The sequence below is a fragment of the Coptis chinensis genome, chromosome 5, assembly GCF_015680905.1.
Source record: "Coptis chinensis isolate HL-2020 chromosome 5, ASM1568090v1, whole genome shotgun sequence".
Lineage (NCBI taxonomy): Eukaryota > Viridiplantae > Streptophyta > Magnoliopsida > Ranunculales > Ranunculaceae > Coptis > Coptis chinensis.
The window spans coordinates 84,667,168-84,729,735 of record NC_141460.1 but is presented as its reverse complement, the minus strand read 5'-3'; the positions used below and the strand labels follow the sequence as shown (position 1 = coordinate 84,729,735).

The 62,568-nt window shown below is 36.4% G+C and overlaps 4 protein-coding genes and 3 pseudogenes across 5 annotated transcripts in view; 4 read left to right on the top strand and 3 right to left on the bottom strand.

The window, feature by feature from the left end:
• The window catches only part of LOC147499526 (Pentatricopeptide repeat (PPR) superfamily protein), a 3,017-nt gene extending 736 nt beyond the window's left edge, over positions 1-2,281 (top strand). The window contains exon 1 of the mRNA XM_086561279.1: positions 1-2,281. This exon is cut by the window's left edge and continues 736 nt beyond it. Within this exon, the coding sequence (XP_086417405.1) occupies positions 1-2,056 (2,056 nt within the window). The 3' untranslated portion in view covers positions 2,057-2,281.
• A 125-nt stretch (positions 2,282-2,406) lies between these two features.
• Positions 2,407-12,119, top strand: LOC147499525 (rho GTPase-activating protein 7-like; annotated as a pseudogene). Its single transcript, XR_015197016.1, has 16 exons — positions 2,407-2,499; positions 2,794-2,864; positions 2,940-3,026; positions 3,227-3,368; positions 3,517-3,633; positions 3,780-3,857; positions 4,022-4,077; positions 4,180-4,249; positions 4,880-4,967; positions 6,510-6,753; positions 8,158-8,379; positions 9,293-9,419; positions 9,527-9,636; positions 9,992-10,041; positions 10,301-10,361; positions 11,577-12,119. The product of XR_015197016.1 is annotated as a rho GTPase-activating protein 7-like (transcript).
• A 2,804-nt stretch (positions 12,120-14,923) lies between these two features.
• On the bottom strand, positions 14,924-20,594 carry ECR1 (E1 C-terminal related 1). The gene is made up of 9 exons (XM_086561278.1): positions 20,186-20,594; positions 19,949-20,112; positions 19,319-19,521; positions 17,666-17,898; positions 17,513-17,575; positions 17,375-17,431; positions 16,852-16,973; positions 16,019-16,136; positions 14,924-15,526 (listed from the first exon to the last, which is right to left on the bottom strand). The coding sequence occupies exons 1-9, from the start codon at positions 20,273-20,275 to the stop codon at positions 15,239-15,241; spliced, it is 1,338 nt and encodes a 445-aa protein (XP_086417404.1). The 5' UTR covers positions 20,276-20,594; the 3' UTR covers positions 14,924-15,238.
• Positions 20,595-29,497: 8,903 nt separating this feature from the next.
• LOC147499523 (protein trichome birefringence-like 11) lies at positions 29,498-34,726 on the bottom strand. Its single transcript, XM_086561277.1, has 4 exons — positions 33,800-34,726; positions 32,573-32,962; positions 30,889-31,047; positions 29,498-30,310 (listed from the first exon to the last, which is right to left on the bottom strand). Exons 1-4 carry the CDS (start codon positions 34,234-34,236, stop codon positions 29,938-29,940), a joined length of 1,359 nt encoding a protein of 452 aa, XP_086417403.1. The 5' UTR covers positions 34,237-34,726; the 3' UTR covers positions 29,498-29,937.
• Positions 34,727-43,059: 8,333 nt separating this feature from the next.
• On the top strand, positions 43,060-44,470 carry LOC147499521 (elongation factor 1-alpha pseudogene; annotated as a pseudogene).
• On the top strand, positions 43,170-43,773 carry LOC147499522 (elongation factor 1-alpha pseudogene; annotated as a pseudogene).
• A 13,497-nt stretch (positions 44,471-57,967) lies between the features above and the next one.
• LOC147499520 (F-box protein At2g27310-like) lies at positions 57,968-61,078 on the bottom strand. The gene is made up of 2 exons (XM_086561275.1): positions 60,813-61,078; positions 57,968-59,309 (listed from the first exon to the last, which is right to left on the bottom strand). The coding sequence occupies exon 2, from the start codon at positions 59,293-59,295 to the stop codon at positions 58,165-58,167; it is 1,131 nt and encodes a 376-aa protein (XP_086417401.1). The 5' UTR covers positions 59,296-59,309; positions 60,813-61,078; the 3' UTR covers positions 57,968-58,164.
• Positions 61,079-62,568: the final 1,490 nt, after the last annotated feature.

Below are 62,568 nucleotides of genomic sequence, written 5' to 3'. Positions count from 1 at the left end.
AGCTCGGGAATGGGGCCTGGCTCTAACACTTTATTGTCGGATGATTAAGGTGGGAATTACTCCTAATGAGTTCACTTTTGCAAAGCTCCTAATGGCTTGTTGTTTTCTTGGGTTGAAATATGCTAAATTGGTTCATGCTCATGTGGTGCTATGGGGAATCAAACTAAATCTGGTTTTGAAGACAGCCCTTGTTGACATGTATACAAAATGGCATATGATGGAAGAGGCTTTAAAAATATCAAACCAGACACGCGAGGCTGATGTTATGCTATGGACTGCCGTCATTAATGGATACTCTCAAGTCTCAGATTTTGAGGGGGCAATTGGGGCATTTCGTAAAATGGAATTTTCTGGAATCTCACCAAATGCTTTCACTTTTGGCAGACTATTGCACAATTGCTCGTCTTTATCTGACCTACAACTGGGGAGGCAAATCCATTCACGGGTTATAGAAGCAGGACTGGAGTGGGATTTGTCTGTTGGAAGCGGACTCGTGGACATGTACATGAAATGTTCTGAGATGGTAAAAGATGCTTCGCTAGCGTTCAAACAGATAATTTCACCTAATGTGATCTGTTGGACCTCTTTGATTTCTGGGTTTGCTCAACACGGGCTAGAATGTGAGGCCTTTCAGGCATTCCTGGAAATGCAAATTGCAGGAACGCAGCCCAATTCTATCACCATTGCTGGGATCCTTAAGGGCTGTGTTACAGCAGGAGCTCCCAGAAAAGTTAGAAAACTCCATGCTCTCTCAATTAAAGTTAAGGAAGACTTTGATACTATTTTAGGAAATGCTCTTGTGGATGTTTATTCTAGATTAGAGATGGTGGAGGATGCATGGAAAGTCATCAAGATGATGACAAATAGAGATGTAATCACGTACACAATCTTGGCCGCAGGACTCAATCTGATGGGTCATCATGAGAAGACATTAGGGATCATTGCTCGCATGCAGGATGATGATGTTAAGATGGATGAATTTATCCTGGCTAGCTTCTTATCTGCATCAGCAGGCTTAGCTGCAATGGAACCTGGGAAGCAGCTTCACTGTTATTCCGTGAAATCTGGCTTGTTCAGCTGGATTTCCGTTTCAAATGGCCTAGTTGACTTGTATGGGAAGTGTGGGAGTATGCATGATGCCCGCAGAGTTTTTATGGAAATTGACAAGCCAAATGTCGTGTCATGGAATGGTTTGATCGCAGGTTTGTCGTCAAATAGCTATTTCTCGTCTGCGCTTTCAGGGTTTGAGGATATGAGGTTGGCAGGGATCCATCCCGATGAAATTACATTCTTGTTAGTCCTTTACACATGCAGTCATGGTGGTCTGGTTGACAGAGGTCTAGAGTATTTCCACTCCATGAGTGAAACTTACCGTATTGTACCACAGCCAGATCACTATGTTTGCTTGGTTGATCTCCTTGGTCGAGCCGGCCGACTTGAGGAGGCCATGGACATTTTGGAGAAGATGCCTTTTAAGGCAGATGCACTCATCTACAAAACCTTACTGGGTTCATGTAAGGTACATAAGAAACTAGCTATAGGGGAAGATATGGCAAGACGGGCTCTTGAGCTTGACCCGTCGGACCCAGCAGTCTATGTGCTTCTTGCAAATATTTATGATGATGCAGGGAGGTCCGATTTTGGTGATATGATGCGCCAGATGATGAGGGCGAGAGGACTGAAGAAGTGTCCTGGCCAGAGCTGGATGGAGATAAGGAACAAGGTCCATCACTTTACAGCCAGGGATCGATCCCATCCACAGATAAATGATTTGCATGAAAAGATAAAATCATTGAAAGTGGGGGTAAAGAGCCTTGGGTATGAAGACGATGCAGGTTCGTCTTATCACAGTGAGAAGTTAGCTATTGCTTTTGGTCTTCTGAATACACCTTCAATGGCCCCAATACGTATAATTAAGAACCTTCGCATTTGTGTAGATTGCCACACTTTCACAAAGCTCGTAAGTCAGTTGGTTGACAGAGAGATAGTTGTGAGGGATGGGAACCGCTTTCATTCCTTCAAAAAGGGTGACTGCTCATGTCAAGGTTATTGGTAAACAATAGGGAGAAAAGCAAGAGCCCTTCGTTTCCTTACCTTTTTTGTCCCTGTCAACGAGTCTCATAAATTATTACCAATTGTATACTTGGAGCTCCCATTAGAGCACCTCTTACATTATTTTGCCTTGTACCGCTGCAGAGAAACTTACCTTGTAACATATTACTTTCATTGTAGTTCAGAACTTCAAATGTTGCTTTAAGAAATTGTTAATGTCCGACTGTCATTGCTGCTCATCCAACCACTCCGCCCTGTGAGTAACCTTCAGTATATGTAACGAGTACGATTGGTCAACAGTTATTAGGTTGTATAACTTGTATTTGTATATTCGAAGGCATTAGTAGACAACAAATGGTTGCCTATAAGAAGCACAAAACATTTTGTAGTAAGACTTCTGAAGATGTTAGCAACTTAGCATCATTTAGCAAGATGACAAGCACTCAAGTAGTACCTACTTCCTAAGTTGTTAGCATCATTTAGCAATCTCCAAGTCTAAATTGGTATCCAAAACTTGTAACTGGAAATGTATGATTATGTAAAATTCAAAACGTAAATTGCTTCCAAAAGATGTTCCTCCGCTGGTATGTGAGTATGTTGATCTGCTGCGAAAATACCACAAATTGCCACATTAATTACATGTCCTTTACCCAAAACAATTGAGCTATCTATTACATGTAGTGTACTCTGTGGTTAACTAATTACTGGAGCAGATTCTGATTACCTGTGTTAGTTTGGTAGAGTGAACTTCCTCAGAGAGGTGGTGAAGTGAATATGACCTTGGGCGGCATTGACCTGAACAACTCTGGGAGGTATTCATGATATTTTTGCAAGTTATATTGGATTCTATCATATGTGTATCTGATGGTATGGCTGTTTGTTTACAGTGTTGTGGTGAGGGAAGATAAAAAGTTGTTGACTGTATTGTTTCCTGATGGACAAGATGGGCTCATGGGCGAGCCTTCACCCTAAAGGTGTGTGTTTTAGGGTTTACTGTGCATGGACTTCCCGCCCATATTTTTTGTGTGTGCATACACCACATTTTTTTTTTTCCCATTGCAATGGTGAGTGGGTAAAGATGCTGGTGGGTAATCCATGTCTGTGGTAAGCTACTCAGAACCAGAAGATAGCTTTTGTTCATTGTTAAGCCTTTTCTTTTCATCTTAAATTTCAGGCCTAGTCATCAGAAAATTTGTTTGAGTAGAAGACAGCACTTGAAAATGATCTGGCACAAGCTCCATGTGCTGCCCTTGTAATGGGACATGGAATTTTCTGGAATGACCCAAGTGGCACAGTTGAAGGATCTTTTCCACAATGTGTGTACTTCCCTTATAATATTCACATCGTGCTTGCAATATCCATAAATTGAGTTTTCCTTTTACTTCATTATTAAACTACTTTTACTAATTTGTTGGTAATTCTATAATATTAAAATATGCTTTAACTTGCTCGTATTTCATTCAGGGAGAGATAAGCCTATCAAGTCATTGGTTGTGGGAAGACCAATTTTGCTTGCTTTAGAAGATATTGATGGCAGCCCATCCTTCCTCGAGAAAGCTCTTTGCTTTCTTGAAAAGTTTGGTGAGTTTCAGTTCTGATTGGATCGACATTTGACACTATTGGACTTTCCTTTTATAGAACCGTTAATGTATCAAATAGTTGTGCATTAATTACTTTTGAATCTATAGAAAGTTTAAAGATCTTCTGCTTTATTATATCTTCAACAGGAACAAAAGTAGAAGGCATCTTGCGCCAGTCTGCGGATGTTGTGGAGGTTGACCGCCGAGTTCAAGAATATGAACAAGGTTTTGTGCTCCTGATCTTGTTTTTGCATGTACCCTCATTATTTTATTTATTGTTTAATTTCTGCTACTCTGCTTTTGCTTTTGGTGATCTTTGATCTTGCTTCATGCTTTTGCTTTATTGCCTTGTGTAAATACCTTACAAACTCGAATTCTCTCCTTTTCAGGGAAGAATGAATTTAAATCTGATGAGGATGCTCATGTTGTCGGTGACTGCGTCAAGGTACTTGTTTCATGACACACACAAACACACATACATATTCTAATGACTATTCTAATGCTTGTCTTATACTCATATGCAACCCAACTTTTATGGTTTTTGCAGCATGTTCTTTGCGAACTGCCTTCGTCTCCAGTTCCTGCATCCTGCTGCACTGCATTACTAGAGGCATATAGTAAGTTCATATGAGAGTACAACTGTTGTTTTAGTCTGTTATCATTTTGTATTTATGTGGTAACTTCTGTTTCCATAAGTAGTTGCTCTTAATTAAGGGTTTCCTGAGTAAGGGCGGATAATATGACAACTGTATCAATACAAGCCGTGATTCTATCAGTAAAAGGAAAAGAACATATAAAACGCCAGAGAGATGTTAACGTCTTCTTCTTGTTAAGATTACCATCTACCCGCTTCTTGTTAAGATGTTACATATAAAAGCCGTGATTCTTGTTAATATGTGCAAATCTTGGGGAACTTAGAAGATTTGCTCCTTACCCATTCCTCCGTTACTAAAAAAACAATAAAGAGGAGGGGATAAACTTTTTACCTTCCTAGTTTACCATCTACCTGGCCAAATAGAAAAGCAAATAACGTGCACATATAAATAATTGGATGCAAACCTGAAAAAGCAAAATTCCTTCTAGTGTAAGATTTGAAGATATATAACTAATATTACCATACAGTATCTTTTAGTCTCAAGTGTTTATAAGGTTTTCTTACCTTGTTTCTATTGCTTTGTTTTTTGTTTCTGCCTTTCCAATTTCCAATGCTTTATATTTTTTGTACTTCTCGTGCTTTGGTTGGCAAGGAATTGAAAAGAATGCAGATTGGGTTAATGCTTTGCGCTCTGCAATATTTGATAGCTTCCCAGAACCAAATCGATGATTACTACAGAGGTACCATAATCTTTCTATTGATGAGTTGTTTATTGGCTTTACGATCCATTTGAGTCTTGAGTATTTTGTTTTTTCCAGTTGCTATATTTCTGCTACCGTGTTTAAGTTTCTAGATTTCTTTCTACACGCATCACTATGTTTACAACTTTAAGATGTTCAATGAAAGAACCTGAAGGCACTTCATAGGCCTAAATAACAAATGTTAAGCTTCATGGATCTTAAGAAATCAGCTTATTGAATCTTAATAGTGAGATTTCATTATAAGATAGGAGTGTACAAAACAATCCAAGAGGAAGGGAATCGATAGCCCATCCCTCCTCTTGTTCCCTTAGCAAGGTGCTAAGGGGAGCGAAGAAAACCCATTATAATATAATCAAATTCCAGCCAACCACAATCCTTGTACCTCTCAGAAGTCGAATTCCCCGCCACCCGCCACCCAATTGAAGAGCGTCTTTTTCATCTCCACGGCAAGGAGCCTTAGATCCTTTTCCTCATGATCTTGAGAAATCTTATACTGAAGTATAAATTAAAATGTGGAAATTCCAGAAACACAAAAGAACATCCGATTGCTAGTCATAGACCCTTTATCATCATGTTGTTATTTGTTTCTATCCCATCTTCTGTGGAAATTTCCATATGGAGAAAAAGCACACGTGGCTATCATCATGTTGTTATTTGTTTCTATCCCATCTTCTGTGGAAATTTCCATATGGAGAAAAAGCACACGTGGCATAAAGGGAAAGGATTGAAAAGAATGGGAGACGGGAACTGGTTAGCCTAGTAAAAATAAGAAAGAAAAATGTACACGTGATGGGTTTATAGTAACAGTGTAAATGTGATGGATCACTAGACAGATATAATAGTATAATACAAGACTGGTTGCTGGGAATCTGCTTAATTTCTGGCATTGACTGCAACTCTATGGACACATTTGCACCTGTGGCCATTATATACTCTTAATCGTCATTTTCTCACTGACGAAATTATTGAAGAATTCCTGTCATGTGTATCTTGAGAAAGAAGTCTATGAGTCCAATCCATGCTTTTCAGCTGTCCAATTGAGATTGAAACATACAAATTTAGAGAAGGATAAAGTATTTTGATTAGTTATAGTAGTAGCTCCCTTTGGGATTTCATATAGTATTGGTGTAGCAAAGATTAGTCATTTAAGCTAATTGGAGGAAGAGCCGAACAAGTTCCCCTCACTCCTAGGTTAGTTCTTGTTTTACCAGTTGGAAGTTAATGGTTTAATTTTCGGAAAATGTCAATTTTTGTGGCGTAAGATTGCCACGTTTGATTCTTTTGTCAATCTTTTGGGATAAGAGCCATTTGAGTACAATAGTGGATGCTTTGTATGAGGGATGTCTGGTAGTGTCTTAGCGTCTCGCCTAGGGATACTACTTGTGTAAGAATGTAATTCTGTAATTGCGAATGAAGTATAACTTTTGTTGATCAAAACGAAAAATATGTCAATCGTGGTCAGAGCCTCTCTGATTGGTTTTCCTTTCATATTGTTGCTTACTTCTGTAATCTGTTTTACAGAGTTCTCAAAATGATGCATACAATTTCTGCTCATTCTTCTGACAATCAGATGACACACTCTGCTGTGGCTGCTTGCATGGCACCCTTGCTTTTACGCCCACTTTTAGCAGGTGAATGTGAATTGGAGGACGATTTTGATCCGAATGGAGATACTTCTGCTCAGCTTCTTGCCGCAGCAAATGCTGCTAATAATGCTCACGCTATCATCACAACTCTTTTGGAGGAGTATGAGAACGTGTTTCGTGTAAGCTTATTTCCTTTCACTTTATGGTGGTGCAAAAACTATGTTATGGTACAGCCATGGGCTACTGCAATTGAAATCTTACAAGTCAGAACGCTTGATATTCCACATTAAAGATGCCGTCATATAGTTTAACATGGTCACATGCGTACATTAACTACCTGGAACAGAAATTCTACTTTAGTATATCGGTGATCATATTTAGGAATCTGATTGCACATATGTTATGGTACAGCCATGTGCTGCTGCAATTGAAATCTTACAAGTCAGAATGCTTGATGTTTCCATATTAAAGATGTCGTCGTATAGTTTAACATGGTCACATACTCACATGCGTACATTAACTACCTGGAACATAAATTCTACTTTAGTATATCGGTGATCATATTTAGGAATCTGATTGCACTCTTTTGTTTGTGATGTGCCATTCTCATTCAAATAGTTAAATTACTCAATAAAAAAAAAAAAAAATTTGTGCCGCTAGAAAGTAAATTCAGAGGTCGCAATCTAGATGTTATCATCTTATCTTTTGATTGGTCCAGATCTTTGAATATGAATTATCCTCTTGACCACTTTGGTTATTCATACCCTTTCTTTCCCATGTATTTTTCTTCCTTGGTAAATAAATTGCTATTTAAATATAGTAGTTGGAAATAAAATTCTTGAGCTTCTTGTTTCAGCTTGTAGCACCGTAGTTGATAAACATAGATCTATAGTGGTCCGTATCTGTATGTTAGGCATTTGGGTAACACAGCAAGTATGTCTGATGTGGGTGTCTTTTTATGATTTTTTGTATATGAATATTTAGAGTTTAGATCGTATGTAACTTTGTGTATATCGGCACAGTTAAAAACCATTTATTTTTTTTCGGAAAAGTAGTTATGAGCTATTATGCTGGTATACCTTCATAGTGTTAGGAGTAAACTCAGTAAAGTTGTCCAGAATGGTATTTTATAATCACTTTCCGCTAAATAACAAGAGTTTCCAGATTCTGTGGTCAACATTTTGGATTGTATGGACAGAGTATTAAGTCGGATTTCGAAAAGCATGCATGGAAGCTAACTTTAACTTCTCAGTTCTCATTTGCACTCAAATGCACTCAATCAGTAAGCTATTAGAATACTTTCACAATCTCAACTTGATTGTTTATAACATGCTGTTCTTTTGAGGATAAAGCTACCTTGATGTTGAATATTCCACCCACTTGCATAGGTAATTAAAAAGTCTGGTTAATCAGTTGCATGGGTGAACACTTATGTATGCTAGCTAGATTTCATTCCTTGTTAGTTATCATTCCCCAGTAACATGTCTTTCTGACAGAAATCTTTCTTAATTCTCATGTACCTATTCCATTTGCTCCATGTTCTGCTTGTGCTTAGCTATTGCTTTTTTGCTCTTCCGTTTCAGGATGTCATTGTTCATGGATCCTCCTTTTCAGTTGATTCTCAGATGGAAAACAGTGGGAGCGAGGAATCATCAGATGATGATAACTTAAAAACTAAAAATATCACTTATCATGATGCAGCAAACGAGGTTAATCCAGAAGTAGACAATGATTCTGAGCGTGTTCTTAGTGGAAAATTGAGTGGAACCAGTTGCTATGTTGGCAGTGATCTTTATGATAACAAGGTTTTGTTTCTTGTGCCATTTTTTTCTCTTTAATTTTATTCCAATATTTATTGTGCTCTGTGTAGGGCATTGAGGTTACATTATTATTGTTGTTGACTTAATTGCTCTGTAATTGGTTCCTTCTCTTTCTCCACCACCACTCCCTTTAGAAGAAGAGAGAATAAACACAGCAAGAAAATATAATAGGTTTTGAAAAGGAAAACAAACCTTTTTCGATGACCTCTCTAGGTTCCCCTCCACATTGTTTTTGTCCATTTCATATACTGAAGAAAACTTCTCCACATGCCCATCTTATTATTTTTGAATTAGAGTGCTCGAAGAATTGAGGTGAGGCATTTGAAAAGGGCAGCCAAAGACTATTACCTCATGACCCAATTTTTCGTCCAAAAACCAGCGAAAATAAAAATAAAAACAAAAAAGTTGAATTAGAACTCCTAAATTTCTGATAACAATATATTCCTTCAGAATTTGATATGGTCATGTAGTTTCAATAGGCTTCAATAAATGGACAAGAATCTCTGCGAAGTGATTCCTTCATTGGATGCTATACTCTTAACTAGACACTGTTTGAAGTGAGCTGGAGATATTTAGACTAATGGATCAACCTGGAGGAGATTCCATTTATCTAATATCCCCGAAAAACACTCTTTGGCACTTGCTTTAGCATGCTTACATCAGTGACTCTAACACTTTACTCTGGCAGTCGAGCACAATCTATTACAACTTAAATTTCCAACAAACCCCCCCCCTTTTTCCCTTAATAACTTATTATGGAAAAGTTGGTCTGTAATTTCCGACTTTCAACTTTGCTGTTGTTATTATTTCTTTCTTTCTTTTTTTAACTTAATAACTTCTTTGTAAATTTTGGACTGTGCTTCCATTTTACATTATACGCACCCGTTTATCTATGCAGGCATATGTGGATGAAGATTTTGATGTTGAATCCCCTGAAAAGAACCAGAGTTCAACAATAAATCAAAAGCCAAAACTAGATCCCCAAAAGTCCCTTAGAGATTCCAATTTCTTATATAATGCTCAAGGTACATTGAAGAATAGATTTCTGTAAGTGGGATGGATTCACACAGTGCTTTGGTTGCAAATGAACCTCACCAGTCAATGGGAGATATTTTAACTTCAATGGACACAGGACTTCCTTTACAAGTGGCTTCTCATGAAGTACATGTAGAAAAGCCTACAAGTAAACTGAATGGCTCAAACAACAGTGCTAAGCGGTCAAACTTTCTGGGAAGAAGCAAAGTGAGTTGTTCTGGTGTTTTGCTGGCTTGTTTTAAATTATTTCTTAAGAAAGAGCAAAATGCCTTTGTGAGTATCTGATGTATCGGTTAGAGGAAAAATGTGGTTGATTCTAAGGCTTGTTCCCCGAAAGATTTTCTGCTTTAGCTTGTTACACAAACATGTGAGACATAATTTAATTTTATTATCAAACTAAGGGTATTGATTCTATGATCTCTGTTCCACTAAATATTACTTCCATGCTCTCCCTTGGAAACGTTCCTTTTTTGGGAGCTTGATATGGTAAATATCTAGTGACCTGTCTAAACCCTCGGAAAGAAATTTGTTAGCTGACATTTGTCATTGATGCTTTATGAAGGGACGAAGGAATCCATCAGTGGAATCAGTTGACTCGTCTGGGGATGAAGAGTATGTTGTCACCTGCTGAAAATATCTCAATAATTTTAAGTTCCATTTACTGCTAGACTTATGTTCCTTTTGTCTTCTAATAAGTAGTTTACAACTTGTGTTTGTTTGTTGTGTAACCGAGAGTTATGCCTGTATGACCCAGTTATCCAATTTTCTTTTCATTCAATGAGGACAGGTTACATATCTAATCTATACTTGATCAACAACATGAGTTTTCATTCTGATTTCATTTATGGACCTGTGTATATGTTCCCTGTAGGTTTGCTATTCAGCGGCTTGAGCTTGCAAAAAACGATTTGCTCAACAGGATTGCAAAAGAGGTAAATGGTGAACTTTTTCACTTGTACATATTGTGGTTTTGTTATGGATATAATATATTTGTTATGGATTATAACAAGCCAAAGGGAATGCAATTTTGCAAGCAAGTTTGGATAGAAGAAAGCAAGCTTTGCATGAGCGGAGGATAGCGCTTCACGCTTGAACAAGATGTATTAAGTTCTTTAACCCATAAATGCATGAAGTGACTTTGATTTTTTGTACAATTGTCATTAAAGACTTCACAGTCCATCGTCTTTATAGTTACTTGTCGAGGGATTGAGATTTTGCACATAACAAGACGTTGCAAAGTTAATGTCTTGAGTTTTTGCAGATAACAAGATGTTGTTGCAAAGTTAATGTCCTCATCAACAGACTTTTCACTGTCTATGGTTCTGCATCATATGAGATCCTTTTTTTTCCTTTGAAAAAGTAGATGTCTGCAAATAAATTATTTTTCACTAAGTTGCAACTATTGTGAAGGTTTCATAACTGTAATAGAAATCTACCTGTTACATGTTGATCAAAACACCAAACCAAATACCAAACCGGCCAATATTTGGTTTCAGGTTTGGTGCTGTATCAAATCACTTACGCGGTTTTGTCAACACCGCATGGACTTGGGCTTTTATGGCGCGGTTTTAGGACCGCGTGCTCTCAATGACAACAACGGGCAAAAAACAATATATCTTTTTAACTCTATAAATTGAAACACTCACACTATAGTTTTATACTCATTTTTTTTCTCTACTCTCTACTCTTAAAACAACAATGACTAATCAATAACCAAAATCAAAATCTAGAAGGGTTTTATGGATACAAGAAGAAGATGTTGTTTTCACCAATAGTTGGCTACAAGTTAGTCAAGATGGTATAGTAGGAAATTAGTAAAAGTCGAACGATTTTTGGGCTAGAATGACTGAACACAATTTGACGGGCATGAAATTTAGGAAGAATGACTGAACACATTTTATGCAAATCTAGGAACACATTTTATGCAAATCTAGGAAGAATGACTGAACACAATTTGACGGGTATGAAATACCGTTGGATTTTCATTCAAACTAATATCAACAAGTTTCATACTATTCTTTCTAAGATTCAAGCATCTCTTCCAAGTGGCTATAATGACAATATGATGGTAAGTATTTACTTTTTATTTGTTATTTTGATTCACAAATACATTTTTCAATTCTAATTTAATTTTGCTTAATTGGTAGGTTGAGGAAGCAATAAGTGCATATGTGATGCATTATGGGATTTGGAAATGGATGCAATGCTATAATATGGTGAAAGACTCACCCAAATGGAAGAGGCTACAGTTGAGAAATGATTTGCATCCCACCAAAAAGTCGAAGTCAAACAGTGGGGAAGGAGGTTCATCAGTTCCAATATCAACTGCGATAACTCAACCAATAGATTATGATCCACACCAAGTTCATGGGCTTGAGAATAGGTCTCTTGGAAAGAAAGAAGATAAGAAAAGAAGGCAAAAAGAGAAAGAAGAATGTGATTCTAAATTGGAGAAATCTGCTAAGAAACTTGATGATTTTCTGGTGGAACTTTCTAAAACCATCAAAGAAGGCTATGAATTGGAAGCTCAAAGACAATTGAAGAAAGATGAGATGGAATTCGAAAAACTTCAATTGAGGAAAAGTTCGATGGATTGGAAGTTCTAAATCCAAAAAGAAAAACTTCAATTGAAGAAAGATGCGCTCCGAGTTCGAGAAGATGAAAATGATGCGAAAATACTATGAATAAAATTAGAATGATTACTCGAAGATGAGCGCGAAATTTGGCAACTCAAAAGGGCAGAAATTTTACAAAAAATGAAAAATCGACTTGGCAATATCACTGGTAATAGTCAAAGTAGTGCATAGTCTAAGTTTGTATGTCTTTTAATTTGAGTTTGTATGTCTTTTAATTTGAGTATTTTAATTTGTCTTTTAATTTATGTCTTTTAATTAATGACGTACTTTAATTTGAGTTTGTATTTTGATTTTAATTAGAATGTAATTTAATTGAATATTTTCTTTTAATTTGAGTTAAGTTACCTTAATTTAAAGTTGATACTTTTTATCATTCTAAAAAAAATCGGCATAGTCTACTTTGTATTTTCAAAATTTTCATATACACAAATCCTTTCATAAAATCACAAATACATAGAAATTGAAACGATAAATAAACACAAAGTCCAAATGAAATGCAAATAGAAATATAAATCAAATCTGACTACGCCACCCACGCCTACTCCACAAATGCTCGACCAAGTCATTCTTCAATCTATCATGAACAACTTTTGAATGAACCCTCTCGACGCCAGATGCCCAACGAGATAGAACAAATTGGTGTTGATCTTCAGATGCACCTTCTCTACTTGATATTTCCAAATTAGGAATATACTGCGGGATATCCGTTTCGCGTTCATCTTCCACAATCATATTGTGTAAAATTATGCAAGCCCTCATAACAGTAGCCATGTTCTCCAAATACCATAACCTACACAGATTCGCTAAAATAGCCCAACGCGATTGTAATATACCAAACGCCCGCTCTATGTCTTTTCTAGCAGCTTCTTGCTTCTTTGCAAAATGTTTGTCTTGTGTAATAGTCGGTTTAGCAATCGTTTGAATCAAGGTGGTATAATTAGGATAAATACCGTCAACCAAGTAATAGCCCATATCATAATGATGGTCATTCACAGTGTAGTTACAAGGAATAACTTCATCATTGACTATATCATCAAATATTGGTCAGCAGTCAATCACATTAAGATCATTGTGAGAACTCGCCATTTCAAAAAATACATGCTAAATCCACGCGCACGATAGGCAACTGCCTCCAAAATCACTGTTGGTTTATGATTATGGCCAGTGTGAGACCATTGCCACGCGGATGGGCAATTCTTCCATTGCCAGTGCATGCAATCAATGCTTCCTAGCATTCCAGGCCATTCGCGTTCCTCAGACTCTTTAAGCAAACGTTGAAAATTGAAAAGCATTTGGTTTTGCGCAAGTATTCACCTCAAAAATTTTAATAATTCCATAATATAAATAGCGATGCATTCATGAACAGTTGGCTCAAAGAACATGTAACATATCATCTACTAGATCAGCTTGCATTCCATAAGCAAGCATTCAGATAGCAAAGAATTACTTTTATTTTTGGGTTAATCCCAAACTTACTCGCGACTATTAACTTTTGTTGAAAATATGGTATATTATGATTAAGATGATTGAAAATACGAGTAAATAATGACTGACCCATACGAAATCGGCGTCAAAAGTCATGGTCACGAAATATAGGATTTACACCGAAGTAGTTAGCATTCACACGAGCCAGTGTTGCCTCGTACTGACGATTATTATATTTTCTTCCTTTCTTCGAACCACCATGTGGTCTATAAGAAGACTCCGCTTCTTGCTAACGCAATAAACTCAGACAATGTCGAACCAAAGGTAGAGCAATAACCACTAATTTACGAGTTTTAACTGTAATGTTATCATTTGAAGAGCTCGAGCTCGATGAAGAATCAGAAGAAGATGAATAATCCATTGAAAAATCGTCAAGAGTTTTGATAGTTTTTTTTTTTTTTTTTTTTGCTCAAGGAGATGAGTTTAGATGAGAGGGAACATGAAAAATGAAGAGAACCTCGCAAGACCAAGAGGGTTAAATGGTTATAGCACGCGGTTTTGCCAAAACCGTGGGCTTGGGCTTGTCAGATGGGCTTCTATAGCGCGGTTTATCCAAAACCGCGTAGTTTGATGTCGAAAATTTGATGTTGCTCCTAAAGTTGCTTGGTGTATTTTTTGTTCAAAATTTTAGTGTTTTTTTGGTTTGGTGTTTTTTTTGTTCAAAATTTTGGTGTTTTTTTGGGAAAAATGCTCTTAGAACTTTTCACTAAGTTGAAACTATTTTGTAGTAAGGCCCAGCCGTTCCAGGTAGGTAGGTCAAGTAATGCCTTCCTCCATGAGTATCTTTAAATTCAGATATCATTTTCAAGCAATATTTCAATTCGATTGCAGATACTTAGTAATACTCCAAAATCTCTGTTACATTATCCATGAAATGGAATAACAGAAAATTTAAAATGTAACCAGAACTTTTCAGTTGATTCAAATCATTCTGCTGTTCAAAAGCATCCTACTCGTCATTCATGGGGGTGATTACTACACAGCAATTCATATAATTTAGGGTGAACTAGTATTACCCCCCCCCCACCCAAATCATTCTGCTGTTCAAAAGCATCCTACTCGTCATTCATGGGGGTGATTACTACACAGCAATTCATATAATTTAGGGTGAACTAGTATTACCCCCCCCCCCCTAGATAGCCAATTAGATTCCAACCCCCTAGATACACAAAAAAAATTCGGTCAACCTACTTTGACTTTTTTTTGTGTGTGTATTTAGGGAGGAGACCCTAATTGGCTCATCTAGTTAACCCTATAATTTAACTTTGCAAGCAATGTAAGTGCATCCAAATTTTCCTGTTTAACCTCCGACCTATGCATATCACACTCATGCTACCCTCCATCATCATCCAAACTCGTTCGCAACAGCTCAGTACCAAACATACAGCTGTATATATAGAAGCATAATAATGCCAAAACAAAAACGCATACTTTTAATGTACCAGTTTCTTTGCTGTGTAGAAGGCACTAAAAGCCAGGTGCTGAGGATGAATTACAGACTTAATTCACTGATAACCGCTTCAAGAATTCTCTGATTTTGGAAAGTTCTACAAAATGAGGGGAGATAACTCACGAAGTGCTAAATTGCCTGATTTCCTGAAACACTTTACACAAAATACAGCTCCTCGTCCTACAGCCCAGGATATTGTTTTCCACGCATAAAATTAATATGGATGGTTGAAGTAAAATCAAGCCCCACTTGCCATATCCACATCAGTAATTCCATCAACTCCTTTGAACACGATGCGCAATTTCCGCAGGCATGATGTTTTTTTGTCATCCTTGTTGGTCATACCAGTCACATGAATGACATCCTTGGACATTTTATCCATGAGGTCAAAAAGAGGTAGCTTCAAGTTCGATCTGGTCATCTCTTCAAGTACTGGTGGTGCTTGCATGTAGAGAGTTTTTCCTTGGTATGTGACACTTGGTTTGGATAGGAGCAGTTTAGGATGCTCTCCCACTAGTTCCATGAACTAGAAAAAATAGAAAAACAAGTGTAAGTGAAGAGTACTAAGAGATTGAAACAAAAACCATGTTTTTAGTCCGTATAACCAATTAAAGCCAATTACAAAATATGAGCAGTTGCAGGCCACTGGTTATGCCGAAATGTCAACATAAACCAAGTATAAGATATTAGTAGTCTACTAGAAAAGGGTAGATCTCCAGGCCAAAACAATGTTCAACGCTAGCATAAAGCATGGTAAAAATTGTTGTACTGGCTAAACAAAACTCAAGATTTTAGAATACTTCATGTAGAGTGTCAAAGCACTGCATATTGCGAAATTTTGTGAGAATTCAGATATCGGTTGGCTAAAATTCTGAAAATTATCGAGGTATTTGGTTGTGTGGTGAAAAGCAACCTTCTAGTCTAAGCAACGGTGTTTGGGTGAATCGTGTATAGTAGAAATTCAAAACGTTGCCAAAACAAAGGAAAAGAAAATAGAATTCATAAGTATTGTGTGAACCTTTTGTAGTGTAATTGAAGTCTCCAGCTCAAGGAGAATCCCAGGACCGCAGACAAGACAATCCTTATCCCTCACAAACTCGGTCATCTTGGTGTGAAGGCCTTCAAGTCCATTATATCTACAAAAGTTTTGAACAAAGTTTACATTAATATAAAATAAATAACATCATCATGAGTAGGAAAATGAAGCAAGTACATCTCAATCATGAAGAATAGGAAACCTAGAAACCGATACAATTTAGGTGTCGTTTGGCAACCATTATGATAATCCATTTTAAGACTAATAGTCTATCGTAAACCTCATAATTGATTTTGGGGAATAAAATACTTGTTTGATAAGAATACATTTAGAAACCATCATCAAATTTTGAGAATTGGATAATCAAAAAAACAAATAAATCAAATAAATAATGAGATACAAAAGTTGTGGAGCTTTTCCTCGAAGTGGATTACCTTATTCTACTTTTATTTTTGTTTTGGCAATTTTCTCTTTCCGTTATGTACTTATGTCTTTGTGACTAAATCAAAAACTCATTTGTATTTGAATGTTCGGTATTATTTCTTTCATAAATGTCTGTATCATAATCATTGATGTCAAAATTACTTCTATGAACACAACCAATTCTACTTAAATTGGTGACCAAACGGTAACGGATGCTTGAAAAGAAAACTTCTTAATGTCAGGGCGAATTAGCCAAACCCCAACTTACCTATGCTAAGGAAGATGATAAGCAGAGCTCATACTCTTTGCTATCAACAACATGATGTGTTTATTTAATATAATTCTACTAGAATCAACGACAAATAAAACAAATGAAGAAGTAGAACACATACGTAAGATAATTGGACATTATTCTGCTACATGCTGTCACAATCTTCAGAGCTTCAAGTGCACAAGCAGCTGATATAATTGCATTTGTAGAAGCAATAGCTGGAATAATGTTCTTCACAACACCCTATAATGTAATAGGTGATCTAGTTAAAAAAAATATTTAGTGAGAAAAGCTAAGGATGGTGACTGTCAAAAGTGCATAGACAACAGACACAAGCATAGAATCACCGAGCTAACCCCCACTGGAGGACTACGCTAAGTACAGTGGACACAGAACAAATTAACATGGGAAAGCAAAGGAGGTTTTTATATCTTTGCCAAGTACCAATAAAATATAAAAATACAAAATAATTAAAAAATAAAATGTTGAAGTACAGAAACCCATATTGTTTAGCAATCTAAAAAAAAATAAGTGAAAAGAAAAAAGCAGTCAAGAGATGACAACAGTCGCTGGAGTCTATGCAAAATAGGAGGAACCTACTTGGTACAAACTAAGTTCGTAACTGTATAATTGATTTTGTATACCTGAGTGAGAGAGTATGTAACTCCAGGAATCCCAAACAACTCAGCTCTCTTCAAAGCCTGTGACAATATTGCAAGGGTAAGTAAAATGAATAGCAGAACAATAAGAATCATATTAACCGACGAATGCCAGTTCCTAACCTCCGAGTAAATCCACTGCATGTGTTCTGGGTCATCTGCATCAAACGCCTTTCCACTATGTACCTAAAACAGATATTGATTAATGAGAAAATTTTAGCTACTTCCAAAGGAGCTCTGAACAATAATAAAACAGGAAAAAAGCTTTTGTCTTACCTCATCCCATTTAATTAGATGAGCATATTCAATACAATGAGCAGCAGTTCTAGGAGTTTCTGCCAGAGTACATAATGGAAATTTCACTTGAGGGGGGAATAACCAGATGGTACACTCAAAGCACGGTGTCACTCCTGGCAAGATAACCCTTGCATGGCCCTTGAAACCTTCAGTTCCACCATCAACCATAGGTTTGATCGTTTCTTCACTGGGCTTGTCATCAGAATCATACTCTAGATTTTTCACAATAAAAGTGACGTGCTACATCAAGATCAACTAAGAAACAAAGCTAATTCATGTAACTTTAATAGTGACAGAAACTCAATGCATCCAAAATAATAAATAGAGATACTGAAATAAGCATTTTGTTGAAGGCATCAATAAGACAATAACTGAAGAAGTGAAGAGTAAATACCATTAAATATTTAATAACTAAGGCAGCCGTGAAGATCAAGGTTGTTCAAGAAGTTTGCCCCTTACATATATTCTATTGAGGAAAATCAAATATCATTTGGAGAAGAGTTGACCAAAACAGACTTAGGGCCGTAGGGGAACTAAACTTTGATGAAGAATGACAAAGGTCAAATATAACTGAAAATATCACCAAGGACAAGTAAACTCAGCAGATAGACCTAACTCACATCTATTGTCTTATAATTTTATGGAGTATCACGTCAATTCAATGGCTTAATCTTATCAGGTTTTACTTAAATGACATTTACTTTCACTAACAATGTAGGCGAGTAAGTATATGTACCTACAATGTACATTTAGGAAGGAGAAAACGTACCACCAATTCCTCTCACAGTTTTCACATCACTACCCTTTTACTGCCTTGTTAAGATTGGTATATAGGCATTCAGGTGATAAACTAAGGTTAAGTACATTGATACAGGGTCATGTTCTTAATAATATTGTAATGCAGTAATTGATGTAAAGTTGTTCACCGAAAAAGATTTTTTCGCAGGTCATCTGGACTTGAACCAAAAACCTTATCCTTGGAATGAATGTAAGAAAGTGAAGACAGGATGCAGGAGAAGAAAAAAACGTTCAGAAACATCTATCGTCCATACTTTTAGATATTCATTGAAGTACTAAACTTTGTTTCAATCTATTAGGAGCTGCAGGGCTCCTTAAATCCTACGAAGCCTGGCTTTAACTTTTAACTGATTCAGATGCTACAGTGAAGATCTCCACTACAAATGAGATTATAGTCTAACTAAGTAAAGGAAGAAGAAGAAAAATGCATTGAAAACAAAGGTTAGTGCAACTAGACGCTAGTTACGAAAGTAATATGATAGACATAAACTTCATTTTAACTCTCTGAAAAACAGGAACTTTTTTTAAATATTTAAAAGAACAATCAACATCATTTACTAGGCAGACATTATAACAGATGATTGACACACGAAGAATGACATTCAAAAATACATGTCCATATGCACAAACTGCAATATCCTAACTACAGGTTTCAGAGCATAATCAATAGAAATTTAGAATTTAGTTATAGGAAGCAACTTTGAGAAAATGCATATAAACGTTAAAGATAACAACAATGATGCAACTTTGAGAAAATGCATATAAACGTTAAAGATAACAACAATGCATATAAACGTTAAAGATAACAACGAGAAAAGGAGCAGAAAGACGCACCAAGAAAACTACAAGCTACTGAGTTTATGTAGCTCCGCGCCTCAATGGAATCCAAACCAAGAGCAATGATATTGAATTCACGGTAGAAGTCGAGATCCTTATCTTCAATTCGGCAAAAATGTGGTACAATGTTCACTCCACTAACTCTTTCCATCACACGCTTGGCTGCAACCTCGGCTTTCGGCTTTCCAACATCTTGGAGCCTACACCACCAACGCCCGTAATCAAAGAAATCCTTCTACTAAATCGTAAGCAGTAAGTACAGAGTACACATGAAACAGAAAACACAACTATGCTAGCACCATGGTCAAAAGCACCACATAAGTGTCTAACTATCTAACATTGTACTTTAAGCCTAAGACTCTTTCAAACAGATCTCTTCCCTCTACTTATCATATTCTATTCTTCTTTGTTTCATGATAACGTTCCAAGTTCCACGCCCATAGTGGTTATTACTCAACTTTTCTTACTTGACTATCATTTTCCATACTCCTTACCCCTAGACAATCACTTACTAAGGAGGCCACAATGTATAAAGACTATTTTTTTTTTTTTTTTTTTTTTTTTCCCTATGAAAAGTCACTTCTTGAAATTAGTAAATAAACGTATTCGAAAGATAAAATAGTAAACCTGAAGAGAAACTGACGATTGAGATTAGTAACTTCAATAGTATCCATATCAATAACATGAAGATTAGTAAAGCCAGATAAAGCCAAATCCTTTAAAAGCTCACAACCCAATCCACCAGCCCCAACTACTAAAACCTTTGTGTATTCCCCAAGATCATCTTTTAACTGCAAAACAAAAAAACACATTATTTGTTCACCAACTGTTTGTAACAATGCTTGAATGAGAGAAAAAACAAACCTCGGGGCTTGGTTCGAAGCCAGGGTTGACGAGGTTTCCGGGCCTTGAAAGAAGCTTGTCGAGATCTCTCCATTTTCCGGTATTTGTCATTCGGGGCAACAACTGTGTCTGTGTGTGTGATAATAACTAGACAATCAAAAACTAAAAACTGGGAGGCTTCTGTTAAGCTTAATATATACGCTTTGGACTGTCAAGTATTTTGGTTCATACTCCGAGGATCTGTGCAGTTTAATAGGCGATTAATAGCAGATTAATAGGCGCATAGTCACTTTATGCTACTTGACCGATACGATTAGCATAAAAAATCCCGATCTGAACAGAAGCCCGATTTATACCGATTAATAGGGCGATTTAGCACAAATAAGTGTTAAAAAAGCACTGATTAATAGGTCTAAGAGTTTGTTGTTTTACGTTTTTCTCAAAACATGATTTGTATATATAAAATAAGCGTGTCTTCAGAGATGAAATGTATATGGTGTATGGTAATATGTGGGCCTTTGGATCAGTACTTTTGCCATGCAATACACACGCACCCCTTGGTATGAGTGACCCAGATTTGATAGCATACCATACGACCTGCGCACCATAGATTTAGCCATATAAAATTAGGATGTGTTTGTTAAAATTTTACTAATGGAAAGGAAAGAAAATAAAGAAAGTGGTCCACATGAAAGGAATAGAATGGAATGAAATGGAAAGAGTTTCAAAATGTGTGTGTATTTGGTAAACTGTGGAAAGAAAAGGAATAATTTTGTTTGTTATGCAAAAACTGTGGAAGGGAAAAGAAAGCTGGAAACATGAATAATTCATCAATATTACTTATCATTTTTCTCCAAACTACTTATTATTTTTCTCCAAAACTCATTGCTCTCGGAAAAATAAAATAAAAAATAAATGGCATGACCTTTTTCATTTTGCAGATATATACATGAAACTTGTAAATTAAAATGAATTTAGCATATAGAACCAAAAAAAAAAGACAAAAACTACCCTGTTTTAGGAGTATGAACACTTGTATGACACCTGCAAACTCATATATAATAGGTATTTGTTACCGGACCCCAATTTGTGTTGGGCAGACTCAAAATAAAAACGATTATTACAAGTGTGTCATTAGTCTCAAAAAATCTTTAAAAAAAACAATTATTATAAGTATGCCATTGCTCCAAAAAAAGTTGGATTCGAACGACCCGGCTAGGTCGTTTGGACTAAGTCCCAAACGATTTGGCTACACCGTTTGGGACTTAGTCCAAACGATGTGCCTACACCGGTCAAGAGCCCAAAAAATAGAATTTTATATTTTTCAAAGTCCAAATCCCAAACAACATGACCACACCGTTTGGATTGAGTCCAAAACGATGTGGCCATGTCGTTTGGGATTTGAACTTAGAAAAATCCCCAACGACATGGCCACATCATTTTGGACTCAGTCCAAACGGTGTGGCAGTCCAAACGGTGTGGCCATGTCGTTTGGGATTTGGACTTCGAAAAATATAAAATTCTATTTTTTGGGCTCTTGACCGGTGTGGTCAAGTCATTTGGGACTTAGTCCAAACGACCTAGCCGGGTCGTTCGAATCCAACTTTTTTTGGAGCAATGACATACTTGTAATAATTGTTTTTTTTTAGATTTTTTGAAACCAATGGTACACTTGTAATAATTGTTTTTTTGGGAGTCTGCCCTAAAACAAATTGCGGTCCGGCAGTAATAGGACCCTAAAATATTGTCTAACAATAATAATAGAGAACTCCCTCAAACACATAAACTATTGTTGCATTCACTAAAACAATAATAAAATACTACAATAATCTTGAAAACATCCAAAATAGTTAATGGATCCGAAATACTACAAAAGACTTTAACACTCCATCATAAAAAATAAAAATAAAAACACATGAAAGCATATCCAAAGTGTATCTAAAACAACCACAAAAGACTTGAGAAACCATCCACTCAATTATCACCAAGCTTCTTCAATAACCAACTAGCACGCTTGTTGGTATTCATCTTGAGAAAAAACATTTTTAGGTTTTTAGCACCATCTTGTGAAAACAACTCCATAGCTACAATCTTTTGTTCCTCATTCAACACATCAATTTCATCAATAGCTAAACAAATTTGGTCCCAAGTGAGGGCTAGAGCATTGTTCTTACTAGCCTCAACTGCAATCCTCTCACGCTCAATTTCACTCCTCACACACAAAGAATCTGCCACATTCTGCATAACAAGCCTCATGCCTTCTATAACATCATTGCCTCCACCTTCCATGCTCTTGCGCTTCTTCTGAGGCAATTTGTTTAGACAGGCAGATTGACTTGATGGTTGGGAAGTAGCAGTGTGGGAGCCTCCACCCTTGTTATTAGTTGGTGGGAAGTTATCTATATGGATATGCATGCCTTCCCTAAGCAAAGTATCTGAATACTAAACCCGTGATGACATGTCCATCTCACTTGCCACTGTAGCGTCCTCATCCACCGTAAGACCAGCTTTTTGTATGTTACCACAAGCAATATTGTCTCCAAGCACTTCAACCCACTCCAACAACCTAGGTATTTGCTTACCTTTATAGGTCCTCCTTTTCGGGTTTGCCTGCGACATAAAAAAATATTTGTTGGATTTCAATAAAAAAATATTGAACCAATCTGCACTAAAACTGTCATAAATTTATTTGTATAACTCGGATTAGTACAAGATAAATTGGGTATGAAACTATACTAAATTGGCTACAACTAACTTTCAGGCCATGAAAGGAGGTTCCCAACAGAAAATGCACAGAATGCCACCAAACACAGAACTTCGTCAAAACAATCCTGGTTGACATATCTGCACTAAAACTGTCATAACTTTATTTGTATAACTCGGATTAGTACAAGGTAAATTGGGTATGAAACTACACTAGATTTTCTACAACTAACTCTCATGCCATGAAAGGAGGTTTCCAACAGAAAATGCACAGAACACCACCAAACACAGAACTTCGTTAGAAAAATCCTGGTTGACCTATTTTCACTAAAACTGTCATAACTTTATTTGTATAACTCGGATTAGTACAAGGTAAATTGGGTATGAAACTAAACTAGATTGTCCACATCTAACTTTCAGACCATGAAATGAGGTTCCCAACAGAAAATGCACAGAACGCCACCAACAAACACAGAACTTTGTCAGAAAAATCCAGGCTGACCATTATGTACTAAAACAGTCGTAACTTATTGTGCAAATATCGAAACAAGATGAATCCAATTGTATTGGAAAGCAGACTCACAGATCTAAAAATCTTATTCAAACCCCGAGACCAAATTCTCAAGCACAATTTTTCAAGAATCTTCTTAACCAACACCAGAAATTAAACCAACAAAAACTGCTTACACAATATATTATTTGTCACAAAATTAAAGGAACATAAAATCTTAGTTTTGGCACTAATAACTATGTTATCAAATAATCAAATAATTAAAGTACTCACTATACTACAATAACTAACAAAACTTGTTCGCACAAACATTCTTACCTTAATTGCATCTGCCCATACTGAAGCATCACTTTCTATCATCATTGTATCCGGATTCCAACCAAAACCACTATGAGAAAAAGATCTCAAATCTTTGAATGATTTAACCGCAGCCCTCTTTGTCTTGATTCGGTTTTCAACGTGTTCAATATCGATAGCAAACCCAACTGATCTCTCATTGCCTCAGTGACAGCGAAGAATGTGATTTCCTTATTCCATCCACCGACTCCCTTTAAACCCTTCGCAAGATGTTCCAAGAAAACTTCTAACATGACATCATCCATAGATTGAGTCCAAACTAGTTTCCCTTTCTGATCGCGTACTGGTGCTTGTGGTGTTTGAGGTGTTGCTTGTGTTGTCATCCCTATTAAAATTATTATATGATCATAACACATCTATTTCCACAATATAAATTATTAAAAAATATAGTACATAGGAATTGAAAAGATCCATAAAATTTAGATTTCATTGTTTTAATCAACAACATATAATCAAACCATAGCATTTGCAATTCACACTTTGCATAAATGTCAGATGCAAGTACATATTCTTACCACCCAAAACAAATACAACATATAAATAACTAAAAAACATAAAAGTAGTTGATCACTCTCTTTGTGTTTGAAACATATGACGCTCATTCCACATGCTCTCAGTTAGGTTGGTCCTGAACAACTTTCACTCATTAGTTGGCCTCAGTGCACTATAATCCTGAGCTTGGCTACCCATATCTCTAGGTTCCTCCACATCCGGTTCATCCGGCCATCCACCAACATCGACAGGATCAACCTCTCGTATGAAATTATGTAGTATACAACAAGCTATGATTAAATCAACTTGTATATCCACATTGTAAAAAGGAGTTGCCCTCAAATAAGCCAACCGTTTTTTTAGAAGTCCAAAAGTACGCTCGACTACATTACGCAGTGAAGAATGTCTAAAGCTAAATAACTCTTTCTCGTTCCGTGCTGCCATTTCTCCAATTTCAGATAAATGATACATTGTTGCCCGGCACGGAACTAAGAAGCTTTGGGGCAAGTGGATAACCGCATCGGCTAAGTAATATTTACGTGTGGAACAAACAAGCTCTCCCTTGGATGGTTTAGAGCAGCTCTCAATATCCGATTATCATGAGCAAAACCCTCCCATCCGCCAATACATATGATATTTTCATATCAAATGTACAAACCATTAGAACGTTATCGCTAAATTTTCCTTCCGGTTATGCGATACCATGGTTGGTTCGCTATAGGTACCATTGCCGGTATGAAAGTACCATCAATTGCACCAACACAATCCTATAAAACGAGGAAATAATATATATATATAATATATATATATATATATATATATATATATATATATATATATATATAACGACTAACTTTATACCTTTAAGGCAAATGCTAGCTAGGTTTAAGAGTAAGTATTTTACTCGGTTTACCTTAAAATATCTCATGGCCCAAGGCTTCATATTACTTCCTATTGCTGGGGAGTTCGTTTGATGTGCCTGTCTTATGTATTCCCTACCAAGCCTCAATACAGATTGCAAAACTCTATGAAAATGTTGGTGGATAGTTTCTTGTGACCTTATCATAGTCCAAGCAATAGGCCCCATACGTGTATCGTGGCCTAAAATGTAAAGAAACATTGCCACTTGTTCTTTCACAGAAACCCACTTACTAGCAGTCAAACTTCTTTCTTGAAGTCATTCACATAAGGTATTAAAACATACTCTATTCAACCGGAGCATTTTATGACAATTATTATCATCTTCTGAATACAACCTCTCTAGAGCTAGATGTCTCTCGTAGTCCCGATTTCTACGTGACGCCTATCAATAGGCATGTTCTCAAGCATACGTGACATTACAAAATATGCAGCAATTACACAAAAAACTGCAACTATTTCGTAGTCATCCATATTCCTAAGACAGTCATTATTGATCAAAGAGTTACAATTAATTAACAGATAAACATATAATATTATTAAGGAGTTAATATTAATACAATTAATTAACAGATAAATATTAAGAACAACATATATAATATTAACTAACATGAAAATGTGTGCGATATCCGATCTTGTATGTTTAGAGTAAATCTATACACTATAAATCAACCTCTCTGGTTCACCATCAAATCAGCAGTAAAATGGACCTTACTCCAAGAAGAGGAGACAACATAGTCCCAAGTTAGTGAATTGCTTGAGGAGACCACACAATTTCCCACAAGTCTAACAATAGAAAATGCAAAGCCTGAATAGAATTGAGCTTGACACCTGTTTTCTCCTCAAAGATGCATTTATTCATTGTCTTCTAAATCTCCACAATTAATGCCCCTATAGCAATTTTCCACATGTCTTTAACAATAGGAATGGCATGTTTAACTTTAGATGCAGCTACTTGTAGTTTACTGAAAGTTCTTGAGTATGAGTAATCTCACACTACCATATATATATAAGTGGCTGATTTCTAAACCCCGAAGCATATAAGGAATCGATGCTAAAAGTTTAACTTGCTTTTGTTTCACTACTAGATCAATCGGGCACTCTATCATTGTAATAGCGGCTCGATGCCAATTCCACTAGTCATGGATGCATTCCTTTGTTTCTCAACATTACATGCCACCAAACTCTCTGTGCTCCTTCCATGCATATTGGTACAGACCCTATGTTCATCAAGCAAGTTGCTAAATGAAGCCACTCACTCCAGTTATTGTTGTTGAATCCTAGCATTCTTAAACAATTCTTGAATAGCTGTCCCAATATGCTAGTCCTCTTCGATGTCATGTCAAAGGGACCAAAGCAAAGAGTGAAGAGCCAGAAGCTGACAAACTCATCTCGCACTATCAAACATCAACAGACTCTTACGACAATGCAACTTTCATGAAAACATACAAGATCGGATATCGCAGACAGACATTTTCATGTTAGTCACAACACATGATTCTTATCTGAGTAGAATCCTTATATGAATCTTCCTAAGTCACAACACATTTCGTATGCGATCCTATCAAGTTATTAACCAGTTCGTTTTAGCTGTAAAATGAAAAACGAGGCATTTGACTTATTAAGGAATTATAGGAGACAGTATGTTGGTCCTATCAAGTTAATTAATTACTAATAATAAGAAAAAAAAATTATATATTTAAAAAATATGTTTATCCCACAAAGAGAAAGACAAAAGAGGAAGAAAGTACCTGAGATAGAGTATGAAGTTTGAGTGGTGTAAGATGAGAAGAGAAGAAGAAGGGTGTGGTGGCTTGAGCTGTTGCATTTTTATTTTTTTTTTGAAGTGGTTCGCCCTCTTTTTTTTTTCCGCAATTTTTTTAGGGGTACGGCACGGACACAAAACCATTTACGTTTCCCCAGTTTTGTTTCCATATGGAATGACCTATTCCTTTCCATGGGACAAACAAATAGCCAAAAAACTATGGAAAAGGTGGACCACACCTATTTTCCTTTCCTTTTCATAGTATTTCCTTCAGAACAAACGCACTCTTATATAACAAAAGACACTTACAATATATAAAACCCAATTTAAACCAACTTTTTCGTGATATAATTTTAGCGGAGTAATTGACACCTTTACGTTTTTTATATTTTATATGTTTTTTATTTGACTTATGTTGACCAATAGACTATGTAATTAGGCTATGATTGTATTTTGGTGATTGTTGAATATGTTTCTCATTTTCATTTGACTTCAATATGCATTTAGCTAATAGTTATTTGTAGCATGTCTTATAGGTTACTTATAAGAATGGAAAATCTTATTCAAAATTATTACCCAATTAATTTCCGATCGATATATTTCGATTACTGAGCCTAATCACTATGCACTCCTTAACCAATTAGCTACCGCTCTTAAGCTGCAAGTTCAACGTATTCTAATATATCGGTAAATAACATTTAACGATTTTGGGAACTCTGTAGTTTGTATCAATAGGTTTCGATAACCCGATAACTGACCCAACCAAACCGATAAAAATGGTTTGGGTTTTGATAATTTGGTTTGTCCTCTGATCCCAAACCAAATGTATATTGATTTGGTTCGGGTCAGTTCGGTTTCAATTTCGGTTTGTAATATATCTTATCATTTTGGTTTGATTTTTGGTTCTCAATTTTCTTATTGGTTCAGTTTCGGATTCCCAATTTTGTTATCGATTCGAATTTAGATTTCATAACCCGACCCAAACCAATTCCATTGACAGCTAGTCAGTAACTCGGTCCCAATCTATTATTTTTGTAAAATTTCGTTAAAAAAACAAATCTGATTTTACGAACACTCTATTATATATATATATATATTATATTATTTATATATATAAATGGATTTTACATTAGGGGAACAATTCACGTCTAATTTAACAAAGTAGCTATTAGCTAACACGCTCCACAAACTTATTCTCGTGATGACGTGATCAAATAGTGGGAAAATATCTCAAGGTCACTTCAAATTCAAAAGCGTTTACGCAACACGTATCAAAAAAAGGGACAAAATATTGTAGTGTTGGCAAAATGGCAAGTCGTTAGCCGAGAATTCAAGGGACGGCATTTAAATATGCATCGAGATTTTGACTATATTAAATCTTGTTTTTAACGGTCTCTTTCTTTTCATCCTTCCTCTCAAAAATGGAGCTAACTTCAATCTCCCCAAACCCATTTCCCTTTCAAAAACACCCTTTTCCCACAACACTTAAAAAAGACTCACATTTCCTTCTCACAGCCTCATTTCTTGAATCAAAGAAACGAACATCATTACTTGTTCATGCACAAAGAAAGAAGAACGCAAGAAGAGCTACATTTCGTATATCAACAAAAGCAGCACTTGAATGTGCATTCTTTATTGCATCGAGTTTGAACATTATACCAGAACCAGTTAATATAATCCTCAAAGAAGGATTCGGGGGTGGTAATGGAGGTGGGTCGGGGTTTTGGAATGGGTTTAGAGGAGGGGGTGGGTTTGAAGGATGGAAAGGAAGAAGGAGGAGCAAACTCTGGATTCTGGGCTTGTTGGTAATGATTGTAGTATCGGTTTTCTTGGTTGTGTTGATGTTGGGGAAGGATTTTGAGGGGTATGGAGAAATGGGGTTGGGTGTTTTGGGGTTGGGCCTGTTAATGGTGTTGGAAAGAGATTGGAAAAGAGGGGTTAGAGGATGGACATTTGGGTTTTGTTCTTGTGCTTTGATGGTGTTTTTTGGTTTTAAGAGAGATGAGTTGCAGAAGTTGGTTAAGGGATTTAAGGTTAATACTACATTTTTGGATTTGTTCAGGAAGAAAAGAAGGACAAGATTTCTGTAAGAGAGATAGTTGAGAAAATTTTGCAAGTTTTTTTTTTTTTGGTGTTTTTTGAGATACTGTTATAATCTTTGATAGATAGTTGAGTTTCCATTATGGTTGTATTGCTTCATTACTTGGTTTCATTATTATAAATTCATCAGCATCATATATTATATTTTTTTGGTAATCAAATTATTTCAATATAATTCTTCGTTTGCTTTAGTTGTACTCATACTTATTAGCTAATATACTTGTTTCAATTCAGTGCTTCTTTTGTTTAAAGTACTCCAATACCGATGTTCAGGACTGATGAAGCATCATTGCATTTCTAGCAAAAACCCCAAGTGTGATGTGATTCATTTATTCTGATACATTGAAGAAATGGTAGTTTAAGTGCATAACCAGCTTTGAAGTTTTATCAAGGGACAGTTGACAAGAACTTATAGAGAGAAGCTATAAACACTAGATAAGATGATTAGTTGTGCACTTGTGCTACAACATGTAAAAGTAAATACAAGTTTCCAACACAATATCATATTAGATTGATTCCTGCTGGAAGTAAGGATCAACTGAAGAAAAAAATTCGCAACTATAAAGGTTTCCTCTATACAGATCACAATCAAACAATAGAAAGAATGCTAGTTACATTAATATCTATCAACAATCAGTAACACATAAGTTTATGGGAACTGCACATTGATGTGCGTATATCTATCTACTTTGCCGCGTTTTCCATCACCTATATCTATATGCCCTCAATTGGGGCTTCCTTATCTGAAAAATGGATTGCAGGTAGAAAACCCTGACTTGCCAAACATGACGATTTTGTCCTGAAAATGGTAAAACTAAGCTCTTGGTCAGCAGCAAACATCTTATCAGACAATTCCACGAATGTCCAACCCTCTAATCAATTGGTTCTGTCGCGATCCTTCTGCACTTAGCAAACTTAGTTCACCAGTCATGAATGGGATCTAGTAGGCGACGTTGAATTTCGGTTGTGGACTGTCTCCCTCCTAAGGAATAGGGCATAGAGAAGCTCGTTCCATACATCAGGAACCCCAGGCAGGCACCAGTGGCTGCAGTCTTGCCTGTGAAGAGGAGCTGGACCAGTACCAAGATAGTACAAGGATGAATGACCATCTTTCCTCCATGATGTCATGTGAGTCACATTCAGTACGTCGATTTGCATCACCTGAGACTTGTTCGAGTAATCTGATAGTACCTCGTTCACTACGTTTAACTGTTGCCATGTTTGAGATGGTACCAGTGATGAACCCAGCTCAGGCAGTGTTTCTAAGTGACAGTTTCCTCCAGTCCTCCAATCCCCACCTCTGTAAACATCTAGCTATTAGCCTTAATAGATTGAGTAAATAAGTTTTCCAAAACATGACTATCAAATGATCCCTAAGACAGCGGAGAAAAAACTTAGGTGCAGTGATAAATTGATAATGTATAATCACAGCATTACTATTATGAAACACAAAGCCACATTGTTGACTAATTACTCTACCATGTTATCTTTAAATATTTCACTTGGAACTCATCCTCAAATCTAAAAAACACGAGAATTTGTTCAGTTTCATTTTCTAAGATGAGAGATTAAGAGGCCATCTAAACTTAAGAAGAAAAACTACAGATATGTTTATCCGTAACTATTCCGCTTTGACAAACTTAACATTTTGCAAGTTGTACCAACGGTTTAAGCTTTTAAATCTATTATCTTGATTGTTCTATATGACGTGTATTGTTTATTACAACACTGGGGGCATCATTAAATAAATATGTACCAGCCAGGTTAGAAACCACACAGAAGTCACGCAATGAAGAAACAAGTACAAAAGGGAGATGAAAAGAAATAAGATCATAGAAAGTGAAGTAAAATACTAACTCAACCAAGAAATTAACAAACCTGAAATGGACTGGAGCAAATGTGCGAAAGAAGACCTGGGTCTTGTTTGTATTTATGTCCATACTTATCCATTTAAACACAGTATCAATTGACCTTTGGTATGCACTATCCACACTCATGTTTACCTTCACTTCCTCTCCTTCTTGAAAATAGCAACCCCTGATCAATATATATGAAAGATGAGGTAAGAGTATGAGACAAGCGATTCCATGGTTAAAAGTAATCAAAAGATGCCAAATCTGAAAATGATTTACAAAATTTCAATCTCGAAGACGGTAACAAATATGTACATAGCTGAATCTGCAGCTAAGTAGCTTGGAAGAAGAAGAAAAAACACGCATGCACACCCGCCCACACACAGACACTCAACGTCAAACACTCGTATCCCTGCCAGAGAGGGTGTTTCTCAAGCAAACATCAGAAAAAAAGGTTGGTCAGAGAGAGACTCGGCTGATCAAGGAGAAGAAAAAAAAAAAAAAACAAGAGACTAAGTTACAGCAGAAATGATCGATACGTACGATGATTCCAATGCCATTTTCCTATTTCTAAAACTACTACCCTCAGTTGCTCTAAGCATACCTTTAATGTCATAAAACTTCTATGCATTTTCATACAGAAAGTTCTCACCAAGATTGCTAAGATAGGCGCTACCAATTCAGTGGCAATCCAATTTTAAATAGAACAATTGAACATGTAGTTTAAACCAACTTACATTCTAAAAGCCCTGGTGTGCAAAATAGAAAGCCAGAAAAGTGACAGCATAGTGGCTGAAGCACCTAAATTTTGGTCAGTGAAAATGATGCACTTTACAGAGCAATGGTACCACTGGGTCCATGAAAAATGCCAATCTCATTTCTTTACATTCAAGAACCAAGCAAGAATGCTATACCCTTCACATGACTAAAGTCATGCAAATAATAACCCACCAGCCTAATTCAATGATAGTACAGCATGGGGCCCCATATCCACTCAGATCTGAGGAATAGTCCTCCCACCTAATAACTAACAAACTTTTCATTCTTTAAACGGGTATTTTGGTCCTTTCTTACAAACAAATGTCTAACATGCTTAGTAACATTAGGGCCTTCAATCAGGATCTAAAAGTGGGAGAGCTTTTTGAAAAGACTAAGAAATACAAGAGTCTCACTAAAGAGAGATGAGCTTTACTGATTTAAACTGTTATAGAAATGTCAATGACAGAATTAGTCATCAAATTGTCAAAATTGCTAATTATCATTCACAAGTATATTAGCTGCTAAATGTTAGTGAAAAGGACTAAACTATAATATGAGCAAAGAATATAGAATTCTTCAAATTCTTTGCATATTTTAAAGCTCATTCCTCTACGAGTTCGAATCCTTTAAATCTCAAAGTGATATCTGACAGAAAATATAGGCATTACATTAAGCAAGCAAAAGCTAACACATTTCATATTTTGGAAACTTTGATCGTGTCCTCAACAAATAGTGAAAAGAAAAATAGCAGGAAAATATCCAACACCTATCTTATGGGATAAAAAGTACTAATATTATACACAATACGGAGTTTAGTCTTTAGATTACCAATTTAGACTGATTTATAATTCCAATAACAATTCAGACTTCAACGAGAAAATCATAAGACTATAACCATTTACCATTATAGTCATAACAAACTAAGAAAAAGAGAAGGTGAATAAAGTTACCCTCTTATGGTCTTCTCGTAGTTCCACCAGTGTCCAGTATTGAAAACCAATATATCCGCATCTCTCCATTGCACAGAACTCCAATCCATCTTATCCAATTTCAGTGTCGTCTTGGCATTTGGTGGGGCATTAGCTGGTGGACGACTTTGAAGAACTAGAAACGGAGCTCTATAATATTCCACAGTGCAATTGAAGTCCTTGAACTTGAAAATCAAGAACCCTTTGTGCTTTGTTATTGGGCTTCCATTAACTTCATAGATGGAATCCTTGTTGGGGATTACAGAAGAAAGCATACACAGAAGCGACTCCCATTGGTTTCTACCAATTGAATCACCAACAAATACCAATCGCCTATTACGTAGTTTCTCCAACATTGTCTTTGCATCAAATCTTTTCCATGAAAATGAAAATAATCCAAGTTAGTTGGTTTTTTTTTATTCGTAAAATGTATATGTATTATACTGATAATATGAAAAGTTTAAGGATGTATTATCGTAAACACATCAAGAGAAAAAAGAAAAAAAAAAAAACAACATAAAAGGTAAATAATCCAAGTTAGCTTAGTCCTTACTCTTGCACATTTATTAAATGATACTGATAAGCACATGAATACAATTAGAAAGCGAAACAATTACAATCCTCCAAGGCATCACAATCAAATAACTTGTATCATCATTACATAAAGTAGATTAAGCCAATAAACTGCTTATGCAACAAAATCCTTATCAAATGAAGAAAATCGTTTTAAAATGAAAAGTCAAACTTGTTATGTTGCAAATAATCTATAGATGTCAGAATTTTGTTACAAAAAGACTAAAAAAACAGAATCATGTTTTGACTTGTCAACTTCGCTGAAAGCTTGCCAATAAATTCAGAAAGTCACGGGATGAATGGTGACAACCAATGCAAACAGAATTGCCACAGGAACCTCAAATAGACAAGCAAAAAGAAATTCGAATAAAAGGACATGGCTTGGGATATGACATAATAGGACTACTTATTCTACAAAAATTCCAAACATAACAAAACTGCAGAAATATATATTAGTAATAGTTAACTCAATTGTTTGCAAAATTCATGAAAGCCCAGTTCATATAACAGCTAAATTTGCAGGACAATTAAATAGAAACTTTAAAAATTCCAACAAACTCATTAAATTTGCATAAACTACAGCGCAAAAATGGATTGAAAAAATAAAATAAAAAAGAAGAAGAGATAAGATTTCACCTTGGCAAGTTGCAATCCTTGGGTTGCCATCTCCATTTAGTATAGAAATTATCAGGCCTACCATTTTCAGAACACCTAAACCCAGAATCCAAAAACTGACAATCTTTTGATTCATACAAAGGATAATTCTCATCCCAAACCCAATTCCCACTAAACAAATCACACTTTTCACCACCTTTACCAAGAAACCCAACTCTACTACTTTTCTGTACTTCATCACCATCCTCAAAACCCAACCACAAAAACCTCTGTTGTCCTTTCCCATTATATTGAAACCCTTTACTAACAACAACTCTATAATCCAAGTAAAAAAAACAACATAAAAAGCCAAACACTGTAATGACAAAAAAAGCCAAAGAAGCAGGTTCAAAACGTTTAAACTTCTTTAAAACTTCAAAGTAAGACATATTTGATAATGGGTATTCTTCACAAGACATCTGTGTATGTTTAAAAAGTTGTAAAGGAAAGAACTTTGATGGAAAAAAGAAGAAATGGTAAGGAAGTAAAGGTGTTCTACATGGTGAGTTACTTTATATAGTGTTTGGAGGGGTTAAAGAATGGGTGTTAAAGAAGCAAAGTAGAGTGTTTTAACTTTTAAAGTGTAGACTGTAGAGGTGGGATTGGTGGCTTGTGTTTTGAGTAAAATAATGATGTTGGGAAGACGAAAAAACAAGGATTTTACTCGAAACTCAAGAAAAACTCAATAGAGAGAGGTGGAAGTTAATTAAGTTATGGAGTAAGTGGGGAGAGAGAGTGGAGAATGCCGACAAAGGAAATATAAATACCGGTAAAAATGGGAAGTACTTAGAATGAGAATATGATGAGATCATGTCTTAATTCTTTGTGGGTAAGGTTGAGGTGGATCAACATATTTTTGGTAACTAATAATTATGATTAACTTGATTATTAATGAAAAATATCTCAGTTACAAGCTGTAATCTCTTAATTAAAAAGAAGATTTTCGTATAATTAGAGATCTTTTTTTGTATTCCAAATCTATAGATGGGGCCGTGGGGAATGGGGATGGTCAAATTGAAGGGAGCTAAAGTTCCACTAGCTCGCTCAGGCTTGCTATCTGAATTTAGGATCGACTCATTTTCTAAACGAGTGTGAAACATGTTTAAACTCGATTCGTACAGTGAACATGTTTCAGTGAGTAGCTCGATTCGTACGGTTTATGGGATTTCTAAGTTTTTTTTATAGTTATCAGGTTTCTAAGTAGATAAAAATTAACATAAGTCATGGGCGTCGCAGTGTCGCACATTGCTGATTTAACTTCCTATTTTCTACAATCCCCTCTATTTTTATTGATGCACAACCTAAACACATCATCATAACTAAAAAGAAAAAAATTGTGATTAGAAGGGTTGTTTGAAAAAGGCAGTAGTGTTTGAAAAAGGCAGTAGTGTTTGACAAATGTGCACTGGGTTTTAGACAACATAAGCCACAACACTCTCACTCGAACGCTCGCACCACATAAAGTTTGTCAGTAGAAGGTTGGTGTATGTTTTCTGTATCGTTGTGAATCTGTAATGATTGTGTGCTACTTGATGAATAGATGGTCCTCTTTGGATAGACGGATAGGGATGATTGTTAGGCTTCTTTTGAATTGGGGTTAGTCACAAACTCACTACTGGATTGGACCTACCCACCTAAAACCGATCTAGTTTAGTTGGGTTGTTGGAGGTTGGACCAAAACCAAAATTCTGCAGTGTGTCCTGCCGAAACGATTTCCGAGCGCCACATTTACAAAAGGAGAAAACCAGATGGCTGATTGTGAGGAATGGGAGGTGCTATAATGTGTAGGCCCAAATGGGGATGGCCGAACAGATGTATACAAGAATCATTTGTTGGAAAAATAGTTCACACTACACTAGACTTCACACCCTAGTCTAAAAAACAAACAAACAAACCCAAAGCCCAGATGAAATTTGGGTGCCCGAAAAATTCACATTTATCAATCCCATTTCTTTTTCGTGTCACAAAATCTACTTTTTATCACTTTAGTTTATATTAATTTAGAATGGAGAAAAAAAAATCATGTGATTCTCTGCCCAATTGACTTGAATAAATATTTGGATGATTATATAAAAAATTATAATTATTATATATCATTCTTGAAGAGTTTTATTTTATTTATTATTTATTACTTATTTATTTTTCCAAAAGCCTCATGTGGGGAGGGGGTTCGGCAGCATTCTTAAGGAGTTTATTAATGTAAAAGCAATTACAAATTGCAACATTATAACTAACAAAAATACTTGTGATAATAGCCAGTAAAACTAGAATTTGTTAGTTTTAAAAAAAAAAACGGTTTTCATAATGCTAGTGAAGTTCCCATTTTATCATGTAATTTTTTATTTATTTTTTGTTGTTGTTTGTTTCACTAAAGGTAAAAAAGATAGGATCGAAGGGAATGGAATGGAATAGGAGTGATATAAGAATATATTTGGAGTCTATATTTTTTTTTACAAAACCAAAAAAAAAATGAAAGATTTTGATAAAAAGAATGAAATAATTTGGAGAGAAAACAACATAATAACATAAATCTTTAGTTATATTTTTATTAACTAGTGGTAATCAATAGTTGAAAAGGATTGTAGATATGTGGTAGAGATGTGCTTATTGAGATACTTTTCACTCCTAAGTGCATACGTAGGAGCAAAAAAAATTCTCATATTATAGTACGTATGTGTTTAACAGCTCCAATGAAGCAAGCCAATTCACCCTCACAAATTTGAGTCTTGAGAAGATTTAACAATTTATCATGATGTTTAGACACATGAACATTATTTATACATATTTGAACCATTATATTAGCTTAGGTTGACGCCTAATATGGATATTCTCAATGTTTCAGCTAAATGTTCAAGATATGAGAGTTGTGTTTTGTACCGTGATTGATTGATATGATCAACCATATTCTTGGAGAACAAACAAACTAGTTCAATTCTTTCAACATATGTTATTGCTTATTATTGTTGCAGCAGAATACAAAATAGATATGAATAGATTTAATTTGGAATTAGTCTAACGACTTTTAATATATGCAAATGATAGAAGTACATTTATAATTTTGTTATAGTGTACTTGAAGAATTTATAATTGTGATTGTTAAATCATAATGTCTTGTTTGGTGTTTGAAATGTATCACATAAAAGTAATGCTAACTGGCAGGGCAAACAAGAACGAATTCAACGTGACTCATTGAAAAATATGGGAAGAAAGAAAGCTGAGATTGAAGCGTATAAAGGAAAATGGGAGGTAGTGTATGTTCCCCATCAAATCGTATGAGATTGCGGTTACATGGCCAAAAATTATGGTAAGTTTGTACGTGATGGTATAGTGGAATGTATTCCACAAGTTCAATTCAAGCATCTCCCAAGGAAAATAAGAGAAGACATGGGGTGGGTTGAGGGCGTAGATTATTAGCTAGTACTCACATATTATATGCATATATGCTGTCTACAATTAATTTTGCAAGTTGTAAGTGATTTGAATTATGTGGTGCGAGGGGTTTTCTTTAATTTTTTTTATTATATAAAAACAAAAATACTATTACCATGATTATACTGAAATTGCATAAATGATTCACCACAATACATTTTCACAAAAAACGTAGTAAGTTATGAATATATACTTCGGCATAGTATGAAAGCAACATGATGATGGTAACAAATACCATGGTTTTAACAAACCTATAATCGTGATTATGTTCTAAGCTGTGGTAAAAGACTACGGTTTTATACCATGATTTTGCTAGTATTATATATACCACACTGCATATTACCACGACTATACTGTTGATCATTTTGTAGTCTTGGACTCTTGGATTGAGAATGTTGAAATGTCCTTCCACTCCAGTATATAATTTGGATAAATTTAGTGCAGATCTCATAACTACATACTAAGAAAGAAAAAAAAAACATAAATTATTCAACCAAGCTCCAGTACATGAAAGCTCTACTAGATCGAGTTAACTAATCCGGTCAGCAAACAATAAGCCTACTTAATAATTTGAACATAAAATACTACAAAATACATGTCCGAATCACAAAGGACAACGGAAATGAATTGAACGATTTAATTATCACAAGTAACGAGTTTACATATAGAGATGACTATATATATAAGAAACTTACATGTGAACCATGAACCTTGGCTGCCAATGAACCAAAAGTATCGCTATGCGATTCTAGAAAAGACTGAGTGCTTAATCTTTCTTCTTGAGTCCTCCGTATCGGCACTGTTCCTATCAATAGTAAAAGGGTTTTAAGAAATGCTTTTATCACACTTAAAAACCGTGGTGTATAAGCTGGATTTTTTTTCCAGTAATAATGTTTATCTTATATATACAGCGGATACCATATTTTTCAATTAGTTCCCGTATTTCCGATTTTAGACCAAAGTTTTAAATCCAAAGGGTACCAGAAAGTTGGACATTCACTTTCTTTTTGTTCTTCATTGAAAGGGTAAATTTGTCATTTAAAGAATTCCCATAACTATAGGTCAACTTCTTCGGCAAACAGAGACAGAGACACCGTTTCGACGGGTTCACAATTAAAAAAAAAAAGAAAACCGCTCGTCTTCTTCGTTCCTGGCCAATACCCATATTAACTTAAAAATCGAAACTACAAATTTGATAATTCCTAAGTTGCTCTCAATCATAACGATTTCTATTGAACCAATGGCCAATCATTTTAAAGGTTAGTATGCATTTTTCTCATTGTTTACTTTTTTCCCTCTTAATTCTTCTTTTCGCTTCAAACTGAATTCTATGGGAACTCTTAATTTTAATTTCAGTTTCTTAATTTTGATTGCAAAACTAAACTCAGTGCTGCTTTGCTTCAGTGTTTTAAATTTTATTTTTTGGTTTGTTGTTGTGTGTAGGGCTCGCATCAATTCACTGTGTGCTTCTCGTCTACGAAAATACGTTCTCTAATAGATAGGTATGCACGGAAAAATTTATTCTCTCCACTCTAATTGATAATTCTTCATTTTTTTGTTTATCGCCCACTATTATGATGAAACTTACTTGATGATGAAATATATTGTATATCTGCGTCTGGTAGCTTTTGGTCTGGCAGCTTTTGGTCATATTACTTAGGACTTTTTTGCAGATGGTGAAGAGGACAAGGAGGAGTATTTTTTCAACAAATTTTTGTTCAACCAGTATTGGAGAACGATCTTTGCTTTCTAAGTAACGAGTTCAGGTTTGGTCCTAATCTCTGTTGCCTAATCTCTATTGGAAAAAATGAAAATCTTTTTGTTGCTTATTGCTTTTCTCTTGCTTCCTTCCAGTTTTGAAGAAAGGGAAAGGAGTGGGAATGGTGAAAGCGCGAATGACGATATCGACAGACAGGAAAACTTGAAAACATATCTCGTGTATCATCAAGGGTATTGGTCAAAATGGTTAGTTTTTTTCCATTTTGTAATTACATTAAAGTTTTGGAGTGCTTGGTCTAATTTCATTTTTTCACTTTGTAATTAAATTAGAATTTTGGAGTGTGACTATTCCTTTCTGAGTTTCATCTTATACGTGTGTATACTACTACTTGGAAAGAAAATTCTTGGTTGCAATTTCTATTAACTCTAACTCATCTTTAATCTTTTAACGTTTGTTATAATTTAATCTCTCTCTTTTCTATCATGCTCTCTAAATTTCTATATGTTTCTTTTGGCACGAGGGCTTTATTTTTGGAAGGGGATTCGGAGCAGATGATAATTTCCAGTAAACTTGGGATACACATGTAATGACTGGGAACTTTCCTCCCTCAAAACCCTCGCTAATTGACACGAAGAATTCACTTCATTCACCACCACAGCAGCATCAGGTATCTTTATTCCCTCAATTTTTTTTTTCTTATTTTTCTGATTTAACTTGCTAGGAAATTTGTGGGACTTTATGCTCGACTTCTTATCTCCAATTTGCAAGTGAAGGTAGAAGATGTCTCTTGCTTCGTTTCTTGCACCATTATACTAATAATTGTGTGGACTACTCAATCTGTACTTTAAAGTTCGTTTAAAGTCATATTTTTATTACAACCTGTTGTCGTGGCAACGACAATGGCCTTAAAGGTTGTTTGGTCAACAACTTATGTTTGCTCATGTTTCTCATTATGTGGTATGCAAATACCGAATTTGTTTTATAATATAGGATTTTAATTTCAGTTTTGATTATATATAAGATTGCTATGATCTTTCATATTTTTGTAGTTTGTGCTTTGTACTTTGTACTAAACAATTTGTGGTTATTGGTGTCTTATCACTAAAAAGGTTGCTTCTAAATGAACTGGTAGTTTAGTTTCAAATGATGAAACCTTTATGTTTTTTGTTCTCATAAAAGGGTCAGATCATTTTAACACAAGCAAATGTATGCTTTTCTTTGTAGTACGTATTCTAAATTAGTTACTCTATCTTTCATTGTGCAGAAACACTTATCAAGTGGAAGATCTCCTTTCAAGTAGTCAAGTACACACTAACACGGTATTACCATCAATTTCACTGAATTTTTCTTTTAAATTTGCTTACCCATTTTAAGGTTAGGTTAGTAGCCTTCCTGGTAGGTTTATTATCTGGACTAAGTCGGCTTTTAAGAAGTTGGATTCGATTTATGGGTCGTTTGATAAGCCATCTGAGAAGAAGAAGGGTTATGTATTGCCAAGGTCTAAGATGGTTAATCCTGATTTGTCGACCAATGAGGTTCAGTCTTTGGTCAAACCAATTAACAATGAAGTGAAGAGGGCTCCAATGAAGAAGAACCCATTGAAGAACTTGAATGTTCTTCTCAAGTTGAACCCGTATGCAAAGACTGCTAGGAGGATGGCACTTCTTGACAAAAAGAGGAAAGTTGTCCCCAAGGTATATCACAACTCTGTTTTCAATTAACTTATTTTAAATTTAGTACTACACTGCTTGAGTACTTGGCATGTTCGTTTGGTTTTATAATGTTAGCTGGTTGTAGGTTTATGTAGTATAAGTCAGATGCACTTCCATTACTTCTCATTTGAAATACGTGTTATGTATATGTTAACACTATACATATAGTTGAAGTCTAAAATTGAAGTGCACTTACGTTGCTTTGCATTTTAACACTATACATATACATCTGTTTTAATATCTGGAACCTATATCACCGATTATTGTTTTTGTCACTTGGACTTGATTTAAATTTTATTTTTAATTTATTCATCACAATTGATGCTAAATGGTTTGCAGAAACATGTGGGGTTTTTTTTAATAATTTGGTTTGCCCTAAAATTTTACTCTCTAGCTTTCGATTTTTATCCAAATGAGGTTGTATATTTGTATTTGCCTGCAGGACTTAGATAAGTTACCTGAAAAATGCACCTACTGTTGACTATTACAATAGACAAAAGAGGCTCAGAACCTCCTATCCTAAGAGTGTGATCAAGGTGCTAATGTAGGAGTAGATGGGGATAAAACAGAATAAAAAAACCAAGCTGTGGAGATAGATTAAAGATGAATTGTAGAATGGCGATATGTTATCTTGACACTATTATGCGATCCTTAGTTGCTTCATTTTTCTATTCTCATGTTGCCACAATATAGAACAGAAATCCCTTGCGCGCAGTGACTGGATTGAATGACTCGGAGTCTTACTGTTTGTATTATAAATAGCACTATAGGAAATTCCATATTAAATAGACCAACAAATCTTCTTGAAAAGAGGAAGGAAGCGGATGGGAGGGTCCCTCACCCTACAACAAAAGCAAAGTGTAAGAGTCGAGTAGGAAGAGAAAAAGAAAGAAATACAAGGATTTTACTTAATCAATCACGCTTATTTGCCTGGTCACATTTTATGTAGATGATAGCATTCATCCATCTTTTTTTTTTCATGAACATTATGTGCATTTGTCAATTAAATATGCTGCTGAAATTTAAATCCCGTATGTTTGGGTTCCAAGCCAAAACCATAAAAAATGACCCCCGAACTGCAACTATGTTAGTACCATAGGACTTTCCAAATGATCGTCTGTTCCTGGCCGGAACATACTTAATTTGCAGAACCAGGACAATATTCCCTGAAAATAGTTTCGTTAACATAAATAATAGGAAGAATGACAGAACATGCTCGATAGCAGCTCTTAAGGAAAGAAAAGAAATTTTATTGGATAAGAATGAATTGATCCATCACATCCAGGAGGTTTAACCTTGCATTTTCTTGCAAGTAGCAACGAGCTTTCGGAAAAATGGCACAAAGTAAGTTTCATTATAGTGCTTTTAGATAATGGATCGTATGTTTGTTTTGTTTTCGTTCATGATCATATCAAAGTTTCATAGTTCCATGTTTCTGTTCAACTGATCCGACTTAAGTGTGTTTATGATGCAACTCTCATGCACTTATGGTTCTCTTCTCTTTGCAATGGGGCAAAAAGATGCATATGTGGGAGATGAAGCCTAGTCTAAAAGAGGTATCATTATGTTGAAATACCCAATTGAGCATGGGATTGTTAGCAACTGGGCTGATGTGGAGATATTGCATTATACCTTTATACAAAGCTTCGTGTGGCTCCAGAGGATCACCTTGTTCTTCTTACTGAAACACCTCTTAGTCCCAAGGCCAACAGGGAGAAAATGATATAGATCATGTTTGGAACATCCCCGCCATATACGCTTTCTCTCTATGCCAGTGGTATAGGTTGGTGTTTTTAGGATTTAACACTACAGTATTTGACCTTCTCATTATGCGGGAACTATGAGATATATATATATATATATATATATATATATATATATATATATATATATATATATATATATATATATATATATATATATATATATATATATATATATATATATGGGATCATTGACAAACTCCATCACCAAACTAAGATATATATATATATATATATATATATATATATATATATATATATATATATATATATATATATATATATATATTTTGGTGATGGGTTTTGTGATGGAGATCGATCCCATGCCATCCTTCGTCTTGACCTTGCATGACAAGATCTAAATGGACTCTCGATGAAGATATTAAGTGAGAGAGGATGCATGTTCACCAAACATTCTTTGAGCATAAAATTGTCCAAGCCATGATATGCGTCTCAATGTTCATATTTTTTTTTGAATACTTGGAATACTTTGAGGCCTAAATGTTAGATTTATACTTAAACGTTATTGATATATTTTAACACTATACATGTTTGAAGTAATTACTTATTATTAAATGAAACTATTTCAAGGAATTTTGGTACCCATTGGTCTAAATGTCTTACTGCACCAATCATATGTAACAAGTCATAAGCAACTTACTAACCAACACTCTCTTCATTTTCCGCTCTCATCTCATTTCTTCTTTTTTCCAAGGGCTTCTATCGTCATGGGTAAAGAGAAGTTTCATATCAATATTGTGGTCATTGGTCATGTTGACTCTAGAAAGTCAACCACTACCGGACATTTGATCTATAAGCTTGGAGGTATTGACAAGCGTGTGATCGAGAGGTTCGAGAAAGAAGCGGCTGAGATGAACAAAAGGTCATTCAAGTATGCATGGGTTCTGGACAAGCTCAAGGTTGAGAGGGAACGTGGCATCACCATTGATATCGCGCTATGGAAGTTTGAGACCACCAAGTACTACTCCACTGTTATTGATGCTCCAGGCCATCGTGATTTCATCAAGAACATGATTGCTGGTACTTCACAAGCTGATTGTGTTGTCCTCATTATTGACTCAACCACTGGAGGTTTTGAAGCTGGTATATCCAAAGATGGTCAGACCAGTGAGCATGGTCTACTTGCCTTCACTCTGGGAGTGAAGCAGATGATTTGTTGTTGTAACAAGATGGATGCCACTACTCCAAAGTATTCTAAGGCTAGGTATGAGGAAATTATCAAGGAAGTCTCTTCCTACCTTAAGAAGGTTGGGTACAACCCTGATAAAATACCCTTTGTTCCCATCTTTGGTTTTGAGGGTGACAACATGATTGAAAGGTGTACCAACCTTGATTGGTACAAGGGCCCAACCTTCCTCAAGGCACTCGCCTCCCACTTCAGGATGTTTACAAGATTGGTGGTATTGGAACTATGCCAGTCGGTCGTGTCGAGACTGATTTGATCAAACCTGGTATGGTTATCACCTTTGGCCCTACTGGATTGACAACTGAAGCTAAGTCAGTCGAAATGCACCATGAGGCTCTTCATGAAGCGCTACCTGGTGACAATGTGGGTTTTAACGTGAAGAATGTTATTGTTAAGGATCTCAAGCGTAGGTTTGTTACCTCCAACTCCAAGGATGATCCTGTCAAGGAAGCTGCAAACTTCACTTCCCAGGTCATCATCATGAATCATCCTGGTCAGATTTGCAATGGATATGCCATAGTGCTGGACTGTCACACCTCTCACATTGCCATCAAGTTTGGCGAGATTCTCACAAAGATTGATAGGCGATCTGGAAAGGAGATTGAGAAGGAGCCAAAGTTTCTGAATAATGGTGATGTAGGATATGTGAAGATGATTCCGTCAAAGCCCATGGTTGTGGAGACTTTCTCTAAATACCCACCACTCGGTCATTTTGCTGTGAGGGACATCGTCCGATTGTTCTTTGTGGGAGTCATCAAGAGTGTTGAGAAGAAAGATCCATCTGGAGCCAAGGTCACAAAGTCTGTAGCCAAGAAGAAATGATCCAACCTTTTCTGTGGTGAGGTTGTTTTTGTTAGCTATTGTTGTACAAAGTCAGTATTTTAAAGATGTTGTACTTGCTACTAGAGTTGTTGATTGTTTAGTTGTTTGTAGTGGCTTTGGCCATTTACCTTTTCCTATCTCAAGCTGCCATTCCCAGAATTGGGTGCTTGATAGGCGGTGATACTATTATATAGTATCGTTTAAGAATTTTGGTTCCCTCATTTGAATATGTTTAATGGTGGAATTTCAGGAGTTGATAAAACATCTATTATTCTAAAAAAAAAAAAAAAAAAAAAAACCAACGAATTAAGTGCTCATTCCTAGAATTGGGTGCTTGATAGGTGGTGGTACTATTATGTAGTATCGTTTGTGCTTTAAGAATTTTGGTTCCCTCATTTGAATCTATTTAATGGTGGAATTTCAGGAGTTGATAAAACATCTATTAGTCTAAAAAAAAAAAAAACTTACTAACCAACGAATTAAGTGCTCCTTTGCACAATTGCATTATGTCAGGTTGTTAGTTTTTCCTTTTAATATCTATAATGATATATGTCAATCACATTGCACTTTGGCTGATATATACTGATATATTTTTAAATAAGTTTTACTTAGGGTAAGTTCATATTTTCAAATTAGCTATTAAAAAAAAAATACGTTGCTCAATATAAATGAACTGGGTATGTACATGTCTTTATCCTGATTCACAAGTAGCTAGCAATTCAAGCTTTTGTAGGGTATGTCATGTCGTGGTTGCTGGAAGGAAGGATTAGGTACTCAAAAATGGCATGAAGCCAAACGGTTAGCAAGGAAGGAAGCAACACTTGATCCATCCAGCCCCAGGACTAGTCCTGTGCAACAACGTCGTTAGGCCGCGCCATACTTTGTTACTAGAACATAGATCCCTTTCACTATAAATGGTAATGTTAGGGGAAGAGCTAATCTTTGACAACCATTCTCTTAACGAAAATGTTCCACGAGACTACCATTTGGGTCAATTTTTTTTTTATTCTCTTAAACCATTTGGGTCAATAACCTAAGCCCATGCTTATTCAGGAATGAAAATAAAATACAGGCAAACAGACGAGTTCATGTTCTATTAAAGAGTTGATCATTATATTACAAAACGATAATTCAGGCTCTTGGCGATGTTCCCTACTAAATGATTGTAAAATGAATCAACTGCCTAATTAAATTTATGTTTCCCACCAGTATTGAATTTGTGATAGATGTTCAGACTTTTTTGTTGCCTCCTCACCTCAATGGAGTATATGCATGACTTTAATGTATTAGTTAACCGATTGAATTTGTCTAACCATGATTTTCGTTTAGTAATTAAATTACAATATTTGTTATACACCCTTTTATAATTAAGCGTTCTTAAAATATTAATTGAATAATCAAACTTCATAACTTACATAATTCATGAGTTTAAAAGCTGCTCTGCTGGTTTTCTACCACTAACGTTTTTCCCTTCTAATTTTAAAAAAAAAAAAAAAAAAAAAAAAAAGTGTAACCTCTCTCACTTTCGTTCCGGTGTCTATAACTCCCATAAAAAACTTGGAGCCTCTCACTTTTGGCATAGTTATATCAAAAATCATAATATGAAACATAAACAGTTGAAAATATCCATTGTTTACTTCTTTGTTGTGAGGTCCTAAGGAATAGAAAACACACACACACACACACACACACACACACACACACACACATATATATATATATATATATATATTTGCCAATATGGTTAGGTTCCAGTCTCATTATTTCCTTCTTACATGTGTAAGTGTGATGTAGTTCGTTTTTTTTTTTGCACTACTATAAATAAACTTACTTTTTATACTACTATTTTCTGTTTCCTTAAATTTTCTTCAGTCATGGAATCAAACGATGGTAAGTTATATCTATGGTGAAAATTTTGTTGAACATGGAGACTCTTTATTTTGACTCCAGAGTACTAAATGATAGGAAACCAATGCATGGAAGAAAAACTCGTTTTAAGACATTTGTAGATGAGGTTTTTAATTATTCAACATGGCACCTCTGACATACAAAAATTCCTTCTATTGGAAGCAATATTAGAGCTTTTAATACCAGTCCAACAATTTTTTTTCTTTACGAAAAACACTACCATTTTCCCAATACACCCGTCTGTATTAAGCATGTTTCTATAATCAAATTGTTGCCGCTTGACAAAATGTTTCTATAATCATCTAGGCATAGCATAGTGCTTATGCACAATGGATCACGCCTTATAATACCTCTGCACTCCTTCACCGTGCACTCTGCACCTGCTCCTAACTACTCAATCATTACACTTAATTTGACTCTCAAAGAACCAACATTCCATTGCATTATGTTAATCAAGTTGAAGCCCGAAACCTGCCAAAGTTCAGCATGTGACGTTGGGTGCTAATAACATTTTCAGAATGGGGACCAATAACCAATGTAAGAATTCAGCGATGCAACTAGTTAGCATCCATAATTTCTTCATTTTGTCGCCTCCATACAGATAGTTTAAAAAAATCAACACTCCAACATTTAAATCATTGAATCTCCATACATATGAAATAAGATCCACATTATATTGAAAGCTTTTGAATTGTAATCTTGCTACATAACCATATTCCGGAAAGCTATTATTTACACATTCACTCCACTCCACTCCACTCCACATATTCATTACAAATATTAACAATGTCCAATACAGTTTTTATAATTGTTTCCAAATGTGATCGTTTCTAAATAAAAAAATAAATAAAAATTGTTTTTTTAAGATAGCTACAAATTCTTTCTTTGTGCAAGCTACCTACTTATTTAAACCAACAAAAAAAGAAGAGTTGATGGTAGAGCATCATAATTCGAATCGAACAAAGAGTACAACTAGCGTATTGAAGTGTTTTTTCCTTATTAAATTTTTTAATTTACTATTCTAATTTATATGCGCTCGTTTTTTTCCCCAATTTTTCTTTCCTAGCACATGCCCGTTTACTAGTATAAATAATGCGTATATTGCATCGATCTATTTTCATAATATGATATGTTATTCATTTTACCTCTTTTCCATAGTTAATTCAAATTGAAAGACAAAACAAAACTTTGTGTTCAGTTATAGTTTCTAACCACTCCAACTTATTTCCTCAACTTTACTACGCTGAGAAGACATGAAACTAGCTAGATAAACTTTTAGAAGTTACGACCATATAGTAGTCCAATACTATCTTTCTTGTTCTCTCCAATACTTAATAGAGGCTTGAATCTTTCTTGTTCTCTCCAATACTTAATAGAGGCTTGAATCTTTCTTGTTCTCAATAGCATATGTACAATTCATGTGCATTAAAAAAATGACTAGCAAAATCCCAAAGTTTTGTTGACTTCATTATTAGGCGACCAAAAATTGGGACGCATAACAATATATTACTTATCTACTTTAGTAGTATTAAATGTTGAAAATTTATCGTGGCCCTCACAATTGTTTTACCGATACAATATCGATAAACATTATTGATGTCTTATACTATACTCTTATTCTTCCCAACGTCCATGTTCTCCTCGTAGATATCTTCTTTGATTTATATATTACAATCCCTTTCATTGGCACATAACGAATGCTGAAGCAACTAACAACTAAGGAATATTGGTAAAATCCCCCATTTCCATCCAATGCCATAATGAAATTAAACTTGGCTTCCTTCGATTGTACCAACAAATTAAACAATTTTTTTTTTCGAATACCATGTAGAAAATATAAGTTTGAGGTGTCATGATATGATATAAAACTGTGCTTTGTGTTCACCTTGTGGTGGGCAGAGAAAGATTGAGATGGTTTGCTAGCTGCAGCGAGAGTAGAAGAAAAAAGATGAAATTAAAATGGGGTGAGAAAGAAGGGAAGAAACTTGGATGTAGAGGTATTCATGTTGATTGTGTTGTAAAACACACTTCACAATATCAGGAAGAAGGCTTGCTATTTAACCATGAAATAACCATTGCATATTGTATACTTTGAGGGTGAATCAAACTATCTCGTTCAGTGTACAACTTGTAACTTTATATATAAGTAGTATGGTCTTTCAAAGAGATATACAATGATGAAGTCACTATTACAGAAAAAAGCTCATTTATTTCTTCTTTTTTAAGTGTGGTAAAATCTTTTTATAACCAATGTTATCTAACCGTGGGAATAGGCGCAGTGCGGCGCGGTATATACTATATAATACTAGCAAAACCTTGTTATAAACTATAAAGTAGTAGTCCTGTATCACTGCCTAGAACATAACCGTGATTATAGGCATGTTAAAACCGTAATATTTGTTACCACCATTATGTTGATGTCATACACTCATACTATATCGTGGTATACATTATATTCTTAACTTACTAACCTCTTTGTGAGAACTGTGATATGTGTTTGACATCGTTTATTTACTGAGGGTTCAGGATAACCGGCGGTAATAATATTTTTTGTATGTAAAGAAAAAAATTATAAAAACCCCTGACACCACATAATTCAAATAACTTAAGACGACCTGCCCATTTCACCCAGCAATCCATTATGATTTAACTAACACAATTCTCACTTCTTCAAGTACACTAGAATAAAACTCCAAATCCAGTTCTAACATATATACTTAAAAGACATTAGACTACTTCCAAATCTCTTCTCATTGTTGGGGATTACATCAATACCAATCGGTTCCCCACTACACAGATAACTTGTATGAACACAATTCAACTCCAGATAAATCTCAAATATCACAAACTGCCTATACTAACATGCCCAACTCGCTAAACAAATATTAACGGCGGATAATAATGTAAAATTAAAAAAGCAAAACCACAACACAAAGATTTACCGTGGTTCGCCAATGATGCCTACTTCCACAAGAGCCAGGTTCTTAATAAAGTGGGAAGGAAGATTACAATCTCTCCTTACGGTCTCTCACCTTACTAGATTACTCTTTATCTCTTTCTGAGGGTTGTATCTCCTCAGAAGGTACTCTCTCTTTGTTTTAGTCCGGATTCCAATCCTTCCGACTTGTTTTGGTTCTTAGTCTTAGGTTTTCCAAAACCTTGATTTTGGTTTTATCTCCAAAAACCAAATTAAGTAGTAGCAAGCCCACGAAAAATAGACTGAAAGCGGCGCTCACTCTGAAGCGCCGAAGTCGCTTAAAGACTGGAAGCCGGAGGGGCTCGCTCTCTGGCGAATTCGCCTCTATGTTCTTGGAACTCGAGCGAAGTCGCCTTTATATGTGGGCGCTTCGACTTCTCGCGATGTCGAGTTTGCCCGTTTCGTCGACTCGGTTTCTCTCCTCATGTGAGGGATAACTCAACAATCTCCCCCTCCGAGCGGTGAGGGGGCTACCTCCATGCAATTGCCAAATCAGAGGAGGTGTCTTCGCCATTCCGCAATAGCACAACAAACATCAAACTTACCTTTCGGTAAGACTTTGGTCATCATATCCGACCCGTTCTTGTCGGTATGGATCTTCTCGATACACAAATGCTTGTCTTCGAAAGTACTTCTCTAATCCAATGATAACGCGCGTGTATGTGCTTGGATCTAGAATGAAAACTCGGATTCTTGCTCAAGTGGATGGCGCCTCGGTATCACATAGAACTACAATTTGTTTTTCGCTTTAGCCCTAGTTCGTCGAAGAACCTCTTCATCCATAGCAACTCTTTTTCGGTGGTGCAATATACTTTCGGCCAGTAGTGGAGAGGGCAACACACTTTTGCAACTTAGATTGCCAAGAAACCGCTCCCCGCAAAAGTAACCGGATAACCGGAGGTGGACTTCATCGAAGTCAACATCACTGCCATGTCCGCAGATCGATTGTAGCCTTCAAGTAAGGGCTTACTTCCACCAAAGCACAAACATGATTTGGAAGTGCCTTTGAGATATCTCAATATCCACTTAACACCTTCCCAATGTTCTTTACCCGGATTTGATGAAATCGCTTACCACCCCAACGGCGAAAAGCAATATCCGGTCTAGTACACACCATGGCATACATCAACCGCGCCCATCTGCGGATGCATAAGGAATCTTTTCCATCCGACTCTGCTCATGCTCACCCTTAGGACACATCTCTTTGGTCATGCGGGCCGCCACCAAGCGGATTAACCGACCGGCTTCGCTTTGATCCATGTTGAATCTCTTCAACACCTTTTCAATGTAGCTTTCTTGAAAGCCACAACTTCCCACTCTTTTCTCATCACGAGTGATCCGTGATCCCAAGTATCCGCTTTGCTTGACCCAAATCCTTCATCTCAAAGGACTTACTCAAGTCTTTCTTCGCTTGGATATCTTGTTGATGTTTGGGCCAACTATCAACATATCATCCACATCTGGAATAGCACAATGAAATCTCCATCCGGAAATCTCGAACAAACGCGCCAATGATGGAAGCGGACTTCTTGTATCCTTGCTTCACCATAAAGGAGTCAAACTTTATGTACCAATCTCGGTGCTTGCTTCAACCCATACAAGCTCTTTATCACCTTGCATACTAGGTGCTCCTTGCCTTTGACCTCAAACCCTGCGGTGGTCCATGTAGACATCTTCTTCAAGGTCTCCATGAAGAAAGTCGTCTTGACATCTAGTCGCTCAACCTCTAGGTTCATACTTGCGGCCATACCCAATACCCGGATAGAAGTCATCTTCACTACAGAGAGAAAATCTCATCAAAGTCAATCCCTTTCCTTTGACCGAATCCCTTCACAACAAAGGCGAAGCTTTGTGCCTTGGGTGAGGATTGTTTCCCTCATGCTTGACTTTGTATATCCACTTATTCTTGAGAACTTTTCTCCTGTGGGTTTCTCAACTAACTTCATAAGTGTGATTCTTATGCAAAGAATCCATCTCGTCATCATGGCCTTCAACCACTTTTCTTTGTGCGTACCTTCAAGTGCCTGCCTTGATGATAGTACATAGGTTCTCCACCATCCGATAGTAGACGTGACGTATGTGGTGGATACCAGTTGAAGCTAGTCTCTCTGTCGGACCTCCTTGCCCCCATCTGGCCGGTGCCTCGGGAGGATGCACCGCTTGCTCTGGTGGTGGTTCATGCATCTCATCCGTGATCTTCTATACCAATAGGTTCTATCCCATTATGAGCAATAAGATTCTCATCATGAGCTTCAAACTCATGGTTCTCTAGATTCTCAATGCCTTACGCGACGTTCCAAAAGGAACCCGGTTCTCAATCAACAAGATCATTGGTGAAAGCCCGTAGCTTCTCACCCTCCTCAAAGTTTGCTATGGTTTGGTCTTCTAAGAACACAACATCTCGACTTCGGATTACCTTCTTGTTAATCGGATCATAGAGTTTGTAACCAAACTTTTCATCTCCATAACCCGGAAAAATGCACCGCTTGGGTTTTTGTCATCAAGCTTGGATCTCTCATCCTTCGAATATGCACAAATGCCCCGCACCCAAATACCTCAAGTATCCATAATCAACATCTCACCGACCATACTCTCTGCGGATAATCACTATTCGAGAGGCTTTCTTTGGTGACAAAGTTGATCACATGCACTACAACATGCGCATTGCTTCTACCCGGTAGTTTCTAGGTAGCTTAGAGTGAGATAGCATGCATCTTATCCTCTCTACAATGGTGCGGTTCATTCTCTCGCTATTCCATTCTGTTTGCGGTGTCTTGGGAACGGCCCCGCCATGATTTAATCCCATGACTCGGCAATACTCTTCAAATGGCCCAATGTACTCACCCCCATTATCCGGCGAATACACTTCAACAACTTCCCGAGTCTCTCTTTCCACCATCTTTGTGGAATTTCTCAAACACGCCAAGTACTTCATCCTTGGTCTTCGGACTATAGGCCCATATCTTTCTTGACGATCATCAATGAATGTCAAAAGTAAACTCCCCTCGGTGGGACTTCACTCTCATAGGACCACATAAGTGCAGGTGCACTAGCTCAAGGACGTATCCTTTTTTCGTGAGGCGGGAATCTTTGGAAAGACACCCCGTGTTGCTTTCCTACCAAACAATGAGTACATGTATTTAAATGTGTACCTTTAATGTCCGGCATGGCCTTTTGCTTAGCAAGAACTTCCATCCCTTTTATGCCCATGTTTACGGTCTCTTGTGCCGCGATTCGGATGAAGCTTCTTCTTACGCAGATTCGCTTCGCTTTACACAAACTAGCTTTGTGTTTTGTAAAGAGAGCAAGTTTTCTTTTCCTCGGCCGCTACAATGGAACCTCTCGGGTCGGGTTTCCATACCCCGTTACCAAAACGAGTTTACAAAGCCATCATCATCTAATTTCCCGGCCCGAAATTAGGCTTAGCCGTATGTCGGGGACATGTCTTACATCCCCGGAGTGTCAAGGTGTAGCCGACATTGGTTTCTACATGAACATCTCCAATGCCTATAATCTTGAGACTCCATCATTTACCCATCCTTACTTCACCATATTCACCACTGTAGGTAGTGAAGAATCCCGATGCGGTGTGACGTGATAGGATGCTCCTGATCTATCACCCACTCTGTATCCTGACATGAGGTACTAAGACAGCACACACCACAATCTGACACAATTCCCACTCAGTCGCCGACTAGTGCGAGTAGTATCTCTGCCGTGTTTCCGTTCCTCGCACCATGTCTTCATATACACGCGGTTATTCTTCTCATCCCTCGGTGTTCGCGACTCATATCCGGAAGTGGCCTTTGGTGGCACAATAGTAACATTGCCTCTGCGCTTAGGAGTTCTAGCTTCACCCCTAGATTTACTGGCCATCACCTCTAGAGCAGAGATGGTTTTTCGCTCGACCTCTCCCCGTTTTCTCGTGAAAAGGACCTCCGAGTGAGAAGAGTCGCTTCTTGCACTCCTTCTAATCTCCTCATTCAACAAAGGCGTGGTAGCCATCTCCATGGTAACAATTCCATCCTTGGTCGCTCCATGTAGAAACCGCTAATGTCTCCCAACTTTCGGGTAGAGAGCCTAATAGAAACAAAGCCTCAACTTCGTCTCCCAAATTGATCTTCATCAAATGCATCGATTGATGATATTCGTACTTCATTAAGATGCTCGGACATTGAAGAACCTTCTTGGTACTTCGTGGTTCCGCAAACTTCTTAACAACTAGCACTTTGTTTCCACCCGACTTCCCTCTCATACAGTCTTCGAAGTTTCTTCCCGCAGGTGAAGGTCTGTAGTCTCTGGGCCACATGGTGAAAGACACTGTCGTCAATCCACTGTCGAATGTATCCAATCGCTTTTCTGTCAAGCTTTTTCCACTCAAGCCTCATCGGTCTTTTCGGTTTTACTCCCTCATTCTCAATGGGAAGTGCCAAGTCCTTGCAGTATAGCAAGTCTTCCATCTTGGCTTTCCAGATGGTGTAGTTTTTCCTATTCAGACTCATCATGCGAGTGTTCACGGAATGGTCCATCTCTACAAGTTATTTAACCTCAAATCTTCTCTCAGGAATTTCGTCAAACACCTTCTGACCAAGATTCGGATAACACCCTAGGCTATTCTAACCAAGGCTCTGATACCACTTGTTGGGGATTACACCAATACCAATCGGTTCCCCACTACACAGATAACTTGTATAAACACAATTCAACTCCAGATAAATCTCAAATATCACAAACTGCCTATACTAACATGCCCAACTCGCTAAACAACTATTAACAGCCGGATAATAATGTAAAGCGGTAAAAGCAAACCACAACACAAAGATTTACCGTGGGTTCGCCAATGATGCCTACTTCCACAAGAGCCAGTTCTTAATAAAGTGGGAAGGAAGATTACAATCTCTCCTTACAGTCTCTCACCTTACTAGATCACTCTTATCTCTTTACAGGGTTGTATCTCTGTAAAGGTACTCTCTCTTTGTTTTAGTCTGGATTCCAATCCTCCGACTTGTTTTGGTTCTTAGTCTTAGGTTTTCCAAAACCTTGATTTTGGTTTTATCTCCAAAACCAAATTGGGCGGAATCAGAAGCAAGCCCACGAAAAATAGACTCGGCGCGCAAGGCCACTCTGGCGAGTCGCTTAAAGACTGGAAGGAGCGCTGGCGGTATTCACTCGAAGGCTGGTCGAATTAAGCCCTATGTTCTTGGAACTCGGCCGAAGTCGCCTCTATCTGGCCTGGCCTCGACTTCTCGCGATGTCGAGTTTGCCCGTTTCTGTCCAGCTCCAGTTTCTCTCCTCATGTGAGGGATAACTCCAACACTCATCCCTTTCGTATTCCGCTTAACATTAGTTTTGAGTTTGCCAAATTTATCGAGTTTAGTCAAAGGAAAAAGATAAATACTACGGAATAGGAAGAATATGCATGGTTTTTCCTTATTTTAGTCTTGTTGCAGCACTATAAGTTTTGTTTTTGGATCATCTGCAATTGTTTGTCTTTTCAATATTTGATGACTTGGTTGAACTTTGAAACACCCAAAAAAAGCCCCAAGAATAAATCATTAGGATTTTATCTATGCTTGCAAAAAATGGACGAAAAACGTAGGTGAATATTGCACCAACAAATCCTTTTCCGGATAAAAGTCATTTATTTTCTTGGCCAGGAAGGTGCGCGCCAAGATGAATACAAAGTGCGTGTGTTTATCCTCTCAAAAAACTCTGGCAATTTTGAGTGCTACTGAGAAATTCTTCTCTTAAGCATATATTTATTAACTAATTAAGTATACTAAAAAATTGAAACCAAAGAACAAACCTAAATGAAGATCCCTCGAGTAGCCTTCCTTTGAACCTGGAACCAAGTCATATAAGATTAAGAAGCTGCCCAAATTAAAGAGAAAACAGATTTTATACGACAATTATAGTTAGTACTGTTGTGAAGGAGCTACGTATGAAAGACTCGAACAAATCTTTGTCACTTGATTACTTCAAGCTAGAGAGTACGTGATACATTGCCTAATAGCATTTTGCCGTGAGACATTATCCTAGTATCAAACACCATATTTTCAATAATTTGGTGTTTTTTCATCTTTAGAACATACACATGTTGATAAAAACACCAAAGCAAACACCAAATCGGCCAAATTTGGTGTTTATTTTGGTCTTATATCAAATATCTCTTGGGGTTTTTTGAACACCAGGCCGTGCGGTTTTTGGAAAACCGCATGGGCTTAAGTTTCTGTGGCGCGGTTTTGCGAAAGCTGCGTGGGTTATACGCGCGGTTTATCTATAACCACGTCATTTGATGTCAACTATTTGATATTCCTGTTGAAGTTGGTTGGTGTTTTTTTGGTTTGGTATTGGGTTTAGTTCAAATATTTGGTGTTTTCTTGGTTTTCTCTTAAAGATGCTCTAATTTACCAAATAAACTTAACCGAGCAACTATAGGCGTAGGAAAATAGCATAGTGTGCAACTCAAGAAAATACAGAATCGATAGTTCACTGTAGTTTCAATATTTAGTAACTAAAAGTTATTCAATCCAATCCCAACCAAACCACAAACAACACATACACTTCACAGGTGACAAGAGCACCGAAGCAACTAAAGTACTAAACACAAATTAAACCAAAGAAACAAACCGTACTAGGGGAAAGGGAGAGGAGTATGAACAGCAACTATGTTTTAGAATTAAAACCAAAACGTGAAGTTCATATGTTCGTCATGATATGTCAGCATGCGTTGGACAGTAATCTTCTTTGCTTGGTTAAGGGAGACGTAATATTGAACTCCCGGAACCCTTCTTAGCAAGTACATGGCGTTGTTTAGACAATGCTCATAACCATGTTGGACTCAGAATGACGTTCTGAGACAAAGCTACTGATCCCGTCACGTACTAGTAGTGTTGCGAGTAACCGAGTAAAGTGACAGGTAATCTTGTAAGCATTGCTTGAACTTTGTATCGCCTCCGCTTTTCTTTGATCATTCAAAAGCTTTTGAGTGTTTTCTCCAACATAATTGCGTTGGTTATAGTCAAATTCATGGAGATAAGTGCAAGTTCTTGAAGATCAGCAGCGCAGTCTTGCTTCTGGGGTCTACTCGCAGAAGTCCTAGGAAAGACTAACAATTTTCTTGCAATTCTAGTCAAGAGTACGTATCACCACCAAGAGCATTTTGAAGGAGGAAGATGAAAGCTAAAAGAGAAGGAAAAACAAAGCAATGAGAGAGGGATGGCTTCTTCATGCTTCTGGTATCAAGATGCTCGTTTTTCGCTTGATTGATCACCACGCGTATTGAGATGGTTCTATGCTTCAATTCTATGCATAAGAATTTTAATGCATGCCGAACACGAAGAGGAAGGAGATCCTGTGTGAGATTCTGTTTAGCTCTAATTTGATTTCCTAACATAAGAAAGTTATGTTTAAAGTTGAATCCCACCTTTTCTCCTTTTTGATAATCGCTTTGACAAATAGATTTCCAATTACAAAGAATTGAAAGGTTCGGTGATTTCCTTTTACAAGGGAGTTCTCTGATCATGCACAAAGAGGCCGTTTGCTCTTCTTTTGCCTCCATCCCTCTTCCCCTATATGGTGCTGGCAAGCATCAAAACTTAAATGACTCGTTACAACATCCACATATTTTATGACGAGAATTGCTAGCGTCCTACCCTTTAAAGGGGTAGGAGCATCCTAACCCATTACAGACAAAACAATATTACTTGTTCACCTAATGTAAAGGTTCTACTTCATTTATTAGAAAAAAAAGACAATCAAATCTGAGTTGACTCACTTTCCTCTCTTTTTCAAACAAGCACCCAACCAAATCCCAACCAACGCCAGCTACCCATTTCTCCGGCCGCCGGATTCCGATCCAGCAATTTTTTTTTTTTAATCCATACAACATTTTTCTTTTGAAATTACAAGGAGAACATAGAAGCATATAGCATAAAACTAAGGTATCTACCAATTTGAAATGTGAATTAGCCAAACAAGAACCAATATATTTGAAAGTAATAACCCTCTATATTTTGAACAATTTCAAGTGAGTTGAAAACCTAAAAACAAAACATAGTAAGAGCACAACTAAAGAAAACCATTCATTAAATTTAGAGCAATTAAACTAATTAGAGTCCCACCTTTCAATTTCGGAATTAACAATGTATGAGATGTATGAGACATTTATATTGGCAAGTGGTGGTGGTGGTGGTGTGGAGAGGGAGAAGAGGGGTTGAGAGAGAAATAAGAGAATAAAAATAAAAAATGAATAAATAAGAAATATGAATAAAGAAGTGAAATTAAAAAACAAGAGAGTGGCAGCGGTGGACCGGTGGTGGTGGTGCAAGAGGGAGAGGATGGCTGTGAAGACTGAAAAGACTTTGAGTTTTACTGGTTTTAGAATTGTATTAAGTTTTACAAGTAACTGGTCACAAAGTATTGTCTTTTATTGGGTTAGGATGGTCCTACCCCTTTAAATGGGCAGGATGCTAGCAATTCTCCCTCTTTTATGACAACATCTATTGAAAGCTAGTTCTGTTTCCTTTAGAATTGCTTTACTCTTGAGAATTCTTTACTTCCTACAGCTAAATGACTAACTAATGTGAAGTGAAAGACAAAACCAATACACATATACAACGCAGTAGGATTAAATTAGCCCAATAAAAGGAAGTATTTTCGAGACCAAAAGTAAGCCCATTTAAGTCATTCTTTAGGGTCAATTATACTACTTCCACAGGCAATTTGATCTTAGTCAGATATGAAAGATGCCCGGGAAAGGAGAATTACATTAAGCCAAAAAGAACACTGTTAAAAAGACGAGGCTCCTTCATTTTGATAAAATGCAGTACCAGAGTGTAAAAAAAGTGGTAATGCCACTTATTATACATAGTCTGTCTAACCAGCTCTCATTTCTCATCTTCTCTTCCTTTAACTCACTCTGCACCTTTGAATATAAATGGCATGACTCTAGAGCTTCACTGTAATTTCTGCTCCTACGGCAATTCAATGCTTCTCTAAGTACAAGCAAGCTGTTTCTACCATTAACATGAGAACCTTCCATGTCTTCTAATTGCATACTTAGCTCTGTCAACTGGAGAGTTGTCTGACTACCCTCACCCATTTGGATCACTCTAAACTTCATGACAAGGATGCATTCAACTACTTTACAAGGAAGGATGTCTTTTGCAGGAAGGATTGATCCAAAGCGTATCAAAAAATCCTTGTCTGTCGGCCAATGCCTTTGCCCCCCAAGAGGACTCCAGCTAGCAACATTAGCAGCTTGCTTCACTTTTTTATTCACAACAATCCAACTAAGACGGATTCCATCACGAAGTTCTTTCCAAAGCTTTCCATCTTTTCTTTCCCTCTCTATGGAGGTGATAGGTGGCAAACCATCAGCAACAGAGAGTGTAACTTTATCATTATGGTCTTCATCGCCATCGGAATAACGAAGAAGATCAATGCGGAAGGGACAGTTGGAAAACCAACCATTGTATCCATCAGAGTCGGGTATACCCCAAAGTACTTTGGAATAGATTGGTTTATCATTATACCTGATATCCACAATAGAGATGAAATCTGAAGGTGAGATACTATCCAGCTCATCAACTTCGCCGTAATAGTCATCCTCTGTCCATTCTTCAGGGTATTCAAGATAGTAGTCCCACTGAGCAACAGGAACTTCCTTGTTCACGATTAGCGGGAAACAGTCCGCATAGAACTTTCTAAAACCACCAACGCGTGAAATCAAACTCCTGACATCTTCCCTGTCGACTGAAGGCCATAGAGAACGACATACATTTTCCCATATTTTCTCTTCTTTTGAAATGGAACAAAAAGCAGCACAAGTACATGCAGCACTAGCCAAAGTTGAGCCATCAAGGCGCCCTAAAATGTCGTAAAAAAGGTCACTGTTCAAGGATGTCATACTCTCAGCTTGTGTGACTGATAGCTCCATAATCCTCCAATCATCTGGAAATTGAAAGTCCGGAAATCATATAAACACGTACAAGTCAGAAATAAGCCAAACAATATGCATTTCTTACCAAGCAAATATATTCAAGTTCAGGAGAATGTTTTTCTCGAAAAATGTTAGATCACTGTCGCATTTAAATGTGGGAAAGGAGAACGATTAACTTGGGATTTCTTGATATTGAAAACATTGAGGATAACCTTCGGTTGTGATCATATTCAACGTAGTTTTACCCTTCGCAATGTGATCATATCCATCATAGTTTAAGTATGCCCTTAGGTCTAACCTACCACATTGTAGCTCAAGCTTAGGCCTACTCAACCCTCTCCATTGTAATGAAAATAGGGGCACCTTCAAATTCTGGGCACTAGGCTCATGTATGCTAGATGCATCAGTCTTGACTCAAGTACAGCGTGTTGGATACTGTAAATGTCCAACAATAGGCTCAAGGACCCAAGACTATCTCTTACATATAAAAGGCCAGCAGTAACTATCTTACATCACGTCACCCATTATGTGATGGTAAAAAAAGGATAATGAATTAGATACTGTTAAGATACAATTTGAAAGGAAAGAAATCAAAACAAAAGATGAATGCTAGACTCTATTTAAGAATAAGAGAACAAAGACAATTACAAGAAATCGAAGTTTTAGAAGAATCCTTGATTTGAGTATTGTAACCTGAAACTTGTCATACATTCCTACGTCATAGACTACTGTTTTGGGGGACCGCCATGATACAAGAAAGAATCAGATTAAACAGGCTCAACCAAATCAAGTCCCTTTGTCCTCCGTTTGTGAAAGTCTAATACATCAAGGTATATATAACACACATGAGTACTAAATTAATATAAGCCTTCACTCTCATTCATATTACATCCCACTGGAACTTTCACTCATAGAACTATCATGATCTTATGCACCTTGACTATACACTCTATTTAAGAGAAACTTGTAATAGCTCCTAAAGTGCAGACAGCCCAGTTAGAAAACAAAACTTGGTGTGTTTGGACCAAAGAATAAACCTCCAAACATGCATTTCTTTGAAAAATTCAGTGATTAAGACAATGCTTGACTTAAACAAAACGCAAGAGCAACCTATGGGTGGGGTTATGCTAGATACTAGCGTCTAAGCGCATGTAATTGTATCCAACAAATGGTCCTCACTATGAACTCATGAAACGATGCACTTGAATACCACCTATCTTTCCAGCCCCAAACTAACTACAAAACTTGATTAAAATGACTTAACACTAGAAACAGCTAAATTGCAGTATTTTCTCAAATGCAACAGAATGATTAATTTGCAATCTTAGAAATCGCAATGCGTGAAGGATGATTGTTTTAGCAGTTTTGCATATTGCATTCAACACAAACAAGCCCAACACCGGCCGAACAACAATTTTAACTGAACTTATTACATTCAATGCAAATAACTGAACAATATCAAATTGAACAATGAAACAAGTATATAGACTACAAAAAAACATAAAAAAACTCACCTTTATCCACCTCCCATCACAATTCCCACCATAGCCAAATGATACAATTACCATAAACTAATGAATACCCAAGTCTTAGAATCACGATCTGAACATGACATCAAATTTATATTGAGTTTTTTTAATTTTGGCAAGTGATATTTAGAGAGCAATGTCTGTTAATCGTTATTATGTACTTACTACGTAAAGTATAAATAGTGAAGGGCTGTTGGCTGAATAGAAAGAATTAATTAACTGCCTTTTTTTTTTAACATTATTATATCAACAAAGTTGCAATGTCAGTAGTCACGAGTTTCGAGGTGATGTTTTCTTACCACGTGACGGTGTCTGTGTTTGATCCGTGTGTTGGCATTTGGTAAAAAAAAAATTAGGAATTGTTTAAGAAATTAATTAGGAAGTTGTTTAATTTCGGACTTCTGATTTTTTTTTTTAGAAAGTCTACTAAACATATATTACGAATTGCTGATCAATTAAGTTCAACATTCAGATTTTCAGTTCTGTTCAGAGCTTAAATTTAATTGATCAAACTACACCAATTCACCAAAGATTATGATTATGAAGGCAGATTTAAGTTAGTGCATTTTACTAGTACCGAAAGGCAGGCACATAGGAGTATAGGACACATAGGATCCGGATATGATATTTGCCTATTTGGTTTGTCGGAAGGAGGACGATTCACAGTTTAATTGTTTAAGCTGTGTAGTGTGTAGTACATTGTACATGGGTAACATTGTACTACCTGGCGATTTTTACAAGAGGCGTTGGCAGTTGGCGTCAATGCGTTTTGGGTCGATGCAACTCTTCAAGAACTTGCTATTTAATTAGATAGGTACAATAGTGCAATGGTTGAAATGAAATCTTCAATTCTTACCAATGATTGTATATTTTGGATAAATTCAATTATATATATATTGGACGGTGGTTAAAAGAACTTTGTTACATGGCTAACTTTGGTCCAAAGAATAGGACGTTGTATTTATGACTTAGGACAAAAACACTCCATAGTTCCCCCTACATATTTCATAAATAAGAGTGACTGGAAAATAATTGCAAAGTGTTGGTTTGTGCCTACGCGAGAGATGTAGTCAAACCTATATAAATTCGTAGGATCATAGAAGTAGAAGTTCATCAAATTTTTGCAGGAGTTCCTGCTTCCACAATTTCATGATGCAGGGTCGTACCCCTTACTTGAGTACATACATTAGGACATATACACTGGCTAGGTTCTGACTTCTGAGACGGGGATAGTTTGAGTGTTCAACTGACCTAATTAGTAATTACCAGCAAAGGAAACATAATCGAAATTAACAAACACTTCGACATATTACCAAACTAGGCCCTAACTAACAGTTGGTCCCTCATAATCAAAATGATCGAAGTGAAAGAGAGATGGTACTAGTTTTGCATTAAAAAAACAAGATTAATTATACGGGTTAAAGAGTAAAAATAGATATGGGCAACCTAAAATTAGATATTTGAAAGTGGATATTCTATAGTTAATTTGCTTTGTCACTAGTTCACTATGAAGTTTGAACTCATCATGAAAGCATAGATATCATTTTCATAAACAAATCTTGGCCAACGACCACTCATATTTTCTTATAAACTATACTTTTGTTGGTTTGGCAGGTCAACGAAATTCATGTATACATGTTCCAATAGGGTTCATATCATTAAGCAATGCAGCTAATTACGGTTGTTGGATTATTAGGAGCAAGTATGCGAACCGTGATTAAGCATCGGTGTTTTTTCAAGT

Excerpts from the sequence above, each read along its gene's own strand:
- LOC147499520 (XM_086561275.1), bottom strand. The coding sequence starts at position 59,295 with ATGGAGCTATCAGTCACACAAGCTGAGAGTATGACATCCTTGAACAGT.
- LOC147499523 (XM_086561277.1), bottom strand. The coding sequence starts at position 34,236 with ATGTCTTGTGAAGAATACCCATTATCAAATATGTCTTACTTTGAAGTT. Across the intron at positions 31,048-32,572 it reads TACGAGAAGACCATAAGAGG|GGGTTGCTATTTTCAAGAAG; the intron begins GTAACTTTATTC and ends TATATTGATCAG. Across the intron at positions 30,311-30,888 it reads TTTGCTCCAGTCCATTTCAG|AGGTGGGGATTGGAGGACTG; the intron begins GTTTGTTAATTT and ends AGATGTTTACAG.
- ECR1 (XM_086561278.1), bottom strand. The coding sequence starts at position 20,275 with ATGACAAATACCGGAAAATGGAGAGATCTCGACAAGCTTCTTTCAAGG. Across the intron at positions 20,113-20,185 it reads GCTTCGAACCAAGCCCCGAG|TTAAAAGATGATCTTGGGGA; the intron begins GTTTGTTTTTTC and ends TTTGTTTTGCAG. Across the intron at positions 17,432-17,512 it reads TGCAGTGGATTTACTCGGAG|GCTTTGAAGAGAGCTGAGTT; the intron begins GTTAGGAACTGG and ends ATATTGTCACAG.